Source organism: Brienomyrus brachyistius, chromosome 3 (assembly GCF_023856365.1).
Source record: "Brienomyrus brachyistius isolate T26 chromosome 3, BBRACH_0.4, whole genome shotgun sequence".
In the NCBI taxonomy this organism is placed as follows: Eukaryota; Metazoa; Chordata; class Actinopteri; order Osteoglossiformes; family Mormyridae; genus Brienomyrus; species Brienomyrus brachyistius.
This window is the reverse complement of record NC_064535.1, coordinates 12322661-12393124: the sequence shown is the minus strand read 5'-3', so window position 1 is coordinate 12393124 and position 70464 is coordinate 12322661. Positions and strand designations below refer to the sequence as shown.

General features: G+C 47.0%; 4 protein-coding genes and 1 long non-coding RNA gene across 8 annotated transcripts in view; 3 read left to right on the top strand and 2 right to left on the bottom strand.

Moving 5' to 3' along the window:
• The window catches only part of LOC125738876 (uncharacterized), a 13938-nt gene extending 6593 nt beyond the window's left edge, over nt 1–7345 (bottom strand). Inside the window, exons 1-2 of the mRNA XM_049008367.1 lie at nt 7175–7345; nt 1–5415 (exon numbers count right to left, since the gene is read on the bottom strand). The exon at nt 1–5415 is cut by the window's left edge and continues 1755 nt beyond it. Of these exons, the coding sequence (XP_048864324.1) occupies nt 1–5386 (5386 nt within the window). The 5' untranslated portion in view covers nt 5387–5415; nt 7175–7345. The remainder of the gene's footprint in view (nt 5416–7174) is intronic.
• A 4593-nt stretch (nt 7346–11938) lies between these two features.
• Nucleotides 11939–21347, top strand: vstm4a (V-set and transmembrane domain containing 4a). Its single transcript, XM_049007443.1, has 8 exons — nt 11939–12179; nt 13414–13809; nt 16939–16992; nt 17399–17506; nt 17723–17756; nt 18215–18336; nt 18437–18492; nt 19691–21347. Exons 1-8 carry the CDS (start codon nt 12128–12130, stop codon nt 19814–19816), a joined length of 948 nt encoding a protein of 315 aa, XP_048863400.1. The 5' UTR covers nt 11939–12127; the 3' UTR covers nt 19817–21347.
• A 2733-nt stretch (nt 21348–24080) lies between these two features.
• wdfy4 (WDFY family member 4) lies at nt 24081–69366 on the bottom strand. 4 transcript variants are annotated; one of them, XM_049007440.1, is made up of 62 exons: nt 69081–69366; nt 68104–68305; nt 67493–67604; nt 66820–66929; nt 66450–66590; nt 66104–66293; nt 64219–64408; nt 63313–63473; nt 62415–62876; nt 61936–62037; nt 61528–61718; nt 59633–60228; nt 59151–59235; nt 58652–58866; nt 58460–58542; nt 58047–58272; nt 57867–57943; nt 57070–57288; nt 56386–56564; nt 56056–56287; nt 55741–55883; nt 55523–55634; nt 55085–55275; nt 54786–54935; nt 54257–54330; nt 53629–53790; nt 53325–53410; nt 53040–53136; nt 52574–52779; nt 52155–52321; nt 51764–51883; nt 51434–51595; nt 51212–51355; nt 50697–50823; nt 50246–50388; nt 49819–50057; nt 49610–49731; nt 48856–49050; nt 48633–48745; nt 45153–45230; nt 44864–45055; nt 44676–44760; nt 43836–44005; nt 41294–41442; nt 40619–40739; nt 40223–40308; nt 40048–40110; nt 35536–35578; nt 34995–35114; nt 34778–34895; nt 34130–34239; nt 31967–32120; nt 31793–31884; nt 29882–30094; nt 29655–29778; nt 28825–28982; nt 28568–28726; nt 28294–28473; nt 27406–27588; nt 26938–27025; nt 25985–26096; nt 24081–24646 (listed from the first exon to the last, which is right to left on the bottom strand). In XM_049007440.1, the coding sequence occupies exons 2-62, from the start codon at nt 68293–68295 to the stop codon at nt 24580–24582; spliced, it is 9381 nt and encodes a 3126-aa protein (XP_048863397.1). In that variant the 5' UTR covers nt 68296–68305; nt 69081–69366; the 3' UTR covers nt 24081–24579. The 4 variants fall into 4 exon arrangements, 3 of the variants coding, with proteins under 3 accessions (XP_048863397.1, XP_048863398.1, XP_048863399.1); XM_049007441.1 differs by having other exon boundaries at nt 68104–68302; XM_049007442.1 differs by having other exon boundaries at nt 48856–49047; nt 69081–69365.
• LOC125738487 (uncharacterized) lies at nt 32039–32988 on the top strand. Its single transcript, XR_007396845.1, has 3 exons — nt 32039–32165; nt 32468–32512; nt 32564–32988. It is a non-coding gene; the product is annotated as an uncharacterized LOC125738487 (long non-coding RNA).
• On the top strand, nt 36657–38965 carry lrrc18a (leucine rich repeat containing 18a). Its single transcript, XM_049007444.1, has 2 exons — nt 36657–36830; nt 37953–38965. Exon 2 carries the CDS (start codon nt 37957–37959, stop codon nt 38716–38718), a length of 762 nt encoding a protein of 253 aa, XP_048863401.1. The 5' UTR covers nt 36657–36830; nt 37953–37956; the 3' UTR covers nt 38719–38965.
• Nucleotides 69367–70464: the final 1098 nt, after the last annotated feature.

The following is a 70464-nucleotide window of genomic DNA, read 5'->3' as shown; positions in this document are numbered from 1 at the left end:
CATCTTTTTTATCTTGGACATTCCTCATTGGTGTCCCTGTACTCTTGTCATCTTTTTTATCTTGGACATTCCTCATTGGTGTCTCTGAACTCATGTCATCTTTTTTATCTTGGACATTCCTCATTGGTGTCTCTGAACTCATGTCATCTTTTTTATCTTGGACATTCCTCATTGGTGTCTCTGAACTCATGTCATCTTTTTTATCTTGGACATTCCTCATTGGTGTCCCTATACTCTTGTCATCTTTTTTATCTTGGACATTCCTCATTGGTGTCCCTATACTCTTGTCATCTTTTTTATCTTGGACATTCTTTATTGGTGTCCCTGTACTCTTGTTGTCTTTTTTATCTTGGACATTTCTCATTGATGTCCCCATACTCTTGTTGTCTTGTTTATCTTGGACATTCTTCATTGGTGTCCCTGTACTCTTGTCATCTTTTTTATCTTGGACATTCCTCATTGGTGTCCCTGAACTCATGTCATCTTTTTTATCTTGGACATTCCTCATTGGTGTCTCTGAACTCATGTCATCTTTTTTATCTTGGACATTCCTCATTGGTGTCCCTGAACTCATGTCATCTTTTTTATCTTGGACATTCTTTATTGGTGTCCCCATACTCTTGTCTTCGTTTATATCTTGGACATTACTCATTGGTGTCCCTGTACTCTTGTCTTTGTTTTTAGCTTGGACATTCCTCATTGGTGTCCCTATACTCTTGTCTTCATTTTTAGCTTGGACATTACTCAATGGTGTCCCTGTACTCTTGTCTTCGTTTTTAGCTTGGACATTCCTCATTGGTGTCCCTATACTCTTGTCTTCGTTTTTAGCTTGGACATTCCTCATTGGTGTCTCTGTACTCTTGTCTTCTTTTTTAGCTTGGACATTCCTCATTGGTGCTGCTGTTCTCTTGTCTTCTTTTCCGTCTTGGACCTTTTGCATTGATGCTGCTACTACAGTGCTGCATTCTTCTTTTGTGCCTAGTTCCATTCTGTCACCTTCATTGACACTTTCCCTTTCTTTCAGTAGACCCTTATGTGGCTTTTCATTGGTACTCCCTATGTTTGGAAGTGTACATACTTTGGCAGGATTCTCCTTTTCTGATGGGAATTTGCCCTGATCAGATGGATAATATTTATCAGTTATAGTAGCTTCATTTTGAATATGCTCTTTGTTTTTATACTGAAGGCCTTCTTGATTATTATTTGTAAGTCTGTCCTTGTGAGGAATATCACTTTCTTCTGTTGTTCTTGCAGGAAATTCCAGTGTAGCTTTGGGAATTCCCCCAAGCGAGGCATTTTTATTCAGAGTGTGGCCTTTCTCGCCATATGACAGAACCTTCTTGCTAATGTTGTCCTTTTGTTTGCCTGCAGGGGTAACTTCAGCTTGGCTGTTGACTGGTACAGTTTCAGCTTTCCCACTGTCAACTGACAAAAGTTCTTGTTTGTCACCGATCCTGTTTTCATGTACTTCTTTATTAGCAGGTTCTTGTTTTTTCTCACTTATGCAAGTGTCATGTTTTTGTTTTAAATCTTGTTTTGAGTAAGTTTCCTTGATGACGTGTGATGGTTTCTGAATATGTAAGTTTCCAGTTTGCAACAGCCCTTGTTGGTCATTTATCGTGTTCTTCTTTCCATGAAGTACAACATTTCCAGCATCTTCCTTCTTAGCAAAAGGAGCTGTATATCTCGATTCCTGACTTCCCTGGTTGGCAGGTGTCTCTTGTTTCACTACTGTTTCAGGTGCCTCATTTTCTTTGATCTTTGGCAGTGTGCCAGGTTTAGAACATTCTCTTGGGGGAGTTTCAGCTTTCATGTCCCAGTTCTCACTGGCTATAGCTAAGCCTTGGTTAGCTATTCCCTGCCCATCATTCACTCGTTCTCTAAAATCTTTCCTGCCAGAAAGGATCCCTTCCCGCTTAGCGTGGCCCTTTTCTTTGATGGCAATGATTTCTTTCTGAGCATGAGCTTTGACTTTTGATGTGAGCAGTTCCTGCATTGCATGGTCTCTCTGGTTAAATGTAAATATTCTGTGTTTGATTTTATGGTTGTCTTTACTTGCTAATCCATTGTGTTTTTTACATTTTTCATCAAGCGTGCATCTTGCCGGGTCATTTCCACCACTAATGTCCTCGCTATTACCCACAGGATGACTCTCCATTCTTGAAAACACCTCCTCATTAATAGCATCTGGCTGTTTGGATTTTATATGCTTATTTTCTCTTGCTCCTTGTTCTTCCACGGTGCCATTCACTTCCTGATCTGTTGCCGCATGCGATTCCTGATAGCTTTTCTCTCTTTCTTGAACAAAACCATCGTTTTTCCTAACTGCATTCATTATAAATCTCTCTCTTTTTTCTTGTCCATCTATTTCAGTGTCATCTGAACCTTGACCTTTGCTGAGTTCATATTCTGTACCTGCTTTGATACTATTCTGTGCAAGTGTTTTCTCTCCCCTAGTTTTCCTAACACTGGGATGTGCTTTGTTTAAAATGTCCTCATTGGTCATTTGTCCACCATGTTTAGCCCAGCAGTAGTCTTCGCTAGGATGTTCATTTTTCATATGGCCTTGTTCTATAGCAGCAGTTGTATTGCTTTCAGGAAGTTTCAAGCCAGTAGCATGCTGGCCTGCTCTCGGTTTGGCTTGTGTATAGTTACTGTAATTATCTGATGTGCTTTCTGTGTTTGACGAGTATCTAACAGACTCCTGCCCTTGATCAGGGAGTTCCTCATTTCGTTGTGATGCAGTCTTCTCCGTAAGTCCTTTAGGTTTAGGGAGCACATCACCGGAAATGTGTTTGTTTTCTTTCAGTGAATGTGCGTGTTTTGTTCCTGGTTCATCATTCTGCACTGTGTATAACCCACTTGAGGAAAGTTCATTTAGGCCTTTTGCAGGGATTTTAGCAGTCTGATCATCGGCCCTATTCATGGTTCCTATACACAGATCCTGCAGATTTTGACAGTGTGCTGGTACACCATGGCTATCCGGGTCATTCGCTTGGATTTTAAGAACTCCCTGTCGTATATGGCCCTTTTCTTTGATTTCATTCATTGCTATTCTGCTGTGCTCTGATTCATTCTGGGGAAACAAATGTTGTGTAGTGTTCTGTCTTTCAGTGCTTGTATGGGATCCTGTATCTGCTTCTAATTTTCCCTTCAGTGCATGAGTACCTTGGGTAGTACCACCCCACTTTTGCACCTGAAGTATTTGGCTGCTCGGCTTATTCCATACCAGCTCATCCGGTTTCAGTGAAGATCTTGTGGATCTGACATTTACATTTTCACACAAGTTAAATGCATCTGTGTTGGGGCTGTTTCGATTTTCTTGCACCTCCTGTCCAGTGTCATGTTTTTTGAAAACTGCCAGACTTTGTGTAGTGTCCATCTTGTTGTGTAGAAGTTCATCTCTTCTGATGATGTCCTTCTCTTTCACGGAAAATGAGTTTCGTCTTTCATTAACGGAATATGTTACTGTGGTGGATCCAGTAGGCCCTCCTGTTGATAGCTGCTCTGTTGGGCTTGTCTTGTACTCTTTCCTGGCGGGTTGGTTTGATTTGTTTCTGGATAGGATTTCATTGGATGCTGCGGGGAGATGTTCTGCATGCCTGTATTGACTCTGTTGACTCGCAAAGAGCTGATCTCTCTGCTGAGTATTTTCCTGTGTGATTCTGTCAGAGTCACTGTAATGAGGAGCTTCTTTGACAGTTGGAGGTGAGATTAATGTGAAATAGTCATCCAGTCTGTTGGCTTCAGTGTATTTTGTATGATCAGCTGCTGATGCCTTTGTGGGCTGCAAGGCAGGACTATAAACTGAACATGCCTCTGCTGCTCCAGGTTGCACATTTGTACTGATTCCAGGCCAAGGAGGCCCAGAACCAGATTTTTTCATTGCAATAGCAGCATTGTCCTGCCTGGAAGGCAGATTGTCAGAGTCCGATAGCTCCAGGCCTTTGAATTTTGTGGGGCTGTATGTGCTCTTCACCCTCTTCCGATTATCTTTGAGGTTGAAGAGCAAGCTGGAGGCCATGGCTTTGTAGCTGTCCCGTAATTTGAGCTCCGGGGGAGGACAGGGCTCAGCGTCTCTTAGGGCAGCAAGGTCGTCGGCAGGCGAAAGTTCATATTGTGAAACCTCAGAGGTTTCCATTTCTTGTCTGGCGTTTAGGACAGGGGTGAGAAGCTGCGAGATGCTGAACGGGGTGCAGCTGCCGGCCGTCTGCTCGCCCACTAATGTGTGCACCTGATAGTGGACGGCGGATGGGCGGCTCCCCGAGAAGGAGGCGTCGTCACGTCGCCGGGACGTGTGGCTGCAGGGCGAGGCCGTGCACGGCCGGTACACCGGAAGCTGATTGCTCAACTGATTCCTGCTCTTTCTCCAAGGAGGGCACTTGGCCACCACTTCTGACTCACATCGCTTTTCCACAGCAGTAGGCTTGGGCTGAACCACTGATCTCTCAGGTACGGAAGGTGTCCTGTCCTTGCTTGGCATCCAGTAGGACTTTACATCCTCAGAGTGGGTGGTTTGGATTCTGTGGGATGCAGTCAGCTCCTTGTACAGAGGAGAGTCGTACCACCTATGAAAGCCACTGGGGGAAAGAGTAGAGGATGTGGCTTCCCGCTCGCAAGGAATCCTGTTGTAATCCGCCCATGTCTGGAATGGGCTGTGCTCACTGTGGAGGAAATAGTTGATGGAGCTGAGCTTCCGGAACGTGGCCTTGCTGGCTTTATTCCTCAGTGTCTTGCTCGAGGCTGAGGCAGGCCCTAGATGGAAGGCCTGAAGTGATGCAGCGGGGATGAAAGGGTCCCGGCAGTAAGCAGGGAAATCCGACAGTTCATTGTTGAGGCTGAGCAGTGCCGACCTCTCCCAGGTCCAGCCGTCCGGGTCACTCCGACAGCCATCCGGCGCCCCATCCATTGTAGACCCGCCCTCGGATGAGCTGAAGGCTTTTACGAGGGATGAGACTCTTGACCTACTGCGTCTCTTCTGCAACGTGGCCTCAATGGCACCATTGCTCAGCTGCGACTCATACTGGAGACCCTGATCCTGGCTATCTATGATAGAGTACTGGAATGTCGCAGGGAGCTCTACAGTGAAGGCATCCCTTGGGGAGGAGGTGAGCTCGGGGTCGGTGTAGGCACCCTCCTCCCCGACACAGAGGCTCCTGAAGGCACGGTCAGTGAGGCTGCTCACTTCCCGATCCGTCTCATCCATGTAGCCATCGGCGTACTTCATCTGTCCCTGCTTGGCTGTTCGGCCTCCCCGGTGTCGCCGGTCAAGGGAGTTCATCCCGAGGCTGGTCTGTGGGCTTGTTCGAGCGTGCCGGCCGCTAGACTTTGGGTCACGCTGCGTGCTGCGGCTCCTACACTCTGCGGGGCTGGGCCAGCTCACCATCCAGAAGGTGATGTAGCTTCTCTTCTTTTCTGCAGTGGAAGTGAAGCAGAAGTCGGATGTCATGAAAAATTACTTGATTACTGAGCCAAAAGACACCACGAATGGAAATCTGCTTAAGACAGACAGAAAAACATACAGACTTTATCAACCCCTGAGGGGAAATTAAGCCAACATAGTACTATTCGTTTAAAGACCCTGCAACCCTGACCTGGATAAGCAATTAGAAGATGGACAGATGGATGGATAGATGGTTGGATAAATGGACGGACAGATGGATGGATGAATGGGTGTTTTTAAAGTACATACACTAAATTAAGACGGAGAAGGATTTTCAGAAAGAACAGAAAGATATTTGTAGATGATAGCAAAAATAGGAAATAAAACTGTGACTAAAAATAATGAATAAAAATAAGAGTAAATTAAGAAAAATAAAAAGACCAAAATGAGCAAGTTCATTACTAGCAGAAAAAAGAAGGTAATGAAGGCAAGGACAGGAAGGGATGGAGCAGGATGGCTCATTAACAGCCCAACCCTAATCAAACTTATCGCAGCTGAGAATACAGCTAAAATAGGGCATGATGTGTGGAGCTATCACAGCTGAGAATGCTGGTAAAACAAGGTATGGTCTGTGGACCAATCATAGCTAAAAATACAGATGAACAGGGGCACAATATGTGAGCTTATCACAACAGAGAATACAGGTAATCAAGTGCAATGTATGCAGATCCATCACGGCTGAGAGTACATGTAACGTGTGGGCCAATCACAGCTGAGAATTCAGGTAAAACACGACAGTGTGTAGACCAATCACAGCTGAGAATTCAGGTAAAATTACATGATGTGTAAACCTATCACAGCTGAGATTACTAAGACTTTGGCTCGCACACTGATAATATTACTGCAGCCTTGGTTGGCTTAATTACATCCCAGAATAACAACTCAAGGCTGTTTTAATCCTTTACCTTGTGTTCATAACCAAAGAGGAGGACCCTAAAACCCTTTTACTCAAGGGCAGGCATGGACAACCAAAGGCCACATATCAAAACCTGCATTGATGCTAACGTCAGAAGACAATGCAGCAGCAGAACATGACAATTTACTGAGTAAAATGCTTATCAACACAACGGTTAAAAAACTCATTAAATCTCAAGTAGTAATATAAGAAACTATTTACATCACCTTAAATATATAGATATGAAATTTACTGAATTGAATGTATCTGCAGGAACTCACTGCATATTCTAGAACATGTGACTCATCTACATCTACTCTGTGGTGATCCAGAGTTTTTAAGTAGCGGCCAGTGGCAGGCTGGGAGATGACATGGTTATTTTTAACCAATGAAGAGCTGCCTGTTGCACCGAGTAACCTGATGCCAAAAGGCACAAATCCGGAGGGGCCCGGTGGCAATAATTAATTAAAAGAGAAAACTTCAAAAAATAAAGTAGAGCAATACATACAGAAAAAATGGTTCCCCTGTTTCCTGAAATTGTATCTCTTTTATATATTGAAACTGGAATTTAATTGCAGAGAGGCTTGGTTTGCGTTATCAGGACAGTTGGCATTAATGATACGGTTGTCTACATTTTTAGATACAAATGAAAGCCATCCCTAAATTGTTGCAAAAGTGCCCCAAATTGGGACAGACGCCTCTAACTCCTCCAGGTGAAAAGCAACAGTGCAGCATTCCCATGTAGACTATCCGATTCCTCGGACCCCTCACCTTATGCCTCTGTGCTCCATCAGGAGCCTGCAAGGGACGCCGTGCCTCAGCCGGACCAGACTCACCAGGAAGGTGCACTGGTGGTGTTTCAGTGGAGCAGCTATGGGAGAGACACACATCACAGCAGGGCTGGCCAGCTAGTCCTGTCCGGAGGAGGATGGCAAGGCAGCAGCGGCAAAGCAGCACAGGCCAGGCAGAGCGGTACCATGGAAAGAGTCTCCCTGACACACGTATAGCAATAGCCATGGGGTGTCGGGTGACAGGCAGATGAAATAAACAGGCCCGTCGGCTATTTTTATATTCGGAGCCCGAGACGCCCTGAAGGAGCTTTCGACACCGTAATGCTGATGAAAACCCTTGAAACCCTGGTAACTGAATCCTGACTCTGCCCTATGCACTGCATACCTGCCCACAGAACTTCCACAAACTTGTTTGTGCTTCTGCAAACGTGTGTCCCCGCATCACTCAGACCCTCGTGTCCGTTCTTCTTCAGAGACGGGACAAAAATATGGTAAAAGCCGTACCAGGCCTTTTTCAGAATGGTCCGCTTACCTCAGCAGTAATTCAGCATTCTTCAGATGAAGGATATGAGAATCAAACTGAGAATTAAATATGTGGTTATGAAGATTCTGTTAAACAGGTACTTTCCCCCTGTCATATATATGTATAAAAGAGCATAATTACATGCAGACTCTCCTCAAACACTGTCTTTAATTTGCTTGATTTTGAAGATACTTCTGATACTATTGTGAGGACCACAATACGCTTGTATTGTTTATAATGTAATGAATGTTCACTCAGCATTCAGGAATAGCGCTGATGTTCCAACTCAAATAACAGCTCATTCATGTAAAAAAAGAAAAAATATATACCTACGTCCATATTTCTTTTTCCTTATGGCTGGCAGAATTTTCTAAATGCTGTATGTACAAAGCAAACAGATGTTTCTGACAGGCAAATATTAATAATGAATAATGATCAGCAAAAACGCTTCCGTTAGTACCCACGGCTGCAGAGTTGCTGTAGGTGTTAAAAACATAACACTACAGTTACTGCGGTAATTCCCTTCCCGCCCCTGCTGCAGATTTAAAAGTAGAAAGGCATCTGAGTGCATTTTCCTTCAGTCTGCCACTTACCGTGAGGTCAGGAGGTGTGGAGAGGGTCCATGAAGCCAGCCAGAAGCTGTCAGGCTTCACGCGCTTCCCACAATTCTGCTCCAAACACCCTGCACTATAATTGGAGATGGACACACTGGACACTCTCACAGGAGTCTGGGTTGCCCCCCTGAAGACCCCCAGTGTGATGGACACCCACATATGGACCGCTCTCGCAGGCTGCTGTTCGCTCTGCTGCACCGCTCGCTCACCCACCCCTCATCCCCGACCCCTGACCTCCAACCCCTTCGAGCAGCAGATCTCATGCCTATAGAGAGAGAGAGAAGGAAGGAACTGGCAAAGCCTGGTGAGACGTTGGGAGGTAACGACCTGGCAAGAGTTTGCAAGGTGACCTCTAGTGTAACACTGTAACCATGGCTCAAACCAGCTGTTGCAGTGGGTTTCCATTAAAAGTTTTCTATAACGGTGCTAAAAATAAATTCATTATTTGCTGCTAAGCAGCCGACCAGGCAGTACGCCTACAGCTCCAAGCAGCAAGCTTAGGGGATCAGGTGCCAGTGTGTTACTGTGGTGACTGGCATAGACTAGCAGGCAGGAACTATGTAGTGATTGGTTTGTAGTCACATGGCGAGCAGGCCTGTGATTGGCTCAGGAAATTTAACTTCCACATGCCACAGGACTGTTGTCAGAAGTTTCCAAGAGTCTGTACGAGGAAAAATGTGGGGCTGCTAATAGTCACTGGAAATCATCACGTTTTAGATTGCATGTTTGTGTGTTTTTAAATTGGTCTCTTACCCAAAAATAGTTTAACATGACAATTTCCTCCAAAAGTTGCGACCTGTATTTACATGTCCCCTGCTGCCTAAACTTTCTAAATAAATAAATAAAGCCACAAAATCACATGATCATTTATGTTACCATTTGTCCAAGAATCATGGGAAAATGGCATCTATATGATGGAGGTAGTCAACGTAGATTGAACGGCACCAAATATTAATAAAAATGTATAAATACCTACACAAGTAAACCCTTGGTGTCTCAGTAAAACTACATAAACAGACAGACAGACTAAGCAAAGTAGAAGACAGCAATTCAGATTTCAGACCCTACATACATTTTAAAGAGTTCAGTAAATAATCAATACATGTGGTAAATCAAAATGGTTGTACCTATTAAAATGGATCAGTATGCATAATGTCCTGAAGTTCATGATGTGCTACATTTTACATACTGAGCTTACATCCATGTTGTATGCGCCTAATGTAAACGTTATATGAGCTGAAATATCTGTTATGCAAAAGTGTTTTTAAAAAAAATCTAATTGTTTCTGCTAAGTAATAAGGAAATAGATGTCTGAAGCAGTAGTTGGGTTTGCAGCTTGTTATTCTAAGAGTCCATCAGTTATCCCATGCTTTCTGAGCCATCTGCCACCCCCCCACCCCTACGCTGGGACCAGTCAGAATGAAGGCTTGGTGTTTTCATTACCATTCTGAAGACATGAAGCGAACATCTCTAACATCTCTAATGACACCGAACTTAAAATGTATAAGATGCTGTACAGAATAACTCCTCGCAGCACGGTGAGAGAAATGGGACAGTGCCCCCCCCCCCAGGTCAAGTCTGGTGTCCTGTGACCTCACTGAGGGTGACTGTGTGCAGTTATACCGGAGCCATTGATGAGGCCAGCAGCCGTTGAGCGGATGCCTGGCCTACAGTGGGCAGGTCTTTTGTGCATTAAGCGATATAATTACAAAGCCAACTGACTGAGAGTAATTAGCCTAACGAGCCAATGAGCGAAGTCAATAAACAAGCAGAGTGAGCGGATGATTTAACGTGCTGGCACTGTCGGCTGGTCCTCCTTGCCGTTTACTGGGCCCGGGGGAGCACACATCTACAGCACATATAAAATCGCGCTCCCTTTGATTTCCCCAGATCCAGCAGCTCACAATAAATACTCCCAAGCATTCATAGAGCTCCCCCCACCCCAGCCCCAACCTACCCCCAGAAGCCTGAAAATAAGAGTGCATGGGGCCTGGGAAGCAAGCACGGTCCCTGATCGGGGGCCACAGAGATTGGAGTAAGAGCCACGAGGCCACAGGTGTGTTTTGGGGAGGCCGGCCTTCCCGTCCTCCGCCAGGCTGCTGGAGATAATCCCTCACCCAGTTATACCTATTAATCATCTCTTGGATGAAGGAGCCATTTCGCTGCTGGAGACGACCTGCTTGTGGGAAAGGCAATTGAATGATGGAGAATCACGGCTATCTGCCCTAAGAACATGTTATGGAAGTTCAGGACGCACCAGAACTGCAAGCCGCACATAGAAAAGCAAGCAAATTAGTGTGACTGATCTGTACTCTGACCACTGCTCGTGCTCCTTTCCATGTGTGCCGTCCAGCAACTGAAATTAAACACAGTGTTCATGGTCAGTTCACCGCTGCAAGGGTTTCTCTGAGCCAGCAACCAATGGCATGCAGCAATCAGAGGTAAAACCTGCCAGTTAACGCACAATAATGTATAGTCTTCAGAAATTGTACTCACTAGTAATGAAACAAAAAAACACAAGTTCAAGTGACCCTGGGCATGACATATTCTAGCCACTAGGGGGCAGTGTCAAATTCTCCAACCAGAGGGCATAGGACACGGCAGAAGGCTCATATCAGCTGCTGCTGTCTGAAGAGCACATTTTCTGTGCAATAGCCATAAGTGTATTTTTATGCTAAAAAGAAGATGTTTTTGGCTGGTATTTCATTATAATTTTGAAACTACAGCGCAGTAAGCAGATCTTTGGGAATTAGCACCTTCTGGTGGTGAGGCTGTGGGCTCCCAAAAGCCAGTCCTCACGTCTGCTTCATTTTGTCCTAATCTTTCCCGTTGGTCCTCTATCCATATCCATATCTGTATCCGGCCCACATCTCCCCACAGAACCTAAACAGTAATTAAGTGATACCATTTCATTTGTTATGAAAAAAAATATTTTTCAACCCATGACCCTGAGCAGAATTAGCAGATGGATGGATGGATGGATGGATGGACGGTGCATAAATGGTAGCAAACTCTGTACTCTTTTGACTGCAGCTGTGCCTTTCTACTTAACGAGATGCACATTTCAGTCAAGTGTTCTTTATGAGGGTGGGAGGTTGTGCACACACACACACACACACACACACATACACATATACACACACACACATATACACACACACACAGACACACACACACACAGACACACATACAGACACACACACATATACACACACACACACATATACACACACACTGACACACACACACATACTGTACATATACACGCATACTGCTGTTCACTCTCCACTGCCTCAGAGGGATGCAGAATAACAAGCAACTTTGGCTTTGTAATTAGCAGGAACTCCCCCCCCCATCTCACACCCCTGACTGTGTACCTGACATAGTGACCCCCGTCACCCCAAACCCCAATGCAGTGTACTTGAGAAAGTGCCCCACCCCCACCCCTACACCAAAGCCTGTGCCCTACAGATGCCAGTGCCCCTGACTTCATTCTGTGCTCCCTACAGAGGGGCACACACAGGGCAGCACAAAGGCACACTGGGCGGCTTTGTGGCGGGGTACAAGTAACCCCACAACCAGTTTATCTTCGCTATGGCCGGTGGCACAAAGACCTGCTGCAGGACATTCCCTGCAGCCCCAGCTGGGGGCCTGTCCCACACGCAGTTCCAGCACAGGAAATGACATTTCCTCCGCTGAGCAGGGGAGGGGTGTACGCGGAACGCGGAGGGTGTTTCTAACTGGGAACAGAGAGGCACTGTTTCATATTACACACCAAATGGGAAAAAGAAGGGAGAATAGCCCTTGGACTTGTCTCGCCCGAGCCGCTGCACTGGGGTATGGAGCCTGCAGCTCGGCAAAATGAACATCTCCTCTGCGTTCTTAGTCCTCCTGACTAGGGCTCTGCTAGCAGGTAAGGTGGCTTTTGCCCTTTTTCGGCAGTTGACGGGAAACACTCCTTTCTGCAGAGTAAAGTGATCAGGCATTTGGCAAGACACTGTGGAGATAAAAGGGAGAATTGCAGGCATTTGGTGAGAAAGCCTGGAGAACAGAGGCTGTTTTTTTCCAGAGAAGAATGCATGTAAATGCATGGGATGCACAGAGGTCAAGCCTAAAGCTGATTCTTACCAAGTGGCAGAACTGACAGCGATGTTTTCAGGCACCGGTCACTTGCTGAGTAACTTCAGGTGTGACTGTTTGTTACACGAATTCAGTTCAGCAAAGTTATCAAGGTTTCCTCAGGGATCATGACTGTCTGGAGTTCACCCTCGAGTTTTCTGAAAGGTGCAAGCACGGACTAATCTGTACTCGCTCCTGCTCGAAATGATTTCTGTACCACAAGGAGAGTCATGCCTGGAAACATGTCCATCTAGGTCACCGACTGTCCCTGTGATGTGGCCTCGGCATGTGAGACAAAGAGCAGACTGGCGTGAGGGGGAAGCGTCGTAAATATGGAGCAAAAGTAAACGGGGACGGCGAGCTCAGCACAGATGTTTGCAATCTTCTCTGCCTTGTTGTTCAGCTTCGGTGAAGGAGCCTAAATGATTTCCACCTGCAGCTGGGCTTGTTTTCTTTGGCAGTGGTGCTGCTTTCGAGTATCAAGCTTGTCCCGCATCACACACCTCCTGTAAATTGGGTCAACAGGACGACCCGTCTGCACGAGAGTGGCTCTGCATGCTGTCGCTCCATCAACATGCACCGCATAGCTTTATTTATTACTGTGACTTCAGTTTAAATCTGTGCAGCTAAATTCTATCTACTGCTCTTCCCTGCACAGCGTTTAGCAGCAAGAATAGTATCACAGATGGAGGCAACAATGACATTTACAGAACAGCTTTACAAAGGAGAGGAAAGTCTTTTTTGCAATTTAATCAACAACTATATTACATCAGCTAGGACCTAATGAGAGGTGTCAAAAGTGTGGAAACATCAGACAAACCCAGTAAACTTGTGTGTCTCAAGAGCAGGAAATGTGGTATCATGATTTGAGGGGGGGGGCAAGAGGAGTATAATAATTAATAATAATAATTAATAATAATAATTAATAATAATAGTAAAATTGAAACAAGTCAGAGAGTATAGGGTAAACATGGCCACCCCTCCCACTCCCACTTCTACAGGATCTAAAGCAGTATGTTTCTTCCCAGAGGTCTGTGAGGCCCTCAACGTAAGCGTGATCCCGGGGCCGGTGGCTGTGGTCCCACAGGGGCACAACGCCACACTGACCTGCAAGGTGACCCAGAGGAGGAGGCCCTCCAGCCTGCTGGTGGTGCGCTGGCTCTTCTCGCTGGAGGCCGGCCAGGAGCAGCTCATCGTCAGGATGAACGTGCGCCGCGCCCAGGTCTACGGCAACTACACACGCCGCTTCCACCAGCCCAAAGTCAGCTTCTTCGAGGAGAAGGAGGGCGAGACCTACAACCTGCTCATTTTCAACATCTCCGTGGAGGACCGAGGCCGCTACACCTGCAAGGTCCAGGAGATCACGAAGCACCACAGTCGATGGAGGTCTTTCTCCAATGGCACCGCCACGACCGAACTGAGAGGTAAGAGCATAGAAGCACTCCTTATGCTGGACCTATCCGCAGGGGTGCCGCTAGAAATATAGGGCCTCCAACCAAGACCCTTAGAATTATCTTAACGTTCTCCCCCCGTTTTGGTACCCCTGCCTATCATTGCTATTATGTGACACTGGGGATTCTCATATCATAACAGTCTGCGTTTACATCCTATGGTGAAGGAGGGACGAGGTGCAGTGGTGCGGGGGGGCAGGGCCACAGGGCAGCTGCTTCCCCGAGTCCACTGCATCTGAACTGTGTCCTAAAACTGTCCACAGCTCCACCCCTTGGCTGGTTTCCCAGCCAACGCCAGCGGGAACTGCGGGGGTGACGCTTAGGAACTTAGAAAGCAAGACAGGCCTCTTTAAACTGCGGCCAACTGGCCACCACAGGGCAGTGGACATGGAGGGACAGTGGAAGTAACCATGGTGACCGGGGCAATGGCTCCAGCCCTTTGAAAGCAATCCTAACTTGGCAATGGTGATTTTATATGGTATTCGATAAATACTATTATCTGTATTTATTTTATTATTTATTTCACGTAGGGAATTTACTGTTATACAGTTTTGCTTATTTATTAGCACATATGAGCAGCAAAAACCTCAGCACTCACCATGACTACTCCCCATCTGCTTTCTGCCCTTTCTGCATCATTCACCAACCATGCTACCTTGCATGTATATTGCACAGATGTGCACATATTGCTCCTTGCATGATTCCCTGCCAGGAGAAACAGCACTCGCGGTTGACGTACGTTACGCTTGTGTGATCTGAGATGACGACAGAGGGAATCTTGGCAGAGACGCCACAGAAAATATTGACACTGGCCTCTATCGGGCCTCCCTGTTGAACGGACAGAATCACAGCTCAGCTCTGGGCTAAATTACAGTCCCGAATGTAGTGAGATGGCATGGTGTCTAATTTCTGTCTCTATGGGATCAATGATTCCTCTTCTGAAGGAGACAAAGTGAATGCTTAGCTCAGGGAGACAACATGATGCCTCATTAACAGAGGCTCCTCTCCACACCCCAAGCAACTCAACCCTGGTAGTGTACATGGTGCTAGAACAGACCTGTAATTGTATAGAATACAGGTCTATCATGGTGATCAGGCTTTGGTGGCCTATTGGCAGTAGATTATGCTGGTTACTTATAAAATCAGCCAGCTAACTTTCACAGCCAAAAGCCGGTCGAGTTAATACAGCAGTGTCACTTAACTGAATTCCTAGCATCCTGGTTATAGGCAAACACAATTCATGCTACATTTCATATTTCACAAAAATATGTTCAAACCAGCATGATGACTTCTAAGATGAAGATTAAAATAATCTCTAGTCAGGCATACTCTGATTAGATATGGTCTGTCTCTAACTGGACAAGAAAGACATTTCTAACATCATCTTGAAAGATATTATACCTAGCCTTACGTTGGTTTTATTAAAGCCCAAAATTCAAAAAAAAGAAAGAAATGGGAGATGAGAGGTAGTGAAAATGTTCAGATTTGTGGTTTACTGCCTCATTAATCTAAGCGTCAGCACCTCTCTAAAACCAAAACAACCCTCACAGGTCACATTTTAACTGGTCTTGATCACATGGCAACTTGTTGACTTGTCTGAGGTGAGGCTGTCCTCCGGTCAGAAGGGGAGAAAATTGTCGCAGACAGATTTTGGGATGAATAAATTCATTCCACAAACCTGCACTGGATAATGTGACAACCTCAAGGTGTGAGCTCCGTGAGCTTGGGTCCTTCCATCTGGAAACCATACATATTTTGACCTCAAAGTAGCCCACATATAAGCACAAGCTCCAGCACCTATATTGTATTTGGAACGTGAATCACTAAATCAATCAGAATGCTCATTACATTTACATGTTTAAGCAGATGCTTTGGTCCAAAGAGACAAGTGAGGCAAATAGCACATTGCAGAATGAGGTTCCAATGAATGAGCAGTACTGGGGCAGGAGCATTACAGCAATGACACAACAATGTCTAACAAAAAAAAAAGACACTAATTAGACAATTCAGTTTTCATTAGAAAGGAGAACCATAGTGCATGAACCCCTGCATTCACTTTTAAAGACTAACAGAGACTGACTGATGTCTACAAGCAGCAGTAAACCTAATGACAGACCTTATCTTATTATTCCATGGTGGACTGCCATCTAACCGGTGTTATGCAAGTTCACCCATAACATTAACTAAAGTTTACTTCACACAGATTAAAATGTACTAATTCACATTCATGTCTTCCGATTATTTTTATGAGCTGCTCAGAATTCAAAGTGAAATTTCTGGTCAGAAAAATATCACTATTAAAATATCACTATTAAAATATCACTATTAAAATATCACTAGCATCATCTACCATTAGAAAGTATTTGGAGTCTATTTTATCAATATAAACAAATCATTAGTGTCGCGAGCAGCACATCGGAGCACATGAACACTGATCAAGACACTATTCTCTTTATAATCCCAACATGAACAAATGATGACACACATTATTGCAAAAGGTTAGGTCATGGAAATTTGCACTTAAGCTCTCTAATAGGTCCTGCTCTTGAGTTTAACCAGGGGAAACAACTTTGTTCTAATAACTGTTTATCATCTCCTTTGTGAAAGAGATTTATTAAAACCAATTCTCAGTGGTAAATACTAAGTATGGAAACTGGGTCATTTCTGTTGCTATTGAAGGCTCTTTATTACTGTAGAAGCACAATCCTTCTCCAGACCAGAGCCAAATAATTTTAATGCGCCATGATGCCGATACAGTGAAGCATGTTCTTCATTTAGCTAAGTGCCCCCTAGTGTTGCCCTGGGGAAGTGTCTTTCATCAGACTCCCAGAGAGCCAGACTGTGGCTCCTGACCGGGGAGACCTCAATGCTGAGCGTGGCTATCGTCCTTTGCCAGCGGTTTGGGTATTTATAGGTTTTTTCTGGACAGCACTCGGGGCGTGTGCCACCGCAAGCAAGTGCTACAGGAAGCAGGATTTTTTAAAAAAGGAAAGACAGACCTCAGCTCTGTTACTCAAAACTCATGTCTCTGCAAAACAGGCACTCGTGCTGTGTCGGACTTCTGCAGCAACAAGAGAATTTTCTCTGCCTCTTGTCTTCTAGTGCACTTCCTGTCAGAGGTGGAGAAGAGCCATGGGATATGGCGGCTGCTTCAAGGTACTGTCCATTTATTTTCCCCAGAAAGTACAACTGCCTTGCGTCTTCTAAATGATTTTCCAATAGTTTTATGGTGTGTTTAGGGCCATCTTTCAGCCAAAGCTCACTCAGGACCACACAGCAAACATTAAAGGTCACAGCAGAAGCCTTTGGTGCCTCAGACTGTTTCTCTGTTTGGACTCAATCCATATAAATGAGCTTCACTCTCCAAAATGTGGCCTATTGCAGCCCACGTGCTGATCTTCCAACAGACTGGGTTCCAGCACAGCCCAGTTTGGTAAACCCCAGTGCCCTAGACAGTGTTAGGGCAGTGGTAGGTACCAGTGGTTTACCTGCTTACACAGGCTCCTGCAAAACTTCAGATCAGGCTGGATGGGATGGTTTGAGGAGCCTTTCTGTGTTTCAGACGTGTACCTGTGTGCTGTGCTCATCTGCTCTGCTGGGCTGATATGCATGTTCCTGTTCACGGTCATCCTCTCCTGCCAGTACCTGCGCAGAAAGCAGAGACTGAGAGGTAGGCATGCGTGTTACAGACACAGGAAGCCGGGTGTCTCTCTGGTTTTGCATGCAGGACTCTTCCCGAATCCCAGTCTACCACGGAAGAGTAGCATCGTATTAAACTGGAAAATAAATGAGTGTTCTTCACTCACTATCTATCATTTAACATTCATTTAAGCACTTGTAAATGAATAAATGTGTGACCATTTCTTTCTGCCTCATTCCTTTGCAGGCAATTACTATTTGGTCAAGTGTCCTCAGAACAGGTAGGCCCCTCCCCCCCAGCAGTGACAAAAACAATGACTCTTTAAAAAAAAAAAAAAGACTGTGAAACAACCATAGAAATGATTTGTTACTGCCACGGGGAACGTTTAATTAGTTTCGGGGAGGAACGTGCACCGTGATTCGTCAAGCTGTACATTCAGTGTGATGGTTCCCATGGCAGCTGTCTGCAGCACCCGCCCGGCCTCCCCCCATGACGTGGTACCACAGGCTCGCAGTCTATAAAATGCCATGACAGCAATCTGTGAGGCTAACAGCTCACATGTGTCGAACAGGACCAGGACGTCGATAAAACGTTCCTTCATCTGCACACTCTCACACTCTCTCTCTCTCTTTGAGATTGGCTCGCTCGCCCAGCATGCAGAGCCCGTACCCTGAAATGCAGTCACAGTGCCCTTTGTCCACTGCGTCTCACACACGGCTGTAACCTGTCACTTCCCAGCTCGGGGGAGACAGTGACCAGCGTGCTGAGCCGCTCTCCCGGCATGGGGGAGAAGGGGAGGAGGCCGTCCGGCGAGAGGCCCAGGGGCCGCGCTGAAGCGGCGCCAGAAGTACCAGCCAAAGGTAACAGCAGCTCGGCACGGCCGAAAATGCCTCGCACTCCCGGGCGTAACTCGAGCCTCATCTCCTCCTTTTGACCCTCTCTTCTGTTCTCGTTTATCAGCTCCCACTGCAGACAAACTGAAGAAACCCAAGCTATTAAGGCCTCAGCCCAAGAAGGTAGTACTGCACCATTTCCATGCCACCTATCTGTTTCTCCCCAAGACCATGTACTCGTCTTCTAAATTAAAAGGACATTGACCACTAAATCATCAAATCAAATTAATAAAAATTTATGGTAGCACTTTACTGAAGGCCATGTTTTTAGTAATTTATAAACACATTCATAACACATTATAATGCATTCATAAAGCTTTATAAATACAGCTATATTTGTAAAAAGGCATAACACATTACAACCATGTTTATTATGCATTAAGAATGCTCTATGAAGCTCTCATTTATAATGCCCTATAGATACCTTATAATGCATTCTAACGATCGGTATAAGCATTAAGGATGTTTTGTACTGCATTATTTACAATTTGACTGATATTAAATCATTTGTTTTATTTTTCCTGTTTCTTCATATTTCCGTTATATTATTACTGGCTGAGGGTTTCCCCGCACGATCACTGCGTAATACTTAACGCTGCACTTTCTGCAGCCGCTACATTTTATTTTGTTTTTATTGCTTCCTCATCACTGCATTTAATTTGGTACAAACGTGTAATTAAAAAACGCCTGGCACGCTTGAGGAGCACTGTGCCACCGATCGCAATGAGCACCACAGAATCACACGACCCCGAGCTGGTCACATGACTGGGCAAGGCCAGGCCAAGGGCCATCTGTGGCTAATAAAATGAAGCATGTGAGCCACGTAACTCGAAGAAAGCTTCTGATTGAACCCAGTGGAGAACTGAGGCCTTGTTGGGGGGAAAAGCCTGAAAGACGGACTTAGTAAATAAAATAATGGGATTCCTAAAAATGGTTGCGCTATTTGACATGTGATCAGAAGCACATTAACCTGGTCAGAGGCCCCTGGGCTGTTTGAGGTTTCAGAGGTTTTCAACAGGACGGGTGGCAACTCCAGGTTAAACAAGATTAGTTGAGGCCCCCTTGCACCCGTAGCCTCCGGGATAGGCAATGAACCCTCCACCCCCGTGGCCTTGAATAGGACAAGATGTTACAGAAAATGATAGATGGATGGATAGTTGTGGCCCCTTTTTAGTGGAGGCCCCTGGGTTTCAGCCCAGGTAAACCCATACATTATGTGGCCCCTGCATGTGTCCCTGCCTCACAGCCACTTAGGGACAACATTACAGGGCATACATGTCTTCAAGGGCTGACTCTTCTCCTTTCACCTTTGGCCCCCCAGCCTCAGATTTTGGAGGACTCCCTGACCTACGCTGAGCTGGAGCTGGCCAAGCCGCAGCCAGAGACGAAGTCGACCTGCACAGGCACCGTCTACGCCCAGATCCTCTTTGAGGAGCAGCATCTTTAGACAGCCCCATGCGTGGGTAGTCCCTTTGTGGTGCAGCCTTCAGTGGTGCACTCAGGCCGGCTATGAAAACGCGTAATGTACCGAAGTCACGCAAATAACATCTGTGCATGTTGGTTCCCTCCTTTTAACACGCGGTCCTCGCACAAACGCAATTAAGATGCGCTTTATTTCCGGAATTTTATTACTAGCGGACATTACAGAATTTCCTGTGCAGAGATTTGAATATCTCTAGGTTACACACAGTCTGTGAGCCACAGGGAAAAGCCACAGATAGGCGGATTAAAAGCGTCACATATGAGGGAATGGGAAGCCCAGTAACCTCACCCTAATGATGGAGCGTGACAGTGTCAGGCGGCCGCCCCTCGCTGGCTCTGTGAAGGTCATGCTGCAGTTAAACAGACATGAGAGCAGAGATGGCAGCAGCCCAGTCATTAGTGTCAAAGCCATAGTGGAGAGTCTCTGGGTCAATCCCACGGACCGCAGCTTAGGGATGACATCGAGCAACCCCCAGCCCTGCCCAGCTGCTGAGGACTGCGATGAACCCGCTAATGGTTACATTTATTAAAAATTACCCTAATTGTAATCATGCTTAATAATTAGTTTTACAGTGCATTATAATTGGGTTAGACTACAAGATGGTTCTGCCTAGGTGCTATAATTTATTTGATTTAATTATTTGAAGGAGCCAAACAGTCTGACATTTAATATCATAAAATCACTGGTGTATTAAAATTGAGATGGCCATTGTCTTTTAGAAGGTCATTTGCTTCTTCGTGGGACAGATATATGGTGATTATTTTCCGGTCTATTAAGCTCCTCCACTTAGCACAATTAGCGCAATGTGCAGAGGTTAAAGAGAGAGCCAGTCTCCAGGCTGTGGTCACAGCAAATATTCACGGCCAGCTGCACCTGCCCTTCCCCTCTCTGAAAGGTATACAGTGTGGGGGAGGGGTCTCTCTTGGACTGCCCCCTCCCCACCCGAAGGACAGGTCCTCCAGGAATAAACAGCAAAAGCAGCTCCAAATCTCTCTTCTGCTCTCCCTGGAGTCCAGGCTCTTAGCATGATTTACACCACAGGCTTGGATTTGACATCATTCTTGCAGAATTTATAGTTTAGTTCATCCTAAAACATCAGTCTTGTCTGTTAGTTAGAAAGCTAGAAAGAGAGGTACATACTCTCAGTGGGGGAACAGGCGAGATCACCTTCCTTCTTTCCAAGCACCTATCTGTACTGTGAGCGTGAACTCAAGAGCCAGCTCCCAATCAGACAGCTAAAGCCATGCCTCTATTTTACCATAATTATCTTCAAATTTACTTATTCAACCCAAAGCCTATGAGAGGAATCAGTAACAGTCAATAATACAATGCACTTCTTGTGGCAACTTGGCCTAGTTTGTGAATTTTGTTTCCCATCTGAATCCAATAACGATGTGTGATGATTTTATTCCTAGTCATTACTGAAGGTGCCCACAAGGTCATAGGATGTTGTGTGTGTTCAGTGAATAGGAGTAATAAATAGTCTATGACATACTGTCTGTTTGCATAGCTGAACTTCCGTTGATGCCACGGACCTGGTCAGTTGCGTATGTCAAAAACACAGACGATTTCCACGCCACTAGCCTAAACGTTAACCATGCTGCTAGCAGCACTGTTAGCTGTCCAATTAGCCGTACTGCTAGCTGTGCTGTTAGCTGTGCCGATAGCCGTACTGCTAGCGGTGATGTTAGCTGTGCTGTTAGCCGTACCACTAGCTGTGCCGATAGCTGTGCCACTAGCAGTGCTGTTAGCTGTGCCGATAGCCGTACTGCTAGCTGTGCTGTTAGCTGTACCACTAGCTGTGCCGATAGCTGTGCCACTAGCAGTGCTGTTAGCTGTGCCGTTAGCCGTACCACTAGCTGTGCCGATAGCCGTACTGCTAGCTGTGCTGTTAGCTGTGCTGTTAGCTGTACCACTAGCTGTGCCGATAGCTGTGCCACTAGCAGTGCTGTTAGCTGTGCCGTTAGCCGTACCACTAGCTGTGCCGATAGCCGTACTGCTAGCTGTGCTGCTAGCTGTGCTGTTAGCTGTGCCGTTAGCCGTACTGCTAGCTGTGCTGTTAGCTGTGCCGTTAGCCGTACCACTAGCTGTGCCGATAGTCGTGCTGCTAGCAGTGTTGTTAGCTGTGTCCATCCTGCACTCAGTTTCACGTCGTCGTCTCCATCTCTCCACCTGCCTTCCTCTTCTCACATGATTCTTATGCTTGATGGCAGCAATTAGCGAATGCAGCTCCGAAGGGTGAAAGTAGTGCCACGATTAGTGGGGCATTCATGCTGGGGGGAGGGGGACGGGTCACATCACTGATTCTCCCCCCCCCAGTTTGAGAAATAACCCTTTCAAGTATGTACAGATCCTCCTAGGAGAAACAGGCTGTGGTTACGCTGGGAGAGCCAGCAAACGCCCTTGGGCACAAATCCACAGCTTTATTTATGCAGACAGAAATCAGCTGTTTTCTTTGGTTCATTCCCGTCATGCTCACGTTCGTTTCAACGTCCCACAGTCTTCTCATTCAAAGTTAACCTCCCATTAGCAGTGGAAAAATAATGAACACTTCTTAATGACAGAAACCCATATAGAATTTCAGGTAAAAACCACCTGATCTCTTTCATAACTTTAGATTGTATGACTGCATCTAGAAAGATTGGGTACACAAAGAATATTGAGATAAAAACTAAGTAATATTTGACAATTAATGGCCAAATCACCACCATGATTTAAGTTTAATGAAGGACAGAACTTACACCTAACGAGTGACATCTGTGCATAATCAAGCTTCATCTTGGTCGGTAAATATAAAAAGGTTTAAAAGCCATCTACATTTGAAACCGTTTATATGCTATTTAATTACTTCTGACACGAGGAAATGAATACTCAGAGCAAAATGAACATTCTGTGTAGAGCTTTTCTTGTGGTACAATAAATGCATACTACTAATTATGACACAGATCTGGTAGTTTCTAAGAAGGATCAAAGGGATTTATCCTTTAAACTAGTGAATATAAACACTGCATTTAAATAACCCATCAAAGCAGATAACAGCACAAGGCCACACCAAAATCATGTGAGTCAGCTGAACTCCTTCAGCTGCTCCAGCCAGATTGCACTACTGGGATCTTGGCATGTTTACTTACTGTTTAGAGGTGATGACGGCACCACACAAAGCAGAGCCTGGCTTACAGCTCCTCCCAACGCACCCCAGAACCTCAGCAGAACATTCCATTTCATCATCCACCTCGCACTTTTGTTCCTGTAATGACGGAAATCTTACTCTGCGCTTATTCCTGTCCACCTCCAGTTTTTTTGTTTCCAGAAGATATAATGCTGTGATTTTAATTATGCACTACAGTGTGGTTTGATAACAAAGAGGAAACTGCCTGGTGCACCTTCAGGTTCTCTGCCCATTAGGACTGTAGTGGAAAAAAGTTGTGGAGGCAGCCGGAGAGATATGGCCTGATAGAGGAAGTCTGAAAGGCTCTGAGAGAAACAGTCTGATAGAGGCAGCCTGTAAGAGATGGTCTGATAGAGGCAGCTTGAGAGAAGCAGCCTGATAGAGGCAGCCTGAGAGATATGGCCTGATAGAGGCAGCCTGTAAGAGATGGTCTGATAGAGGCAGCTTGGGAGATATGGCCTGATAGAGGAAGTCTGAAAGGCTCTGAGAGAAACAGTCTGATAGAGGCAGCCTGTAAGAGATGGTCTGATAGAGGCAGCTTGAGAGATATGGCCTGATAGAGGCAGCCTGAGAGATATGGCCTGATAGAGGCAGCCTGTAAGAGATGGTCTGATAGAGGCAGCTTGGGAGATATGGCCTGATAGAGGAAGTCTGAAAGGCTCTGAGAGAAACAGTCTGATAGAGGCAGCCTGTAAGAGATGGTCTGATAGAGGCAGCTTGAGAGAAGCAGCCTGATAGAGGCAGCCGGAGAGATATAGCCTGATAGAGGTAGTTTTAGAGGCTCTGAGAGAAACAGTCTGATAGAGGCAGCCGGAGAGATATGGCCTGATAGAGGCAGCCGGAGAGAAGCAGCCTGATAGAGGCAGTTTGAGAGGCAGCCTAGAAGACACCAAACGTGAAGCAGCCAGAGATACACAGAATAATGGAAAGTTATAAAGGTGACATGAACCCAGATTTTCCAATTATAAATCTCTCTCCAACTTTCCCAGTTCTGAGTCCATGTTTACAAAAGTTATTTTGGATATGAAGTCTCAATATGAAGTACAAGAAAGAGCTACATTTCTGTTTCATAAAGGAACAACATTAACTTTATTATTCACATACATGAGCCAACACTGGTGAATGTCTGGTAAAACACTGTACTTCAAGATTCATCAGGCAAAAAGTCCGATGCACACTAAAGCTGCCCAGACAACAGTCGAGACTTCGCTTTCTTATTGGTGCCATCTTGAAACGCTTGTTCCTGTTAACCAGCTGAAACCCAAGCAGTAAACATCAGCCATGCGTTATCTCCTAGTGACGAATAGATAGTCAGCTCGGTTGCAATGACGATCAGTTTCTGGGTTAATAAAGGGCACGTCCATCAAACCAAACAGCACAGTACAGCAGGCCAGTGGTGCAGTTTTGAGCATCTCTGCTGTTGACCTGGTTCATGAGCTGGGAGAAATGAGCTGGGAGAAAGACTGCACATAATTCCCAGAACATGGCACCCCTAGTGGACTCCTCAGGAAGTGCACAGTCTGTCCGGTGAGCGTGGTGGGAACAGGGCTGCCCTTGTTTAAGCCTCATAAGACCAGCTGAACACCCGGCCCCAGACGTCCCCCACCAGCAAAGAGTTGTAGGTCCTGAAAAAAAAGTGAACAAATCAAAATTGAGGGCCACATCTATCACAGCTCTGAAAGTTTAACATAGTGTTTCTGTACAAAAAAGACAAATATACAAGGGTCATCTTGACAAGCTTGAGAATATTTTCAAAAAATAAAAAAGTTACAATTAAGTACAGTGCTTCAATTTTTTGTGGAGAGCGATTGACACCTTAACTTTGTAGGTATATAAAAATTATGTCATTTGTTGCTCTGATGTAATGAGTTTTTACCATTTCCCCAAAATAGGTTTTCAGATGAAATAATGCAAAACTTGATAAAAATGTTTTCAAATCTTTAAACTTTATTGCATGCACAATAAAGAATCATTTTGTATGATAATATGTATTGCTCAATTTTTTGATAGTTTTATCATTTTTTTTCCCATCTCAATAACTCTTGCCCTGGATTTGATGAAATACTTTTATTTATTACAAAAATAAATGGTAATATAATAAAACAGATTAACTACCCCACAGGCAAAATCGACAGTTTAGACAATGAAGTTGTATAATTTGAGTCGGTCTTCAAACAAATTTAAAAATGAGAGAAAATTAATATGTTAATATGTTATGTGAGTTTGTGAGAATGACCCACGAGCAGAAGACAGCTTCATGACAGTAGTTACTGTGCACTGGACATCTTATATGTAAGGTGCAGAAATCTGATGAAGTCTGTGCAAACTGCAGACAATTTTTACATTGTACATAATCTTGTAAATACAGATGACAGCAGGAAAATCCTGAGGTCAAAAGGCTGTATAAACAGGAAGAAACTAATGCCATCTCAAAGGAACACAGCAGAAAAATAATATATATATATACAGAAGAGACTGTTTTTCTGCTTTATATAAATCCATCCATCCATCCATTTTCCAAACCGCTTATCCTACTGGGTCGCGGGGGGTCCGGAGCCCATCCCGGAAGCAATGGGCACGAGGCAGGGAACAACCCAGGATGGGGGGCCAGCCCATCGCAGGGCACACTCACACACCATACACTCACACATGCACACCTACGGACAATTTAGCAACTCCAATTAGCCTCAGCATGTTTTTGGACTGTGGGGGGAAACCGGAGTACCCAGAGGAAACCCCACGATGACATGGGGAGAACATGCAAACTCCACACACATGTGACCCAGGCGGAGACTCGAACCCGGGTCCCAGAGGTGTGAGGCAACAGTGCTAACCACTGCACCACCATGCCGCCCCCGCTGTGAGTGGCCTGTTCTGAGATCAGTGAGTAGACTGAATACTGTACTGAGAGAGGGCCAGGTAAAAGAGTGGCTTGTTCTGAGATCAGTGAATAAATACTGTACCGTGAGACTGCCAGGGCCGTAACTGCCGGGTTGTTTCTGTAACGCTGGCGTGAGACTGTCTGACTCCGATTTAGCTCCTGAAAAAGGACCAGGTGTCTCTCCCAGGCTTTACCTGGAGAACAGCAAAAATTAGAAGCTGTTTTTATTTATGGTCAGCATGTTGATAAATTGAGAAAAATATATCTAATATAAGCCTTCACCGTTATAAGAGGGGTTGTCCCAATTTAATTTCTACATTGTGATAGTTATATGCGCTGACGCTGGGCTGTAACCAATGTGTGCTAAATTGGATTTGGGTATTATTGCTTTCTAAATTGCATGCCTAGTTCAGCAGAATTGCTCATCAGTGTTTACTGGCTGTATGTTTAATAACTTTCCCCATAATTCCTTGCTGCAAACCCTAATGCCCTGTGCAACTGACACGTACATTATGAACTTCTGTCCTGGCCTCGTGCAGTGAGACTTCTTTGACTTCACAGGCTGCTAAACTTCGGTGTAGGTGTAACTTGATTTATAAGGAGTATTGCTGAAGACGGCATTTTCTGTGGTGTTTCTCATATTACATGCATAACTTAAAAATATTTAGCAGCTTATATCAAATCACAAACCTAAAAACCACGATGAGCAAAGAAAACCTTTGTAAAGCATCTCTTCACAGAGCCAATTAAAGAGGTTCTCTCACTACTGCCTAAATGAGCCTGTAAGGCAAGAGGACATACTTTTACAGCTGCATGTTATTTATTTAGCAGATGCTTTCATCCAAAGTGACGTACATTTGAGAAGGCAGAGTCAGATATTCCCTGGGGCAATTGGGGATTAGGGGCCTTGATCAAGGGGGCAATGGTGTAACCACTCCGCTGACCCTAGGATTTGAATCCGCAACCTTCTGATCACAGGTGCAGCATTCTGTAGGTCAGGATGGAGTAACAAAGTCTGAAGGATGACGGTGTTACCAGCTTCCTGCGCAGCTCTAGGCTCGGGGGGTGACCCCGCCCCCTGGTTTTCTGGTACCCACATCCTGGAATATTCAGTCTTCCACACCTGAGATATGGAAGAGGGGAGGAAAAGCGAACACAGATATAATAATTGACACTTTATTGATCCCCATGGGGATTGTTCTTTGTGAAGGGCAGCTACCTATTGGCAGGCCCAGGGAGCTGGGAGTTAAGAGCCTTGCTGAAGGACCCGCAGACGTTCTGAGGCTGGGTCACACATTTAGGAACAGACACAGCCAGCCAGACGTGCCTCATTTTGAAGCTGATGTGGTTTAATAAGTTCACCTGTGTCGGCTAAACCTAACATCTGCTGTTATTTATGCACTAGTGAAGCTGAACAGTGATGAAAAGAGCAGCTACTTGAAGGGGAGACAAAGGCCTGCCACGTGTAACACATTCAGAGAATGCGAATCCTCCTCCTCTCACCCGAACGATGCCGTCGCTGCAGCCTGTCACCAGCACGTTGCGAGGGTCCCACTCGTGCTTCTGCGTGAAGCAGCAGCACAGGATAGTCCTGTCTGAGCCACAGCCCATGTCGATCCAGGATAGCCGCTGCCCTTTCATGGTCCACAGGTAGAGGTGGGACCCGGTGCAGGACGCAATCTCCCCCTGGCAAAAGCACCAAGTCTGTTGTGAAATGACCATCCACAACAGCGACACCCAACCCATCAAGCACCCCCAAGGAGCGACTCAAATACAAACCTTTTAATAGAAAACATATAGTGGTTGTGATTTAAAACACGCATTTAAAAAAAACTTTCAAAAATCTTCAATACACTCTAAATGTATAAACGTATTCATTCAGGGCCGGTCCAGCCCATAGGCAACAAATGCGATCGCCTAGGGTGCCAATTAATTAGGAGGCGCAAAAGAGTGACTGAAAATAATCAGAAGAAATACCTCTGATTGCATTCTGTAACATTACAGTTATTTACACTAGTTTTAATATTTAAGTGCTTCTGCGACAGACGGAAACTAGCTAGTTAGCAGCCAGACATCCTGTGCTACTGAAATGTTTTTAACATAAATGAATTGACAGAATTTGTTTTCTGCTGTGGGGGGTGGGGGGGGTAGTCAGCAGAATCTCACCCCAGGCACCAGAACATTCAGGGCTGGCCCTGTATTAATTACAAAAACACGTGCAGCTGAAACTGATCATTACGTTTTTGCTCCCTGCTGTCAAACATAAAACGCTGGGTAATGGCGGACTGGGGTATGTCTTTGACCTTCTTCTCCCTGCTGGCCAGATTAACGCCGCAGGGAATGTGGTGTGCATTCAGCACCGTCCCGACATGCGCCGGCACTGCGGCTCACTGTGAGGTCATTGATGGCTAGAGCGGTCAGGCTCCCTCTGTGCCCCGGCAGCTGAGTGATGTAGCTCAGCTCCTCCAAGTCCCACAGGATACAGCTGCGGTCCCGCGAGCCGCTGACGATGACGTTGTAAGCCTCGGAGGCAGCCAGGCAGGTGACAGCATCCGTGTGTCCGTACAGCACCTGAAAGGAGACCCCTCAGACACTTCACATCCCGCTTTGCTCTTCCCGACAGCCTGACTCCTCTGCCTATGCTTGCCGCTCAGGTGGCCCCCACCTGCTTGAGGCCCATGTGCTGGAGCTTGTCCTTGCTGAAGGAGACATCCCATACACACAGCACGGTGCTGGTCCCCGCCGTGATCAGGGTGCCTGGGCTTGGACAGACTGCACACAGGCACTCGCCCCACTCGGTCAGGCTCTCACAGATAGTGATGTGCTGTGGCCAGAAATAAGGGGGGGGGGGGGGTCTTAACATCCTCAAGCATCTCGACTGAGCTGCCCCACTGATCTCTGAGAAACAAGCTGCCGCAGTACCTTCTCTGACCCATAGGTCCCGAAAGCACAGGAGTTGTCTGGGAAACCCCAGGCAAAGAAGATGCTCCACAGTGGAGGTATAAGAAGCCGGTTCTTCTCCACGGCGAGTAACTCCTTCTCGCCACAGATGATGCAGCCCACAGGTCCCCGGGTCAGTTCTGGGTTCATGCACAAGAAGCACAGTCATATACACAGCAGCAGAGAGGTTGTTCTGTGTTCAAAAGACTACCGTGACCCTTATATATGTACTTCCAGGGACTGAATCCAACACTGCTGATTTATACTGTGAGAACAATAGAGCGTCACGGGAATCATAACTGAGCTTATGTGCTGAACTACAGAGAAGCTCACTGTAGCAATCCTGCAGACACCATGTGGGGGAATTCTTCTGCGCTGACCCTAATACTCACCTAACAATTTATCTCTATTTATTTATTGATCAAATGACAAACTGGGTCACAATATGCAGGAGCCCGCATGGCTGAGAGAAAGTCATCTAATTTGGCGGAGAGGGCCGTTTGGGACTTTCCGGTGATTAAATAAGGCTCACTCGCGGAATCATCACGCCTGGCCCCACTAATGGAGAAGACTGCTTCCTCCCCGCCCGTGAAAGCCGCCTCGCAAAAACACTACCCAGCATCTTCTCCTTCCGGCCTAGTGCTCCCCACAGAGCCGGGCGGCCTCACGCACAGCAGCTGAACACCAGGATAAAATAATAAGGTGACAAAGGATGATTAAACACCGGCCCCTGTGGGCCAGCCCACACACCACTGAAAGGAGCTTCCAGAGAGTTCCGGAGAGTGGCTGCGAGCGGGCTCTCAGCAGGGTACCTTTCAAAGGCTGGATGGACGGCTTCAGTTTGTTCAGCCGGTAGAAAAATGGCACGGTAATGGTGATCTCCTTGGCCACTGAGCTCTTGTGTCCGCTCCTGGGAGGATGGGGCTTGGAGAAGAGCTGAGACCAGAGCTCACACTTACTATGGTATTCAGAACGTGGCCTAGCAATGCACTTCATACAAATGTACGATTTTCAGAATGTGTTGTTAACTGCATCATACCTGCTTCGGAATCTGCCCAAAATTACTAACAAAGCCCAGGACGGTGCTCTTCTTCAACGGATCTTTCATGTTGCCCAAGTCCAGCTTGTCGGCATAAAAGTATGGGTGGAAGGTATTGACGGCGTCCACCGCGGCCGAGCCCTGCTGCTTGTAGCCGAAGATCAGGTCTATCCACAGGTGGAGGTGGGCGCTCACGTAGTCACACTCTAGAGCCTGTAGGGGGCATCAGTGAGTCAGTACCGAATGTGAGTCTGCAGAAGTATCACCGCACCAAGTAACCCAGCTATTGCTGATTGAATTTAAAGGCTGAAGACCACCAGACCCCAACACCCACACGACCCACAGCACTGGCAGACAACTTGGCCAGCTGCTCTCCTGGTTTGGACTGCTATTTGTGTGAGGACAAATTATGAGCCAGGAAAGCTGACATCCTGGGAACCATTGCGTGCACAGCACAGGGGTAATATAATAATTTGTTAAATATATTCATATTTTACTGCTGAACTGTGCTGCTTTTACTTTTTAATTTCGCATTTTAACTTTTCCTTCCACCATCTTTGTAAAAGAAAGGACAGGACAATGCACACAGCTAAACCAATGAGATGTTTCATGAGTTTAGTGTTGCTAGATTGGGATGATTGCCACTCAGTCTGGCTCAATTTGAGCGGATTGTGCAGGTTAGATACTGGAGGCTACAGGGACAAGGCAGATGAGACGCCAACCATTTGCAGGCCACACTTACACATGCAGACCTATGTAACTCCAATTTTTGTAACTCCAAGTAGCCTCAGGATGTTTCTGCATTGTTGGGGGAAAACATGCACCATCTTACCAACAGTTTGTGTATTAATCTTCTTATTTATGAATGCGGCGTTGTTCTGCATCAAGTGTGACTTACAGTTGGTCATTTTCTTTTGCTATGCTAGTTAAAGGCAAGCTTTAAGGTTTTCAAAAAAAGTTACCTTGTGATGCCTCAAAAAATAAAAATGAACAGTTTACTATAATAATTTTTGCATTAGCTCATTATTTTAATATTCATTCAAACGACTAACTACTACAATGACCAGATTGAACAAAAATGGGAATAATTATGTAGTCCAAGAATTGGCTTCAATATAGACTTTAGTAAATTTTTTAGAATAGTATTGTATACTATTAGTTAGTATTGCCCTGCACCTCTGTACTGTAAGTCTCTGCACGCCAGTTGTGGGGATACCCTCCATGATATCAGAATCTCATTTTAGTAAATGTTTGTTAGGTTTTTGGTATTTTATATTATGGGATCATTAAACACACAAAAATCAGAGCTATGGAAAAGTGCTGGAAAAGGTATGGAAAAGGTAACCGGATAACAGTCACTTCAGCATCCCAGCTGCTGAAAGGAAACTTAATCTGGAGTTGGTGTTTTTTGTATTGAGCTAAAAAGTGCGGGGGGGGGGGGGGGGGGGGGGCACACAATTCAGTGTGAAAGTTCTCCACAGTCTCTTCATTTCATCTGCATATAAATAAAAAAGAGAAAAACAAAAGAGGTCACTTCCCACAAATGGGAGGCGATTACAGACAGTGCTGCGAGCTGATGAAGCAGAGGCTGCAGAGAGCTGCAGGCATACAGTAGGGAGAAAGAACACATTCATCCCCATAAAGAGGCAGCGAGCTCTAATGCAGTTACGCCAGGCTCCGGGATTGTACTCCTGCTGAATCGGCCAGTTATCGCGTAATGACAATGGTGCTAAGCAGAGTAATCAGCTATTCGTGATGAACAAAACCACTACATAATGTCAGCGACACAAAGAGCAAATTTATTTAACTCTCAAAAACCTTGCCGGAACGATCCGTCAGTCTTTGACTGCCCTGGTTGACGTCTTGCGGGGCCACGTGCTGGTGGCTGAAGATGGAAAAGGCCGCACTCACCTCTCTGTGCATTCGGATGAACTCCTGGGGGTCGCCCTTAGCCCATGGAGGAAGCACCACATCACCCACGGTGGTCCCATCCTGTGTACAGCCTTCACAACACAGCAAAGTTAAAACCCATGTTAGGATCACCATGATGACGACTATGACAACATGCTGTCCACTGTTACCCACCCAGCTCAAAATTGTTGGAATTGACCAGAAAGTCTGGCAGGTAGTAAAACTCTGGGATGAGCTCTCTGACGTCACTCATGTTGTCTCTAGAGGCTGATTCCCAGTCCTTCTTTACACAGTGGAACATGCGGTCTGCCACATCAAAGGAACCTCCCTGTGGGAGAGTAGAGGTCAGTGCCTGAGAGGAGCAGAGGTGGAGGTGCATACTCAGTTCTGGGGGTGTCAGTGCCTCAGAGGAGCAGAGGTGGAGATGCATACTCAGTTCTGGGGGTGTCAGTGCCTCAAAGAAGCAGAGGTGGAGGTGCATACTCAGTGTGGGGTATCAGTGCCTCAGAGGAGCAGACATGGAGGTGCATACTCAGTTCTGGGGGTGTCAGTGCCTCAAAGAAGCAGAGGTGGAGGTGCATACTCAGTGTGGGGGTATCAGTGCCTCAGAGGAGCAGAGGTGGAGGGGCATACTCAGTGTGCGGGTATCAGTGACTCAGATGAGCAGAGGTGGAGGTGCATACTCAGTGCTGAGGGTGTCAGTGCTTCAGAGGAGCAGAGGTGGAGGGGCATACTCAGTGCTGAGGGTGTCAGTGCCTCAGAGGAGGAGAGGTGGAGGTGCATACTCAGTGCTGAGGGTGTCAGTGCCTCAGAGGAGGAGAGGTGGAGCTGCATACTCAGTGCTGAGGGTGTCAGTGCCTCAGAGGAGGAGAGGTGGAGGGGCATACTCAGTGTCGGGGTATCAGTGCCTCAGAGGAGGAGAGGTGGAGGTGCATACTCAGTGTGGGGGTATCAGTGCCTCAGAGGAGGAGAGGTGGAGGTGCATACTCAGTGCTGAGGGTGTCAGTGCCTCAGAGGAGGAGAGGTGGAGGTGCATACTCAGTGCTGAGGGTGTCAGTGCCTCAGAGGAGGAGAGGTGGAGGGGCATACTCAGTGTCGGGGTATCAGTGCCTCAGAGGAGGAGAGGTGGAGGTGCATACTCAATGTGGGGGTATCAGTGCCTCAGAGGAGGAGAGGTGGAGGGGGATACTCAGTGTGGGGGTATCAGTGCCTCAGAAGAGCAGAGGTGGAGGTGCATACTCAGTGTTGAGGGTGTCAGTGCATTAGAGGAGGAGAGGTGGAGGTGCATACTCAGTGCTGAGGGTGTCAGTGCCTCAGAGGAGGAAAGGTGGAGGTGCATACTCAGTGCTGAGGGTGTCAGTGCCTCAGATAAGCAGAGGTGGAGGTGCATACTCTGTGCTGGGGGTGTCAGTGCCTCATAGAAGTGATGGTGGAGGTGCATACTTAGTGCTGGGGGTGTCAAGTTTTGCTTAGGAGAGATTCCATTCACACTGTCCTGAGAGGAATTGAGCAGGTGAGACACTAACTGGATCAGATTCACTAAATTAAAGGCAAAATCAAAATATACAAACATTTTAAGGGCAGAAGGAAAAGAAAAAATAAAATTCAGTTTTTGCCTGCTGAACGGATACACACATGATGTGTCCCTGGAAGTGGCATCATCGATAAATTAGGGCCAGATATATAATTCCTAAGCGTATTAAACCTGTTAAATTACAAATGGCTTGATTTGTCTGATGGCGACTGAAGCGTTTCACTTTTTTGCAGTTTTTAATAGTCCTGATAGAAACCTCCCGAGAAAGCCCATAATTTGCAATAAAAAGATTACCAATATTGAATGAAAATAATGTATACACAGTAAATGCTGTTAGTACAACAAATTGAGTTATAGATATTACAGCACAGAAAAATGTGATTTCACTGCAGCACAACACATTGCAGTGCAACTAATATCTTTATTGTTTTATATCTCTGTATTAAATATGCATGGCATTTTATTTTAATCAATTGGATCGCAATGTATAAATCTGATGTTTTTAAAAGACAAAACCAAATTTTTGCATTTTTTTGCTGCTAAGATATTTATTTGCATACATATTGAAATAATGCTTTTCTGAAAAGTAAAAGTTTGCGAAGAAGGCAATGGACTGTAAGCAGTCAGGCAGTTCTTGTGCACCAGGGCATATCGACACTCCTCTGAGGCGTCCTCAAGCCTCAGGCTGACACACAGATGGCGAATTTCCCATATTTGTGGGAAGCAGACATGCACAGCTGAGGTGACACCTCTGTGGCTCAAAGTGAGCACTCCGACGCTAGGGGGCACTGGTGAGGCTTTACCTGCAGGCTCAGGAAGGTCTGAGAGAAGGGCTCCATCCGCACCAGGAAGGAAGCGACAATGATGGCGGATGAATAGTGTGTGCAGTAGTGGCACTGCGCTGAGAGGTCACCTGTGAGGCATGGTAGGCATTAGAGGTCAGCAAGTGGCCGCTTGGTATGCTCCTGCCAGCAAAAGGGTGGGGTCTCTATGGCAGCTTGGTATGCTCCCGCCAGCAAATGGGCGGAGTCTATAAATGGCTGCTTGGTATGCTCCCGCCAGCAAATGGGCGTGGTCTATAAATGGCAGCTTGGTATGTTCCCGCCAGCAAATGGGCGGGGTCTCTATGGCAGCTTGGTATGCTCCCGCCAGCAAATGGGCGGAGTCTATAAATGGCAGCTTGGTATGCTCCCGCCAGCAAATGGGCGGAGTCTATAAATGGCAGCTCGGTATGCTCCCGCCAGCAAATGGGCGGAGTCTATAAATGGCAGCTCGGTATGCTCCCGCCAGCAAATGGGCGTGGTCTAAATGGCAGCTTGCAACATGCCTGCCAGTAAATGAGTGGGATATAAATAGGGGTAGGCATGCTCCTGCCAGCAAATGGACAGAATCTAGGTAGGAGTGGCCTGTGGTCTGGCCCATGGCCTGAAGAGGGAGACCAGTACGCTCACCGTCATTGTTCTCCACCTCGTTGTACCTCTGGATGAACCTCTCTCTCCTTTTGTCAGTCTGGGCCCCCATTGGTTTGGACAGGTCTCGGAAGGTACTGGGCGAGGACAGATCCAGTGTCTGCAAAAACAGGATAGGGGTGGGGGGAGGCAGTTTTAAAGGCAATTTTTAGCTAGAGAGCTCAACAGATAGAGGACGCAAATCCACATGACGCCTCGCCTCCGAGTCGTAGTCTGCCAGGATCCAAGGAAACACGGGGTACTGCATGAGGTCATTATAGGTGCGTCCCGCCAGGGTGTTCAGGTGCATGAGGTACTCGAAGTTAGTCATCTCTCCTTTCTGTAAGGGGTACATGTGTACTCAGCAGAATCATCCAGCTCAGCCTCTTATAGGACAATGGAATGTAAAAAAATGCACCAAATAACAGTCAGCTGATGAAGGACGAACTCCGCACAGGAGTTGAAGACAACACATATGAGATATCTACTTCTCCGAGCTGACAATTCAATGGCTGTACTTTTAACACTACACTATTAACTAAAGTGTGCACCAGTTAACAAGTTCAGCGGACAGTCCAGATAACCAGGAAGCTTGCTGTTTGAGCTGAACAGAAGCTGTTTTTAACTGAATGCAGATAATCACAGTGTGACATTATATGTTTTATAATCAATGGCAACCACTGTTTGTTTTTTCAACATCACCTTTAGTTTTACTGAACAATTGCTCAGAGGTTTAACCCTACTGTGACTCGGTACTGTACCTGCCATCTATGAAGTGCATTCTTATCTCCACCAGAAGCCTTCCTAAAAACAATACATGCAGGATATCTTAGTGGCATTCTGCACTACACATCCAAGACAATATGCATTCACAATGATCTCACTAGACTCACAAGGATTTAACAGTGTGCTGAAAAAGTATCACCTACTACATTTTCAAATATTCACTTCTGAACCATAAAAAACGTATTTTATTTAAATTATGTTATATCTCAGCTGCTCCCATCTGCAACTCAGAGTTAGCTACAGTCACATATCTTTGTGGTTCACCGTTTCAGAGCTGTACTTTGAATCCGTAATTGTGACTGACACAATAAGAGCTTTCAGTGCCTCCATGATGGCAGAGGACTGCAGTGTTACAGCGTAAAAGAGGATTTTAAAGCCGGAAGACCCTAAGCAGCAGTATGCAGAAAAACCTCAGCTTCACTTATTACTCACCACTAAAGAAAATAAGCGCGTGATAATACAGTGTATAGCGCCCTCTGCAGACCATCTCTGAAAGACCATCTCACAGTGTTACAGAATCTACAGGACGCATCTAAATACTGCAGAAAGCATGTCGTATACAACAGCTTATATCTGTGGAAAATTCACTATCCCTTCGTCTCACGATGACAAAGATACTAATAAAGTCAGTCGCCCTATTGAAATCTGAGGATTCATCACATACAGGTAATTTGCACATTTTAATCAGCATGTTTTTAACTGACAACAATGAAACATGAATCAGTATCACTGGGGTTGTGTTTGCTCTAATCCATTTAGGGTCTAGGGCCCCCATGAGAATAAGCGGCAAGCAAGCATGGATGGATGGATGTAAAAAGGCATTTTGCCACAGTCAGTCAGCGCCCAGCACTGGCTATATGTCAGCTTATTTTTTGGACTGTATAGGGGTCTGAAGAGTATGCAAAACTCTGCGCTACTTTACAATTCAGGCTAAATGATCAGTCTTGGTGGGTCTGCCTGGGGGTTCAGTGAGTGGCTATGAGGGACTCAGCACAGAACAAAAGGCCATCCTCCTTGTGTGGGTCATTGGCATAGTAACAGACAACAGGCACCAGATTTCTGTTGCCTAGTAACAAAGTCAAACAACAAAGTCCACTTTGCATGCTCCCACATGTGGGAGAGCAGCAACGTGAATTTTCAGCCTCCATTTTTAACAAACAGCTACTTTTCCCTTTTTTTAATCTGAAGACCCAATTGAATTCAAGGAGTCGGAAGGGCTCTGAAAACATCTCCTCCTCAGAGGCACATCGGGGAAGGAAAATCACAGCGGGTGAGTATTAGCACACCGTCACTAATAATACAGAATGCAGAATGTGTGCATCCCACGCCGCTCCATCCCCTGCCTTGGAGAGAAGTCAAAGTAGTCTGTGCTATCAGGCTGTGTTTTCAGTGATAATTAACAAGCAAGTGGCTGTACTCAGACTGGCTTCTCTTGCACTGAAGGGCTGCTTTGTTTTGACAGGAACAAAGCTCTGTGGGCTCTGGACAATCAACACAATAACACGTCTTTAAAAAATGAACTAAACTTTTTTTTTTTTAAAATCACCTTTACTCAATAATTTCAGTTTTTTTTTTAATTAATCAGTCATGTCAATATAGCCAAACCCTCACAGTTTTTGTTCCAAACAGCACATCAAATGTTTAAATGACATGGTGTATTTCATCTAGAAAATCACTGACTTCCCACAGGATGAGCAGTTTTTTTATGCGTTTGTTTAGCTAGCAGCTTAATGCTCCTCCGCGGTAATGTTACCGCTGCTGCACTACTCGCGCATAATATTTCAGGTGAACGGCGGAAAACCCAATTTGTAGACAGGGCCCCGGTTCTGAAATTGTTTTTTAAGAAGCATAAATGAAGCGGCGCATGGGGCGTGCGTGTATGTGTGGGGGGGGTGGGGGGTGCGGCCAAGCAAACGCTCTCGCCGCTCGTCTCCCGCTCCTGAATATGATTAATGAGCGCCAAAAGGGCCGCGAGGCCTCATAACAATGACTCCCGCTTTAAGTGAGGAGGAGCACAGTGCAGGAAGCTGCTTCACTCCCCGAACCGTCATCTATCACGGCCGCGGACTAACGGATCGATAGGCGGCCGCGCGTGTCGTCCGCGCCCATCCGTCAGAGCCGCTTGTTCCCCCAAATTACACTCATCTCCTTCTTCCCACAGTTCCTGCGTATTAACCTTAATTAGGGAGAGCATTATCTAAAGACATCCCTCCGGGCTGAGTGGGGGTGAGCGAGCAGGAATGCAGACAGTACGCTTCTCCCTCCTTCTCCTTCTAGGTGTACGCGACGTTGATCTTTCTCGCTCGCATCATTCCTGCTTTCCGCGCCCCCACCCTCCTCCTCAAGGTGGGAATGGGTGTCAGTGACTGAACGGCCGTCTCTCTCTCCCCAGCTCCATGGCCAAAGGGAAGAAGAAGGCGGCGTCGAAGGGGAAGAAGATCACGCTCAAGATGGCCAAGAACCAGCTGAGGCTGACGGCGGACGGCAAACGCAGGCTAGACCTCAGCAACATGAAGATTGACGCCTTCCCCAAGTGCCTGCTGAAGATGGCCGACGTCGACGAGCTGGACCTGAGCAGGAATGTACTGAGGACCATCCCTGACTACATCGACCGCTTCCTCAACCTGCGATATTTGGACCTGCACAGCAACCGCATCGAGCAGCTGCCTGAGGCCCTGGGCCGGCTGCAGACCCTGCGGCACCTCAACCTGTGCAACAACCGGCTGACCGCCACTGGCATTCCCTCCCAGCTGGGCCGCCTGTCCTCCCTGCGCAGCCTCAACCTGGGCATGAACCGGCTGGAAACCCTGCCGGCCTGCATCGGGGCACTGCGAGACCTCCAGGAGCTCGGCCTCTTTGACAACCTGCTCACGTCGGTGCCGAGTGCCATCCGCGGTCTCCCCAGCCTCCGCAAACTCAACACCCTGCGCAACCCCTTAGCCGCGAGCACCGAGGCCCGGCGGGAGGGGCCCACTGACAGCGTGGAGCACCTCTACCTGGTGAGGGAGGATAGCCTGTGCAAACTCTGCCTGGGTAAGTGTAGGGAGGACAGGCAGAAGATCAGCAAGCAGGCCCAGGTCCCTTGCAGGAGGACCGCCTTCTCTGGGCTCGTCGTGCCAAACTCCACAGCCCAGGAAAGCCAGGTCCTGTGGAGGTGAGCGTGGCTGCTTTGGGAGAGCAGCTCTGGCTAAGGGCCATCTGGACACGGTTGAGTGTTACATCTGTGTAATGGGACGTATTTAATATGGCTTCGGCATCCTGATTTCTGTTTTTGTGTCGGAGGTTTGACATGGTCTTTGGTCATTAGAAAAGGACAGGCTAAAGAGTACAGAAAAAGTAGCAGAGTTTCCCTAAACTGAGCATAATGCAATGCTGTCATAAAACACTAATTAAAACGTCAACACATGTTTGTTTCTGTGTCATATTTAAAAGCACACACTCACAAAGCAAACTGGCATCTTCCTGAAGTAGCTACACCAATAAAATGTGTGCAAAAAAGCACGAACAGACATGGAGCAGTAAAGCACCATGCTACTGGCCTGGGGCCGCTCGCAGATCCCATTACGGTGCATTTTCGTGCAAACTGACAGCGCGCCGCTCAATAAGGCCGTGTGACGGATGGCCCCAGTGACCGGACAGTGGCATGTATTTTACAGTACAGAGGCAGTTACTGTGTGCGTCTCTGCAATGGACTGTGGAAGTCAGCCACAGCGCCTCCTGCCTGACATCACCACCGTACGTCTCATAAATGACACGGGGCAGGAATGAGGTTATGAGGACGATGCAGGGTCAAGGAACAGCACAGGGTTACAAAGGCCGGACGAATCAACTGAACGGCGGCTCTCATTGCAGGGCTGTGATGGTTAGTTCACCGTAAGTGACAGAAACAGGAGTGACAGAGAAATAATAATGATAATTGATATTTTATCAATCCTCATGGGGAAATTCTCTTTATGCCTCCCCCAACTTGTTCTCTGTAGGTGAGAGTGAGCTGGCTATGAAGCACACCCACCCAAGGGAGCTGGGGGGGGTACGGGAGTAAGGGACTCGCAAGGACCCACAGAGGTGCTGAGACCTTCCGATCACAGACACTGAGCCCACTGAGCCACATGCTGCCCATCAGGAGTGACACAACAGAGTGACAAAGCCAGGAGTGAGAGTGAAAGGAGTGACAAAGCCAGGAGTGACAGAGAAAAGAGTGACAAAGCCAGGAGTGAGAGTGAAAAGAGTGACAAAGCCAGGAGTGACAGAGAAAAGTGACAAAGCCAGGAGTGATAGAGAAAAGAGTGAGAAAGCCAGGAGTGACAGAGAAAAGTGTGACACAACAGAGTGACAAAGCCAGGAGTGACAGAGAAAAGTGACAAAGCCAGGAGTGAGAGTGAAAGGAGTGACTCGTTGGACCGTCCCTTTTCACATGTCTGTTGGCCACATGTCACATGCCATTTCCCATGGCTGCCAGTAACACAGACCTATGTGCCAGGTCTCACCTGATGTTGGTGATGGCTTCCGCAATCCCTCTCCCCTTCAGCAAGGGCACGGCAGAGCAGAACCTGGGGAGAGGGTGAGTGTCACATCACCGGGAGGGGTCGGCTCGGGGACACCACGAGGGGATGTGTGTACAGGGACACCACAGAAGATGCAGGTGTACGTTTCCCCACTTACTTCTTAAAGGCCAGGCCGTGGTCCTTGTTCTGGAACACTAGGAAAGCAGACTGACCATTGCGCATGAAGATTTCCAGGGCGTTATCCTACGAAAAGGTGCAAGATTGAGCAACACACCAGACAGCACCAGTGCCCATGGCTCACAGTGAGCAGGCTGTTTTTCAGCTCTGCAGATGAAATGGCTCCACGAACAAAGGGAGAAACAACAATTCACAACAATTAAATCACACATTACATTTGGGCACCACGGTCGTTGTCTTGTTATGAAGACAGAAACTTGGTAAATGCGCAAATGGAGGAAATATTAACGTGTGTTCAGTCATTTTGAACCAAGCACTCGTGCCTCAAGGCAGGATCCCAATCGCTCCGGTCGACTCCCCCTTTATTAAGTCCTACCTGCAACAGGAAGCGCATGAAATGCGCCTCCTTAATGTCCTCATAAGGGTGGCGCCTGCACGTGGGGCTGCTGTCGGATTTGTCCTTGTTAAGCATGCCGCAAATGAAGGAATCCCTGAAGCTGGAAGTGAAGGCAGGAGAAAAGCAGGATTTATCACCACGCACTCCGCTGGCGAGTTTTTATGTGTGCGCAGGGTGAGAAGCTGGAAATAATTAGCTACAATAAAAAATATCTACTTTAATTGCACTGTGGCATCATCAGATTATGTACAGATATGGAGACCGAGTTCTTTTATGGAACTCAACCAAATAATATAGAAAGGAGAAAGTAAGAACAAGGACAATCACTGGAACAATCAGAAATGTATGTGTGGCAGATTTTGTCCAAAGTACAAAACGGAGAGCAGAGTCAGGCAGCATCGATGGTGCAGCTGCAGTGTAGAGCCTTACACTGTTGGCCATGGGATGTGAACCTTCTGAACAAGGGACCTAACCCGCTGAACTTCACACTGCCCTGATGATGAATTATTTACGGTGTTTCATAAACTGCAGCCTTGCCTACTGTAGTTCTCTTGGTGATATAATGAGAGGTAATTTCTCTCCGCCTGCTAAGGATGGTGTTGATAAGAGAGATGGCAGGTTGCCCTGTCTGGTGAGGTGATGGTAGTTCTCTACCTGCTGGGATGGTGGCACGTGCAGCAGACTTCTCCAGTGGAGGACAGTGTGAAGCCGTCGCAGATATAGAAGTGGGCAAGGCCAAACATCAGCACCCCCTCTGTGAGAATGTGGCCATTGACAATCACCACGCCCAGCTTGCTCCTCACCTGACAGACCAGACGAACATCTCATCAACAGACAGACATCTAGCAGAATTCATCAACAGGTGAGTGGAATACAGCCAAGCTCTGCAGAGCAGCCATAGGGCTGCGAAGGGCTGCCAGGGCTGTCATTGTATTCAATAAAACATTAATAGATACAAAAATTAAATGAAAGCCAGAAATGGCCAGTCTTCAGCTTCCTCGATCTGGAGGAACGGCTCGTCTGTGTCATGATATGCGGCAGTCATCACAGAGTGCTCCTTTTGAGGGGAGATTTCTCCTTTTTCAGAGTGGAGGTATCAGGAGACCTCTAGGTACGCCATGATTGATTATTCTGAGTGGTCCATTACTGCTAACACATGGTGCACACGCACACGCACACACACACACGCACACACAAACATACACACACACACAGTCCATGTCTTCTTGTCTTTATGGGGATTCTCCATTAATTTCTACAGGAAAAACCCTAATCCAACAATGATGGCCTTAATCCCTACCCAACCCTAACCATAACCATAAGTAACCACACGAAATACAAGACGTTTGGCTATTTTAGTTTTTTGTTTGCATTAACAGATTTTTGTAAAATTGAGGTAATTCCTGTGGGGACTAAAAAACGTCCCCATAAGGTGAAAAGTTACAGGTCACTACAATGTAATAATTACAAGCTCACACATGCACACACACACACAGACACACAGACACACACACACACACACACGGACAGAGCAGTACAAAACGCAGTGCCGGAATAAGAATGGGCGTTGGTGACACTTTCATTTGCATGACTAATTTTATTGTTCCAGTTCATTTCACAGAGCCTGACTGCACCTGGCCCCCTCCCTGCTATAGCCTTGGCCCGACCCCCCTGGGATCCCTCTTCCAAACCATATGGGGCACCAGTTAAACGCCATTAATACTGATCAATTCGGGCCCCCCGTCGCTGGTCCCAGTGACGGGATCCGGGTGGTTATTGCATGTATTAATCAATGACACGCCAGAGAAACACTGCGAGCTGAATGCGTGTCTCCCAGACCAGAGCCCACCTGGTGCTCCAGCCCTCCAGTGCCCGAACGCCGGGCACGCGCCAGCAGGCGTGCTGTTAAACCCGCACTTTTAATGCTTTTACACTCTTCACTCTCTTTTTAATTATCTTACTGGGGACAATATCTCTGGCACCCCGGTGCAGGAGGCGGTGGCGTAACCCAGCTCAGAGCGAGGTGATGGAGCATATTCACACTGGCACAGCATCAGCACTCAGTAAGACTCTCATCTGCAAATATTATGGGAAGCATTTAAAAAAAAAAAAAAAAAAACCTTTTCTGCTCATTTGTACGAAGCAGTGCTTCTGGTTGCCAAAGCGGGGCGTTTCTGGGATTTAACCCTTAGAGGGGGGTTCAGCACCCAAGAAATATGGGAAGAAATCACTAAATAGTTTTGAAATATTAATGTAGCAAGACAAAAAAAAATAGGATGGTTGAAGCCCCCCCCCCCCCCCCCCCCTCAAAGCAGGGTCTAGAAATGTCTATGGGCCATTTCAACATGGAGGTCACTGGGCACGCTAAGAAAAACAAAATCGCCCTGGTCAGCCAGCACCTGGCAAAACCCTTCCATGTCCTGGACTATAAAAGGTGAACAAAGGGCCACAAGCTGAACAGCCACTGTACCCTGGAGACCTGCCTCTGTAAATAGCCGGCCACATTAGATGTGCAGAGCGGTCTTAATAAGTAAGGCGCCAACGTCATGCCATGAGGATCGCGGTGGCCTCTTCCGCCAACATCCAGCCCCCCCCCCCCCCCCGCCCCCCAGCACTCATTCATTAGCGGCATGAAAAGGACACTTGAGTGAGTTGTCATTCTGCGGCCCTCTAATTATTTGCCGGCGTGGGGCGAAGCACGCAAGGCAGCGTGAACTGTGCCTGTAGATTAATGAGCATGAAAGGAACGATTCATCTGACAGGCGTCGCAGCAGGACTAAAAACCTCTAAATGAATACAAGACAGTTGATGTCACCCCCTGCCGTTTTTATTAATACTTCTGTCAGGCGCACGCAGCCCGACGCTGAGGTGGAGAAGGCCCCTCCGTCCCGGGAAGAGGCGGGGGCCTCCCGTTAGCGTGAAACTGGACAGCTGCTGGCTGTGCGGGCCAATATAAAGGGGGCATTCTGCCCCCTAGTGAGCTGAGAACAATTTGAAAACAGGGGTTTCCCAAGGCGATTTCCCACTGCGGTGCATCTCGCATCCACATCTGTCCTGCTGTTTTGGGACCCTCGCGGGGATAAATGTCCTTTCTGGACTGTTTCTTAAGGTCGGCCATCTCTGGAGCCCTCCTATAGCCTAGTTGAGACCCTTTGTGTACTGGGTGACAGGTTCTGCATCACTTCCAGAGTCTGACCTGCTCAGCCTCAGCCAGCTCCTGCAGCACCAGCTGTGTGGATGCGCAGGGTTCCCAGGGTTCCTCAATGGGCGACAACGGCTCCTTCAGGGTGGGGAAGAAGGTGAGCCGCTCGCAGTCCCCGGTGGTCTCTTCCTCCTCCTGGGTGGCCTCACATACGGCAAAGGGTTCTGTGTCTCACATACACATACACACGCACACACACACACACACACACACACACACACACACAGGGCAGCCTTAGTTTACCTACAGCACCACATGGGACTCCTAGACTGAATAAATGTAAATATGATTTTCCTCAATAAACAAAACAGCAGGGGTCCACAAACTGTTGCATCCCAAGTGGACTTACTTGCATGTAAAAGCAATTCCTGGGTGTATGAAGCTTTGTAAATGCAAAACAATCACTCTGCAAGAGAGCAAACTGTGTGTGCATGTGTGTGTGTGGTTGTGTGTGTGTTTAATTCTGACCCCACTATGATGGCAAAACCTGAAAAAGCAGGCCTTGTGGAGATGCCCTGACAGGGAAACTCTTGCTGTTACATCATCTGCCTGTTAAAGGAGGCTATTACTGTGTGTTTTCCTGTTTCATCTGGCAGTGAAAGGGACACCCCACGTGTATGGCCATACATCAGGTGTGTACGTCACTGCAGGAACTGTTCCTAACAATGCCGGAATACATTTTTTTTAACCAGAGCTTGAATTGTTGCAGGTTTTTGTGGTTACGAATAAAATCATAATGTGATCAAACTGTGAGTTCATGCATGTGTATGTGTGTGTGTCTGTGTCAGTGTCTGTCTCTGAGTCTGTGTGTCTGTCTGTCTGTGCCCGCCACACCTGGCTCTGCCTCTGTGCTCTCGGGTGCTTTGCCTTCCTCCACAGGGTCCCATTTCGCTTGCAGACTCAGGCGAGATGCTGGAAACTGGAGAACGACACGGCAGCTCCCTGTTCACACATGCAGAGGCTTGCGAAGGGTCGCCATCGCCAGCCATCCAGCTGCCCACTTCGCCACGGAGACACAATACCTTCTTAGAGCGGCGCAGGGCCTTCCTGCGAATCCTAGGCCTGGTGCGGCTGGGTCCCTCGGAGCCGTCCTGCACCCAGCCACGTGACACCATCACCCCAGGCCCGGGTCCGAACAGGCCCCTCTCCCGGAGCAGATCTTCCTCCCAACTGGCCCAGCGCCGACTGACACGGGCCTCCTCACACCGTATTGCCTGCAGGACAGGAGATGCAAAGCACCCGTGTGAGTGCCAACCCATTAAGCTTGGCTCCGACGTGGCCAGCAGGGGGCAGTGGTGAGGGGGTAGGCACCTGGGCATGGTTCTTCCGTAGGTTCTCAAACATCTCCTGAGCAGAGCTCTGTTGACTCTCTATATAGAGCAGGTACTCCTAGGAAGACCAAAGAGAGAGAGAAGGTGACGTGCATGTGGGAGCGGGACCCTTCATGTGACCCTGGCTGCTCACAACACTGCCTTGACTTTAGCTGCAAAGCAGCTCTGCACCCAATAACTGTATGAATTTCCTTAGGTCTGTTTGTGCCGTTGGTTTTATCGATGCTAAATTACGGCGCATAGCAAAATAACCTACTGGCTACAGAGCGCACAATAAAACCTGCCTCCAAATCCAATTGTTTTCACTGTGATATAATTAAGTTAAGCTATAATATGAGCACAGCATGATGTGGCTTCTGGCTGCCCCCCTGTGTCGATGTCCTGCTGATATATTGCACTGACTGGCATTAGCCTGCAGGGGGCCCAGGCGCGCACTAACAGCACACTCACATGGTGCTCTCCTGCAAGGTCATTAAGCCACTAATCACAGCGGCAGGCCTGGCCAGCCAGTGAGCCGCTCCGCGGGACGCCGCCATAAAGAGCAGCCTGGAAAGCCCATTCCCTCAATCTCAGAGGGCCCCGTTTAACAGAACGCTGCCCCCCGCAGAGTGTCTGGCTAAATTAAACACTGAGGAGGGTGTGGTATTGTAACAGGCCCGAGTGAGTGTGCCTATGACTCCGGCTACAGTTGGGTCTGCCTGGATCTGTGTGTCATGTACGCTACCTTATCAAGCATCGACTGTTCTGAAACATACAGGGAGTCCCTGCAGAATCTATAGACTCACTCAGCCAGCCTCAATAAAAGCAATGCATTAACCGAAAGTCGTGAGAACATACACATTTCGCATATTAAAGGTTATGAAAATTGTCTCAGAGGCACAACCAAGGGAAGGGGATTCTGGGAAAGGTCATTTTAATGATGGGGATTCTGGGAAAGGTCATTCTGTCCTCTACATGAAAAATGACAGGTCAAGACATTGCGTTGTTAGGGAAGTGCTTAATTTTAACAGCCTGCTCATAATCCAAATTGTTTATTAAAAAAACATAAGTAATATATAGCATTAATTACAATTCTTATTTAATAAGACCTCCTTTGGTTCCATAGCCACTCTACATTAAATATATAACTCTTAACAGCCCCTCTGCAATTAACATCATGCTAATTTACATTTTAATTACTTCCCAAGAAAACACTATCTTTGTTGATAGCACAACATAATGTCAACTTCACTGTGCATAGTTGGTGTACGTGTAATGAACTTAACTCGATCATTAGTGATGTTAATCATCTTTCTAATATGCTGATAAAGATGATTATGTAAATGGAAGGCTGTTTTCTGAAATAAAACCCTTTAACGTTTGGGCTAAAATGCTTCGGAGGACATCTGCGATCGACTTGTACCATACAAAAGCAACATGTAACAGATGAGACTGATTTCCCAATTTCCTTTCAAATGGAAAACCGATGAACTGTCAAAGGCACCGCTGAACTTCCGACAACTGGGAACAGACCAACATGCGCTCAAAAACACATACTGCTCTAACACAGCCCTCTGGTTTTAGGACCAGAGGTAGAAAGTTCAGGTCCAAAAGGTACAAATCCGGACCAAGATTTTGTTTCAACCAAACAGTTGACTACTCTTTGACTCTTAAACTCCGTTGGTTGGTTGAAACTAAATCTCGGTCCAGATTTGTACTTTCTTGACCTAAATTTTCCACCTCTGTTTAGGTAACCACATCTCGTCCAGGCTTTTATACTCACCAGGAACATGAGGGGTAACCTTCAGCAGAAATGCTACCGTTCAGATATAGCATGATTAGACCACCCTTCAAATCATAAATACCCTGCAGTTTGGCAGAGATACACTTGAGCTTCCCAGATCTAGCAAATAGCACAAACTGTCAATACACAACAGCGAAAAATGTAGCATTTTCCTTGAGTAACTCAGGTCCTGCTCAAGTACAAATCATGAAGAAGTATTGTAACTGTATGGAATACATGAACCATTAATGCATATGGGATCAGTATGTTAATTAATACATTAAATAACAGTGTGGTACTAAACTATTTATGCTATTTCAACTGAAATGTTACCACAAAAAGTGTGTAAGGTGTGCAATGTCATTACGTAAAGTGCTCAAATGTAATGTTCTGTTGTCCCTTCATAATCACGGCTGACACCATAGGCCATGAAACCCGGGGAGGGGGGAATACCTACAAACAATTTAATGCAAACTGATGAGACTTCATTAATAAAAGCCTCAATTGTTCTGTAGTCATACATCACTACTATATACCTGTTTCAGTGAATTATCACCCCACTTGAAATGATGCCCCCCCCCCCGCACAGATGTGTTCTCAGGTGCTTGGTTGACACGACTCAGAGTTCTGGGAATTTCGACAGAGGAACTGCGCTGCCCTTTAACCATAAGCCACAGGGCTTTCATAAGTGTCGGCGGACAATCGCAGTGCGTGATGGCGACTTCCACAAAACCCAGTGAAAAATAAGCAATAATAATCATCGCTCCCTTTTCTCTCAACTCCGAGTGGGACAATTTATCAAAACAACTGATAGGCTGTCAGGGGGTGATATGATAAAGAATAACACAAAATGAATAATGCTTTCATCCGATTGGGAGTTCCTATAATTACAGTGCCGTTTGTCAGCAAGCGGAGACAGCAGTTGTGGAAACACCAATTTCATGCCCTGACGGCTGAATGAGACCAACGCGCCTCCTTTTCCAGATGGCCACATCTTCACTGGAGGAGCTAATGATGCGCTCGTGTTTCCAGGGGAAAAAACAACAAGGCGGCCGTCTTTAACCTTCAGCGGCTAACTGTATGTTCTACAGAATGTTCCCAGGGAAAAATTAACAAATATCAATTACACTGCTCAGTGAGGTGTAATCGGCTGTAATAATCTAAATGAATTTAAGGGAATAATTAAACAGACCCCAGGGCACATGCCCCCCCCCCTCCCCCCCCTTCGGGACGACACAAGGGGCCATGTGCTCACCTGTGGGGGGCAAAACGTCACACTACCGACCAACCGCTACAGCGCGATTGCTGCCAAAGACACACACACACACACACACACACACACACACGGCACATACACAGCCAAGTGCATGCGTGTGTGTTAGTGCGCGCTCCTGATTCTGTGTTCGCACGGCTCCTCCAGTCAAACACTGACAGCCTTTTCCCTGCTTGACTGAAATTACCTTATTAATGATGTATGAGCATATATCCTAGTGCCAGAAAATAGTCTTCAAATTGAGTGCCGTATCTGGGTGCATGTCTCACTGCATGGTATTACACTGACACAATCTCCTCTCAGCCAAAACAGAACATGACCCTGTCTGAATGACTGGGGCATTGTATGAATTAAATATGAGTGCTCTTTTAAGTGCCGAAAAGGGCCAGCCTGCCCAAACCTCGGCACTCAACAGCACCCCCTACCTTGGGCATGCAGAATGATTCCCTGGTCAGCCTCTTCTGAGCCGAACGCACCGCTGCCTTCAGGGGGCTGTGCTTGCCTTGCTGGGTCCGGTTCAGCTTCTTTTTCTGGGAGTCTGCGGGAGTACAATTCAGGAAATAGGGGGGCACAGAGCAGCAGTACGTCAAGATCACACAGCTGCACGTATGTCAGCGTGCTGCGCGGTGACCTGTGTGCCCGCCGTACCGATGAAGACCTGCCACGCCTTGACCCCCGTTTCCTCCCACAAGGGGCTGATATCTGCCATGCTCAGCGCACTGTCCTTCCCGCCAGGCTTCGCAGAGATATCGATCTTGTAGGCTTCCTCCAGCATGGCTCGCCGCTCCGCCATCAGCCGCCCCCACATCGTTTCTGCCAGCGCCTGCAGCTGGGACTCTACTGCTGGGGAAACAACGGACAGTGAGGCAACTATGGGTACAAAGTGACGCAGATCACGGAAAGACAGAAAGGGAACTGAAACGGAGAGCTTGGACCTGGCACTAGCAGAGGTGGGAACTCGAGTCACTGACTCATAACTCAATTTAGACTCAAGTCACAAATTTCATGACTTGTGACTCAGCTTGACAAAATTGATGAAAAGACTTGAATTTGACTTGGACTTGAGGGCACACGATTTGAGATTTCACTCTGATTTGCAATGTTTTGACTAGAGACTAGACTTACACTCTCCAAAAAATGACTTGCTCCCATCTCTGGGTATTAGTGTTACGCTGTCCGTCCCCTTCTGTGTCCCAGTGGTGTCAAGGTCACTTTGTGTCCTGGTGTGACCCCGGTGACCCAGTGAGCATGTCTTGACCCCGGTGACCATGTCCTAGTGCCACACCACTAAACGTGCATCCTGGTACCATCCCACGAGCTGCAAGCCCTGTTGAGGCTCTGTTGGCCCATACAGGAAGCCCCGCCCCTTACGCTTATCACAGCCTTTCCCTGCATCTCTCACCCTCGGCGGAATCCGCGGTCTCGCACACCACGCTCGAGGAACTGTTCTTATGCGGGAAAAGATGGCGCCAGATTTTCTTCATGTGCTTCTTGTGCGTCCCGCAGCCAAAGCCATCCGTGTAACTGGAAGTGAGGGACAGAAGCTGCGTCAGCATCCCCCGAGAGGCGCGGTACCGCCGAAAAGGGAGCCCAGGCAGCAGGCAGCCTCACCTGCCCGATTTGATGAGGAAGAGACAGTGCTGGAGGCAGGTGAGAAAAGCGAGGCTTCCATTGTAAGTGGCCAGGACTACATCCCACTGCTGCTGCAGCACCTCCATGGTCTGCAGGACTAGCCGCTGCTCGTCCGGCGTCTGTCTTGGTCGTGACAGGAAGTACAGCAGGGCTCTGTTGATGCTGTTGTACAGGGCACTCACTGCTTCTTCCCTCTGACCTCGGGCCTTCTCAATGGCCTGACAACGGCAGGAGGGTTAACTAACTATAGGTTAGGCCTTCTTAGCTAGGTGAGGATTCACAGGAACCATGCAGGCCATTTATGAGCAACACTAAACACAAGTACGGATCAAGCCACTGAAACAGGTCTCGAATGGCCCGTCGCAGTCATTATGGTCGGTGTGTCCCCAACCTTCCACACACTTACCACCGCAATTTGTTCAGAAATAAACACCAGGAGCTTCTCTGGCTCCACCACGAACATCCCGGCATATAGTTTTTCCACAAGTTTCTTGCTGAAGAAGGAGACGTTTTCAATCAGCGTAGTGACCTGCCCGTCTGCTCCAATGTCTGTGGAAAAATCGTCGTCAGGTCAATGTCTGTCCTGGCAACAGCGAGCGGTGAGGCAGCAAAGTGCTGACCATACAAAGTGTTTATCGACTCAATTTCAAATGACTACTTAGACTGCATAAACCGAATGTGGATATTAGACACATAAAAATCACGTGAGCTCATCATCATCGTGGGATCATGGGATTATCCTGGAAACATCATAAACAAGTATGGGATGGTAGCATCTCTGAACATATGTCCCTTAATGGCTGGAAAGTACCATTATCAGGCAAGTGTGCTGAGCATGTGTTATAAAAGGACCGTACCATTTCTGGCAACATGGGTGCACTGGCCCTCCTCCTGGCAGGTCATGTGAACGATGTCCATGAGGAACTCCAGCATCTCCGTCTGGAAGCTCTGCTTCTGCTCGTGTGAGGTCACCTCGGGGGAGGACTGTGAACCGTGTCCAAGGTGACGCACAGCTGTTAGCAGTGCATGGCTGACGCAGAGTGCCATTCCTTAAAACTGGGCAAACAGTGGCCCCTCATGGAGAAAATAAATGGCAATGCTACACACTGAATGGAGTCGCAGTTATTCTGCTTTGACCTATATAGCATCCCCAGCAGTTCTCACAATACTGTCATTATCATGCACACTCTAACGCAAATGAATCCAATTACATCATTTGAGGGTAAAAGAGCCTCTCCCTCTGGGATGTGAGCCTCTTCTGACTGAACTACCATACACCCCTCACTCAGATACCAGGTCCATTGTTGTGTGATAGACACAAGCCGTAAACCCCCCCCCCCCCGGCATTCACACCCCCCTCAGTGCCTCTCACCTCCAGGAGCAACAAGAAGGGGTGCGGCTGGTCTTTGGCAGGGACGTTGATCAGGCTGTCCATCAACAGTATACGGATGAAGTCGCACACCTGCTTGCGAGCTGGGTGGGCTGTCTGCAGCATGTTTTCCGAAGTCAGTGTGTCCTGTGGACCAGGAAAGACTCCGCCGTGATCACTTCCTGCAGCCACACCTGAACTTCCAGTGGAAACACTCAGACTGACCTCAGAAGGCTCGGGTGGGAACACGGTCCCTGCCAGTGAGTGCAGGTAGGCAGGAGATGTCCAGAGGGGATCCTTGGGGTACATGCTGTGGACCAGACAGAAGAACTGCATGACACTACCAGGGTACAGCGTCTTCCAGGAGGCCTCTTCTTCTATCAAGGGCTTCATGAAGTGCGAAAGACGAAACATCAAAACAGAAAGATTACATTCTGAGAGACCCTGAGCTTGAGGCGTGTGATGCTGCCAGGTGGGGCAGCACTTATCTCACAGTATATTAACAGCACTTAATGAATTAAAAGGTTTCTTCTCTAATTTTCCATGGATCCTAACCTCACTAATGATGACCCTGACCAGCTCCAGGAGAACAATAGCCACGTCAGCACACAACAGCATTCCAGTGGTCCCATTAACGCAGTCAATTGCCCCTTGTAGGACCTCGTCAATGTCCAGCTAGAGGTCAAGAAGAAGGACAGCGGTGTCTCAGGTGTCATAAATGCTTTCTTTTTTGAAAATTTGTACATTTTACATTCGATGACATAGACCACCAGCATAGATCAGGGGTCCCCAGTCATATTTTATCAGAATTTGTTCTACAGAGATTACCTGAGATTACCAAACAGCAATGGAAATCCCCAAGATTAATGAATTCTGAGATGTCTATCTCTATGTACCATCCCTCCACATCTGTAAGCGACCATTTGTGGGCTATGAGGCCCATTACCTTGCCGGTGAGGCTCTCGAAGTCTGTCTTTCTCAGTAAGAGTACCGCCAATATGCCATAGACCTGAGGAATGCTGACATGATGCAGCAGAAGCTTCCGCAGGACCTGAAAGCCGCCACATGTGCTGCTCAGAACCTCAGAAGGCCAGGCCTGAACTTTCGGGTTATCTGCAAGATGATTAGCAAAGAAAACAAGGAAAACCTTCATGCAAATGGGATTCTTCAAGCTATTAGTCATGATCCCCCCCACCTCATTCCTCAAAAAAACATCATGTGTAGGTACAGCACACCGACAACGGTCATTCAATATACTTATGATATACAAATGCTACATGTGTACCCACATATAACAAACAGCACTGCTTTGAGTACAAAAAGTGACCCAAAGGAACCAATGAAAGACAAACGGTTCTGTGGTACCCAAGACGATGGATGACTCCCCCTGCAACCTCTGCAAGAGGGATCCGGAGGTTACACCCTCCCGGAATTTATTCAGAAGAACTGGTGTGGACAGAAAGCAAGCGAGCAGCGTGAGTCCATGTAGGACCGTGCTAGAATGTAGGTGTTCCTGCAAGAAGAAGAGGAACCAATCCGGCCCAAGGGCAAAAAACATGTCCTCCTGGTTCCTGTCAGAACACAAAGCACCCAGAGATGTCACAACAGGTGAGCAACATCATCACACCCAAAAACACAGAAGAACAACATCTGACATGACAACTTCAGTCTGAGTCTCCCAGGGCCACTAAATCTTTAGGCTTGGGGGTGAAAGCCAGCTAGATTAGGAATTTGTGTCTTTAATGAACCTGGCTATATAAATGGTTAAAGATACAAACCTTGTTTTGAGCAAGAGAACAAATTCTGATAAAGAGAATAATATTTCACTCACTTCACAGGGAGTGCTCTGTCGGAGTTGGTTAAGGACAACAGTATTTCAAGCAATTGGTTCCGTATCCAGACTGATCTTGCAGGTGTTTGGCTCAAGGCTACAAAAATCAAGTTGAGGAAGTGAGTTTATATGACAGCAAGGAGGCTGGTGGCTTTCATCCTCGATGAATTTACTCATCACGCAAAGTCCAATTACACGCAGAATCGACAGTGTTTTTTTTTAAAAATGCTTCCATTTCTGAAGTATACCCACATTCAAAACGAGTCCCACAGTGGGCAGTAGTACCTGGTGATGACATGTCGGCATCAGAAAATATGACGTTTTCATTCAAGGACGGGGGCAGCAGCGTGTGAATCATAAACAGGCCGAGTCTGGCAAGATGAAGGAAAATGTTTGGAGTGACCTTTCCCACCAGCCTTTGAAAATGGTGACATGAAGTCAACTCCCCCACCAGAGAAACACACATCAGTGACTGGGATGCTCAGCTCATTCCAGAGGACAAGAGGACAAAGAGCTTCTTACTAAGGCTCCTCCCCCGCCTCCCTCATGCTAATGAACGACAGGGCGGGGGCAGGAACGAGTCCCCCACCTGCACAAGTCCGTGGTGTTAAAATGGCCGATGAGCAGGAGCTTGACAATAGTGGTGATGATAGAGACCTGCTGGCACGTCACACCAGGCTCACTGAGAAGGAACAGCATCCTGTTCATCACGCCAAGGGAGTGCATGACCTGGGCATTTTGCTGGCTGCAGCTAGGGGGCGACACAACAGCAGAGTAATGGTAAGGCCTGTCTGTCTGGCTGATTCAGCGCTGATGTTGACCCTACTGCGTTCTGCCAGGGGTAAGAGTGGGGAAAATCCACACAGCGTGTAATGGGGGTGTGTGGCTCAGCAGGTTAAGCCTTGAAGTGCTTGAAGTGGGCTGATACTCATCAGTATACAGATTCAGGACCTATTTGTTTTTCACCCAGTACTAAATAACAAGGGGAGTACCAGTACCTGGTTTCCCCACTTCAAGCACTGGGGGAGGGATGTCTGTAACACTGACCTGGTGATTGTCTCCTGATCAGGACATGTGAACTGGTACCATTTCATGCTCAGGGTATTACAGGAAGCATGGAAATTTTGCTCAAGTTCATTTGTATGATTTTATGTAAAACTATGTGACTGTGAGAGAGCAACAGATCAGGAGCTCAGAAACTGCTTCATAAGAATTACCTGGGAGACTTCAGAATATCGGCAAGGTGATTTAACACCAAAAAGTCAAGGCTTTCCGGAGCATTCCTCCACACCTGAGGAGAAAAGAAAGGAAAGTAATGGTAATTACTTCAGCAGAAATTTAATTTCCAATTGTGTAATTCTGTTATATGATGCCATGGTCTCTGACTGCATTGAAACATCTGTTAATGTCACTCCCACTTTTTAACTGAAATCTCTAGCACTGTTACATGTAAGTAGATGGCCTGCCATTACAATTACCCATTTATTACACTTATTAAGCAGACACTTTTGTCCAAAATGATGCACAACAGTGAAAGCAGGGTTAGCCAGACCTAATGGTGACATCACTCTATTGACTGGATTTGAACCAATAAGCTTCCGATCATGGGCACCAGTGGACCCACAAAGCCACATACTGGCCCAGGTACTGGTTTGCTTAAATTGGCTATCCAGCAGAGTAAGGTCTGCCAGCAAGTACCATAAGGAAGACAGCATCCTGTGAGCAGGCTTCCTGATTAGGTGGTACCTCAAAGTCACAGAGCAGGTCCTGGAAGGCGCTGAGGTTCAGCACACAAGTCGAGCAGCCCAGTTCCATGGAGCCTGTGATGGACAGAAGCAACTGGAAGGTCCGGTTGCTGATCAGGTGACTCTTCTTCCTTAGCAGGAAGGCCAGCATCTGGAAACAGAATATAGACTAAGGCATACGGGGGCTCACTGACCTAAAAGGACACAAAGCCACACAGGTGACCTCCGCTGAGGTGTGAACGAGCCACTCAGACCGTGGCAGGTGCTGGTGACCCTCCTCAGCGGCCAGTGCTCTGATACCTTGTATCCCTGGATCCTGTTCATTTCCCTCTCCATGCCAGGACTGGTACTCAGCACCGACAGCAGAACCTTAACAGCTGCATACAAGGAACTGTCATCTGACGCCATGGCGACAAAGCTAAGGACCACAGCTGGGCCGCCAATGTACTGGAAGCTGTCGGCTGCACTGTGAGACTGAAATGTCCGGACTCCTGAAAGAAGTTCCACAACAAAAGCACAATCAGACATGATGATGGCTTCCCAAGTTCACCATCTGTTTTAATCATCTTTGGCAGCATGAAACTTTTAGGTACCTGGTCCAAATGACCTTACATGCTACAGAAACACTACAAATCATGATGCAAACATTAATTAGAACACCTTCTGTATTACACAAGTGCAAACTAATTATAAAACAAACAGACTCACAATGGCACCTCTATGATGATAAACATCTACCTGAATGTCCGATCAGGGTGGCTCCTATGGTGCGAGATGTTCCACTGAGGTGCTGAGAGATGTTCTTCAGCAGGTAGACAGGAGTGCAGCTATCACGTGATGTGATGCCCATCTGAAAAGTGCGAAAACATTAAGGTCTTAACATTCAGGGTCAAAAACCCTATGTGGAAAGGGACAGTGTTTCTGCTGAGCACCATTTTCATGAGTCTTTCACTGACCTCTTTGGCAATAAGACGGCAGTCGACCTCATTGTAAACTTCTCGAACCTCAGCAACTGTGGTTACTGTGGAAACTGCTGGGTTTATGCCAAACGAAATCCTTTCTTCAGCTACGATCTTGATTATGGATGTGTCATCATTTACTGGAAACAGAAAAGTGAACTCCTTAGACTCTTAGAATGCCGAGTAGAACAATGGGATCTGATCCAAAGGCCGAGGAGAGCTAAACTAATGGAAAGCTAAGGCCTGCTTTTTTATTGGACGTTCATACAGAGTTCTTGGGTATGGCTGCGTCTTAAGAGCTTCGGCACACACCTAATGGGCACAGTGCCTGGTAGTTTCCAATGTACTTTGTGCCCTGGCTGTACATGACTTCTACAGCTTCATGTGTCAAGACCTCCTCAAACAAGTAGGTGGGACCAACACGCCAGATCAAGGAGGATGGCTGTTTCCATAGTAATGGCGTGCCGATGATTCCACACACATCGATGACTGCAGTGGGATCCATTGAGATGCACAACCCAGGAAACGGCTGAATATACTTCATCTACCAGAAAAGTCAGACAAAAGAACGTACAATGGCACACTGTGCGACACATCAGACTGTAGGTGTTCATACAAAGCTCTCCAATACAAGATGATCACCTTGGATGTTCCTATCTTGGTTCCATTTAGATAGACTGTTACCCAACAGTTTTTCTTAATGTCCTTGGCAATGGTCAGGACCAGGTGATGCCACTGAGCTGGAACCAGTTGCTTGGAGGTGTTCAAGCGAAGCACAGCTGGTAGGGAGCTGTGTGCCTGTGAGTCTGGTTCCATCATATCTGCAAAGGACACAGACCACAGGCCATCATCACACCCACATCTTACCTATAGGGGTTATTGTGACGTGGAAGACCAGCTAACAACTACACCACACAAATACAGGCAACGCAATTCATATGCTGTCTTTGTAGGGACTCTTCATTCATTTCTATGGTTATGGATCCAAACTATCACACCCTTAACCCCCACCCAGCCCTAACTTTAACCATAAGTAACCAAACAAAGACTTTTGGTTATTTGAGTTTTTTGATTGCATTTACAGATTTTTATGAAATTGAGTCTTGTATTGTGGACACCAGAAAAATGTTCCCACAATCAAGTGTAACCCCCTCTCCCCCCTACACACATGCACGCACACACACACACACACACACACACACACACACACACACACAAATGTCTACCAACACAATGAGGGACTCCAATAACAAAAACTTAAAAACAGAAAATTTATGCAGGGAATAAATGCACTGTAGTCTTGCACTTTTACTTCCTGTTCCTTACCGAGAAACTGAAAGGATTCTTCCTCTGTGGAGACCACCAGGCAGCGATCAGGGCAAGAGACGCTCACTGTGAGGCAGGAGTACTGCAGCTCGGCTCGGGACATGTGGCGCATCACGGTGAGCAACCGCACAGGGTGGGCATCACGGGCCGAGCTGAACTGGCTGATGAAGAACCAGGTAGAGAAAGAGAGCCCGGCGGCCGGCGGGAAGCCACGGCAGTCTGCACGGAGAAAACGAGCATCATGCAAACGCGCCTGCATTCGTCTGCATGCATCTCCATTTGTGTTTGCATTTGCATCAGTTTGCATCTGTGATCATCTGACTTTATGTCTGCGCACATCTGCACACGTCTGTATCTGCGTCCGCACGTACGTCTACATTCATCTGCATTCATTTGTACACATCTATGTGCACAGATATCTGCGTCCGCATGCACTGACTTGCATCTGCACGCGTCTGCATCAGTCAGTGTGGAGAGCACCAGTCTTCAACCCTCACCCTCAGGCTTCCTATCTATGCAAGTATTCAGTTTGAGGTACTCAATATACTCAAGTATTACCCTAATTAAAACAATTTAGCATGCTCTCTGTTCTGTGGTTATTAGTAAATAGGAACAGAGCCGGAAAACCGTTATAACTCCAAGATTATAGAAACATTACTACAGATGCAAGAGTTCAAAGTCATCCTGAAAAAAGCTAAAATGCATAGGATGTGTGGTCTAACAACAAGAAAGAGTCACCTATTAATCCAAATAGCATGAATGCCAGAGAAATAGCACTTCAGTCTGCCGACCCTTACCACTCCCGATGCCACCTGTCTCTATGGAGTCAGCACTGACTCCTTTCACAGTAGCTACAGATGGAAGAAAGAGGCACCTGTGCGGAGAAGATGCTGCCATTGGTCACTGTTCACAAAATCAGAAGACAGACTTGCATGCACATTCGCCATAACGATAAGACTGCCAGCCTGGAATCTCACCCATATCCACTGAATCTCATGTCAAACTCCACAAACGACGGCATCGTGGTCAACCGGTGAGGCTGCAGGGTCCTCGGTGACGTCATGGAGATGAGGCTGACAACGCGATGGTGAGGGACGGTGCAGTTGGGGGACATGGTCAGTAAGCTGTAGCTGTGTTTCAGCTTCTTCTTGGGGGCTTTGGTTTCTTGGCTCTGTCCGAGCTCTGCTACATCTGAGTTACACCCTTATTAGAGAAAACCACACAGGCAAACTATATTAATAATCACGGAGATCTGTAAGGTTTTATCCACTTAAATTCTAGTGTTTTTTTTCACACAACCAAAAAATAAGAAATTCGCGCAGACGAAGTAAAAGATTTCATTTTTAGACGGTGATGATGAACGTGGGTGTATGAGAAGGTCGTGTTTCACCATTCTGGGCAGCAGGGTTTCTCAGTTCACCAGGTGGATCCTTGACAGCACACATCAACGGCTGGCCCAGGCACAGGAACTGCCTGCGAGACACCGTGTGACACGCAGGCATTAACAGCAGCATCAAAATGGGCGTTAGTCTGTGCCTCATGCGCATCTACGGCAAGGTACAGGGCAAAGGCGCCCTCATACCTGAGACTGTAGGGGTCGATGGCCTGGGACGCCATCTTCTCAAAGATGCGCACCACTGGCAAGTGTAAAGGGTCATCGGTGCGGTCCAGGATGTCCTGGCAGTGGGTCAGCAGTGTCTCTAGAAGGCCTGATTCGCACATGATCTGTCGATTCCTCTCTAATTTTACCAGCGACTGGATGTGATGAGCCAACGACAACTGCACCTCGACTGAGAGCTGGGAGGGAGCGGGAGTCACCACAGAATATGTCAGCAAGTATGAAGTTACTGAATATATCAATAGCAGCAGTAAGGCAGCATGCTTCAGACTTTAACAAACAGATTCATTAAGGATTGAGGCAGGAGAAGAAGAAGCTATTTTTGGAAAACAGCCTAAAACACATCAATGGTGCCTGTTTTAAAAACACACCTGGATGTAGTGGATGCTCATGATAAGCACACCGGGGGTCTTTTTAAAGATATACGGAGGATTGAAATAATTCAAAGAAATGACGGAAATACCTCTGGGTCTCCAGGACAGAATATTTTCGGAAGGAGAATCATGATAACGTGGATAGCACCAGGATGAAGTATGGTCTCATCAAAGCTAAGAAATCATGAAGATTTCACTGAGGAACATTCACTTGAGTAGCATAAACATCATAAAAAAACAAAAGTTTCAAAGCTGGTTTACCATGAGTGACCAACCACCACCAGCCCTCAAAACTGGCCCATACTAGTTGCCAAAGCACCGTGGGCCTGTTAGCACTAAATGCCTATTGGGTCCTAGCAACTAGAGGAGGTGGAACCAACCAATCACATGTCTTGATTCTGCCTCCTCGTGTTGCTTGGATCCACCTCTTCTATAATCTGATGGGTTATCTCTTTGAACCAATCATTTTTCGTTCTGCCCTCTAAAATTTCCATGAGCCCGCTAACCAGGTAAGGCAAGAACCCCAGGCTATTGCCTATTCATGCACCATGTCCAGCTTATTGTAACATACCTGCTGTTGTAGGTGCTGGCTGCTGAGGACATGCTGCTTGCTGCCTTGCGGCCCTGCAGGGTGCCAGTCTCCTCCCCCGCAGCCTGGGCTGCATGTAGGGCTGCGTCCCGGAGACCCACCCTGCCGTCGGGGTCTCCCTCAGCATCCATCCCCAAGGCAAATCGCTCCAAGAAGCCCAGCAGCCTCAGGCAGTCTTGCAGAGGTGCTGGCAAGGTGGCCCTGGGGCTTGCTGCTGCTTCTCTGAGCTGCCAGAAGGTCCTCCAGGAGCTGGGGCCACACACCCCTGGGCTGTGCCCCCGCGGCCTTCCTGGGAAGCAGCCCAGGTCTAGCAGGGCCTCAGCCAGCCTCTCGTAGTGGCCGGCAGCCCGGAAGCAGTGCTCGTTTAGCTGGTGCAGCTGCACGGCTGTGGCCAGGGTGTGCAGCGTGAGGGAGAGCAGCTCCCGGACACGGGCGGGCTCCAGCGAGGCCCAGCCCCCCCCCACGGATTCCCCCAAGGCCCCTGCCATGTCGACCACAATTGAGAGCAACCCGGTGAACCCCCCCGCCGTGCGGAAGGCGCGCCAGCTATGCGGTTCCTCCAGTACCTTCAGAATGGACTGGGAAGGACAGAACAGAGAGCAGGAAGACATATGAGAGAGCGGCTGAAAAAGAGCTCATCTGCACACCAAACCCAGGTGACAAATCTGGAAATATAATCATAGCGTTTCACTTATTACAATTTTATATTGCGGGAATGAATTCAATTACTATCACAGTACGAATTCCAGTGAATTACAGTGAAAATTAAGAACGATTCAGAATGAATATATTAAAATGGGCATTAAAAATTTCCCCAGACAAAAATGTTCTTAATCATGTGGGGCTTCGACATCCATTTAAAATTATATGTGCACGATAAAAGCCAAATATGAAGTAGCATGAAATATTTACCATCAGATATAACCCTGCAGAGCATGTGTGCGTATGCGTATGTGTATGTGTGTGTGTGTGTGTGTGCGCTTGCCTGCGGGTGTGTGTGTGCATGCCTGCAGTTCTGTGTGAGAGACAGGCACAGACACAACAAACGGGAGGGGCAGAGAGACGCCTCCCGTGTCTCTAATTCACTTAACGAGGAGGGATGGGTTTTTCCCAAGTGCTTCAAAAGGGAGCAGAAATAAAGGCCGGACAGATATATAAATAACTAACGTGTTACTTCACAGAGCGGTTCGTGGGGACTGAACAGAATCGGATTAGCCTTATTCGATTTAGCGCGATAATATATCAAATGGGTAATGTGTCATAAAGAAAGGAAATGTGATTAACACCAATAGAAGTAATCAGAATGGCTCTGACACATCGCAGCAGGGGTCACGCTGAAGGCCCCTAACCTCGTTATGCCCTCATCGCCTCTGAGTTAGCATCCCCCCTCCTTGGATCTATAAAAACCGGATGTATACAGTAACTCGATAAGTTGGTTAGACGTAATCGGATTTATTTTGCGTGGCGTGATGTGATATAGCTCATAATTTGGGTGTGTGACACGGCGGGCCGAGTGCCCTAATGGGCCAGCAGCTCCGTTAGCGGCTACGCCTGTATTAGCGAATCAATCTGAATTTGTGCCTAATGCAATCAGCCTCCTGGCGGCAGGCATAATAAATTCACTGGCTTATTATGTTTTAAATGTGTTACAATTTGTTAAAATTAGACATAAAAACTGAGTTTACGCATCAATCAGAGTATGCATGCTGAACGGAGTTGGGGGGACGATGGTGTGGCTAGATATCGGGGGCTGCCTGAGACCTGAATGGCCAACAATCTAAGCACTGAATTCATTTGAAATACATTTACAGACACGTACTTACAGACAAATGGCTCGCCTGTTTTCTGTAGCAGATCACGCACATATGTACATGTACCTTAAGCAGGTCTTGCCTGAGGTCCAGCTCCGCCTCCGTAGAGGAGCACAGGGCCCCGATAGCGGAGCTCATGTATTCCTCAGGATTAATTTGAGATGCCTGCTCCAGGATGGTGAGGGCAAGTCCTCGCAGCTGTCCGTCATTCACAAATATCTTCACGTAGGGGATCATCCCATAGTCTCTGATAAACACTATCAACAGGTATTCAGAGGTAGAGATATATTCTCAATAAATATTCTCTCAATATTCTCGTAAGTAAAAAAAAATCATTAAAATTGTTAAAAGCACAAAGCTCATGTAGCAAGTGAGTGACCCCAGCCTGTCATGGAGATATTACTGCCAAATGCTAAAGCGAGAGCGAGATGAGGTAGGGTTTTACAGGAGCAGCTGTTAGCCGTGAAGCCCTACCGGTATTCCTGACCGACTTCACAGCTAGCGCTGCCACCACCTTCAGCATTTGGCAGGTCAGAACCTTCTCAGGAAAATCATCACATAACCCAGCATTTTGCCCTAAAGATGGTGGAAAATTCAGCAGTGAGTTTTTGATCCTCACTGTGCTGAAGGCCAGACCCACACAGTTTGTCTGGTAAAAAGCGTTCAGCACTATGGGAGAGCGATCAGAGAGCAGTGGCCCACAACGGGCCTCTCTCGGTACAATCAAGAAAAACGTATCATTGGCCATTAACTAATAAGACAAACGTATGAACTGTATATATGCGTAAATCTGTGTAAAGACACCAGTAGTGCAACATGGAACATAAATAGCCAACAGAATAATAAACAGTTTAAGAAATGTGTTGATAGTCATGTAATCAAACATTTAAGAGATCGGAGCAGATGTTCCTCTCACAGCATATGGCGAAGCAGAATGGGCCTGCAGGACGTACCACTCACGCCAGCCTTCCTCAGCACCTTGGCCTGCTTCTTCAGCATCTCCAGCAACTGCTGCAGGAGCCCGGCATCCCTGAGCACGTCACAGAACAGTTCCGTGTGCAGGACCAGGCCGTGGAGGCAGCCCAGCGCGGCGTTGTTGAAGGGCACCGATTCGGCCCGCTCCAGAGCCCGCACGACTTCCAGCAGTGCCTCGTGTGGTATGTAGGAGAGCTGCAAGACCACCATCTCCAGCAGCTCCAAGAAGACTGTGTGCACCGCGGGTGGCTTCCTGCTAATACAGCCTGCCAGCTGGGCCAAAGACTGCAACGTCCACTCCAACAGGAAGAAGTTGGCCTTGTCCCATGTCCAGATCTTCCGGACCGTGTGCAGGATCTGGGAGCAGGTGTGGATGTTGTCGGAGCGAAGAAAAGAGCCCTGAATGATCCGGAATGCTTTGAGGTTCTTCACTGAGCATCCTGGGGAGACGTAAGCAAGGGAAGGCGTGGGTAACCTCCTAACTGCCAGAAGACTTTAGAGACATTTTACCAACATGTTTATTTACACGACAGTCATTCACAGTTAGGCACTGAGGGAGAAAAGCGCTCAACTGAACTGGGGTTTGCAGGTTGGAATTGACCACATTCTGGTAAATAAATGTATCAGTGGAGGCTAATACAATCCAATTTCATCCCTAATTAAAATCACATCAGAGCAAAATGAAATCAGCAGAGAAAGGCAATGCTTTATCCCCTGTGTGGCGAGGCACCCTGTTTGTGATAGATGGCTACTTTGCGTGCCGAAGCAGAGAATGAATGTGGCGCCTGCTAATCGGGTTACGGAAACGCTGCGCACTTCATCATCCCCGGCGTAATTGCCCCTGCCGGCCTGCCACGGGTGTTCCTGTGCACCCACCTTTGGTGAGCACCGGGTCGAACTTGAAGCCTGGAGGCTGGGGGTTGCTGATGCACAGCGCCACCTTCAGCTCCGCCCTTCCGTATAGGGTGAAAGCTGCCAGGAGATCCAGGAAGTCCTGCACAGCTTGACGGTCCTCAGCCGTCACGTCCCCCTCACAGCTGCAACACAGAGATGGGGGCTTTTTTCTCCTTGCAGGTGGCACAATCCCGCAGCAAGGGCCTGGCCGCCCTTAGGCCAGAATTCCACCGAGAGCGGTTGCGCCGCGTTCCGGCTGCGATGCGGTCACTGCAGGCGATCACCTCCACTCTTATCCAATGCTCATGATTCCACCAGAAGTGTCAGAGTGCGGCTCAGAAGAATCCTGGAAGAGGCTCTCTGCATCACTTCCCTAAACATATGCATGGGTCTATTTTGCTGGATGTAACTTCTGACAGCAGCTCAACCTGCCAATCAGGTAGTGTTTTACTCATGAAAAATCACGAGTTCCCCCAGCCACCCTGCTTCTGAAATGATTCTGGTGGGAGGTTGAGGACGTGCGTAGGATGAACCAAGACTGTGTCGCAGCCAGAACGCGGCGCGACTGCTGTAGTGGAATTCTGACTTTACCGTAACCCTACCACACTCAGCTCACTAACGTAACACGGGGACGTCCGGAAAGTAGACTCAGGTATCTAAAGACGGGACTCCTACACATCAGCATGGACAACTGGCCCATATTCTGCTTCTGCAGACACATATTCACATTCTACTATCTGACCTGTCATAGTCATGTGCTGGAACCTGAAATACAACATGGTGGTGTGAGGGATGTGTGTGAAAAGGGCTTCCTGAGTGTAAAATGACCCTTTATCTCAGAGGAAGCTTGACCCGGGCCTGCTGTGTTACCATGCCACGTTGACTCACCGAGACATTATGGTCTGTAAAGCCGTGTATCCTTCGTTGTTTTCAAACTCCTCGAAGAGCGACGCGTCGTGAGGGTAGGAGTCCTTGACGAAGCTGAAGACGCCGACGGCCACCTCAGCCAGCAGTGGCCCAGGAACCTGATCTGGGATCGTCAGCAGGTTCTGGATACAGATCTTCATACAGTTCTTGGCTGCAGAATAAAAAAGTATAAAATGACTAAAAAACTCTCCATGTCAGCGAACAACTAGGCGCTAAGAATGCTGAAATATGGCATAAGTAAGACTGGTAACACTTTATTTGACGGGGCACAAAGCATAAACAAATCATGAACAAATATGGTGGCCATTTGAGATAAAAGATGCTTCACGATTCATTAATGATGAACAAGCATGAGATCAGTATTTCACTTGTGTTATTCATTACTTGTTCCTTCAGTAGTGCCTTAGTAGCTCCTTCAGTAGTTCACAAACTCTTACAGAATTAACTGATATAGTAACAAATATAGTAACTGCTTGAGATAGAAAATGTGTCACGATTCATTTGTGATGAATTAATATGAGATCAGTATGTACCTAAGACTTAGTTTGTGGTTAATTAATTAATAAGTAATAGCATAATACTATATTATTTGTGGCCCATCAAGTAAAGTGATAATCTAGTGCTACCATAACATTCATTCTTAATATAATCCATGACAAAATCGGACAAGAAATGGCGGAGGTTCTGCGCACACCCATTTAATTGTCCAGAGTGTGTAGGCCATGAAGAACTGAACTGAGCCCAGGTAAGCAGGTCATAATAGAAGCTCTGAAGCAGCAGAGCAAGACAGAAATGCACCAGGCACGCTCATTGTCCTGTAATTGGGATCCAGTGGCTATTCACTCAAGACAATAGTATTTAGCATACAATGTCATTCAGAAAATACATGCTCAAAATCCAGCTCCGGGTTTGCAAGCAATCATGTTATTAACAGCTGGTCAGAGGCCTGTGTAATGGTCACAGAAAGGTCAGTATGTCACCGTTACAGGCCTGTGTAAAGGTCACGGGGAGGTCAGTGTATTACCGTCACAGGCCTGTGTAAAGGTCACAGGGAGGTCAGTGTGTCACCGTTACAGGCCTGTGTAAAGGTCACGAGGAGGTCAGTGTGTCACCGTTACAGGCCTATGCAAAGGTCACAAAATGGTCAGTGTGTTACTGTTAGAGGCCTGTGTAAAGGTCACAAGGAGGTCAGTATGTCACCGTTACAGGCTTGTGTAAAGGTCACGGGGAGGTCAGTGTGTCACCGTTACAGGCCTGTGTAAAGGTCACGAGGAGGTCAGTGTGTCACCGTTACAGGCCTATGCAAAGGTCACAAAATGGTCAGTGTGTTACTGTTAGAGGCCTGTGTAAAGGTCACAGGGAGGTCAGTATGTCACCGTTACAGGCCTGTGCAAAGGTCATAGAATGGTCAGTGTGTTACTGTTAGAGGCCTGTGTAAAGGTCGCAGGGAGGTCAGTGTGTCATTGTTAGAGGCCTGTGTAAAGGTCACAGGGACATCAGTGTGTCACCGTTACAGGCCTGTGCAAAGGTCACAGAATGGTCAGTGTGTTACTGCTACAGGCCTGTGTGAAGGTCGCAGGGAGGTCAGTGTGTCATTGTTAGAGGCCTGTGTAAAGGTCACAGGGAGGTCAGTGTGTTACTGCTACAGGCCTGTGTAAAGGTCACAGGGAGGTCAGTGTGTTACTGCTACAGGCCTGTGTAAAGGTCACAGGGAGGTCAGTGTGTCATTGTTAGAGGCCTGTGTAAAGGTCACAGGGAGGTCAGTGTTTCACCATTACAGGCCTGTATAAAGGTCACATCGAGGTAATTTTGTCAGCATACGTATTGCAGTATAAGCTACACTCACCACGTAGAACTGGAACAACATTCCTGGTCTGGGCTGCGGAGACGGCCCTCAGCACATGCGAAGCCCGCCGCCTCCACGCTGAGCTGCTGTGTTCCCACAGTGAGGTGAGAGCAATGATGAGACACTGCAGCTCTTGTGTCTCTACCAGGGTCTCAATACACTGCACCTGTCCACACAGCCGCAGAATCACCTGTGAAAGAGCCAATCAAGGCACACCATCAGCTTTAAGCTAACACTGTACCCTCCTCAACACCCAGCCTGAAGCAGATAACACTGCAAGCAGCACACAATCCCAGGGTCCGTCACTGACTAGAATTAAAAGCTGCTAAGAAGAAAAAGCTGCAACCTGAGTGAATGTGTCCTGGAAGGAGCACAGGGCTCTGTCCTCTTCAGCCCTGTCCTTCCTGGGAGGTATGACCACGAACAGATACAGGCACTTGACCAAAGCAGATAGCAGCTCAGTCCCAATAATAGTCTTCACCACTTCCTGAAAGCACCAACAGAGGGGGTCGAAGCCAGCTGACGGAGGGGCAGAATATGACATTCCTGCTAAAAGTTCATTCACTCTAATAAAATGTATGTCCTGGCAAAGTATCACGCAACAAACTATGACAAGGAGGACTAAGGGGGTTAATTTGCAGTATCATTTATTGAGAACCTGCCTTACCGCCATTCTGTCAACACAGACGGCAATAGGAAGCCTTTCATTTACTCACAGGACTCTGAGCAGACAGCAGCGACAGTGCGTGTAACAGCAGCCAGCCCCTGCTGTCTCGCACTTCTGCTTTCTTCTGAAAGAACTGCTCCACTTCAAACCGGCCTTCCTCTGTTAGCGGAAAATAGCACCAGCCAATGAACTGCAACTACTACACAGTCCCAGCATGCACCGCATTAGATAACACATACAAATGCTTCTTGAAGTCAGTATTTTGTGAAATTAAAGGCTGACATGTATTATTTTGTCCATATCACTGTAATGTAATGTATATAAGCGACATTGTGGACTGTTTTAGGACACCATGTGTCTCGCGTCTGTGGTGCAATCCAAGGTGGCGACTGAAAAATCCCAACGTAACGAGGGAGTGAAAGCGCTGCTGACATATTCAGTGTGTCGAGCACAAACACACAGCGGAAAACAAAACTAGCTCACTTCCCCAAAAGAAGTACCTGGGTCTCACATGCACGGTGTCTCTCTAAGCTGATGCGAAGCAGATCAGAGTGATGGAGACTCATCGTGATGCACATCAGTCACATACCGCAGATGTATCATACTCATAAATACTGCAGTAAAGTGGCACCTACCTGCAGCATAAGATGGAACCTTCTGGAGGTCAAACACACACAAAAGTCTAGAGCAAAGTACTATAGAGAAGTGTGAGGTCTCCATACCTGCAGGCTGTCCTGGCAGTTTCTGCTGGACGTGGGAAACCACGATCTGAGCGCAGCGGTATGCAAGGCCCTGCACATCCAGGCGGTCTGTGACCCCGCAGCTCTGAGAAACCTGGTGTTTGGGGGAGGGGGAAACCCTTTACCAAAGATCCCATGCTGGTTTCACTTCTCTATTAGGGGACCATCAACATATCAAACGAAGCACATCGATACGCCATCCTACAGCACAAGATGGAAAATGATAACAAGTCTGACACGCCGGGGTCTAATGGTAAAACAGGACTGCAGGCACACTCAAAACTGGGTCACATGTGGGAAGATATGAGGCCTGTCCAGAACAATGAGCTGCTCTCAGACCTAAAATTGCCTTCATTCGGCCTCAGTGTGTCTGGTCAACGACAGCCGGCTTTTAATAACAGAGATTAAATCTCCCCCGTGTCTTATTGTTCCTTCTTTGAGAAAAGTTTCAAGCTCTCATAGGCTACTTGGGAAATCTGAACCTGACTTAAATACTTCAAACAACACACACCCCTAACCCTAAATCTATTGCAACAAACTAGCACATTCATAAAGACCCTGGTGTGTCTCAGATCCAGCCACACCCTTTGTACCTGTATGAAGAGCGGCAGGACTCTGATGATCTCGTCCTCCGGCACTGAGCGCCAGCCCTGATCTCCGCCGCCCAACTGGGCCAGCTGGTCTCTGAGGGCTGACTCTGGGTTGCTGGCATGTTGGCTGGCTCCGTCCACACTGCCGCCTGGGACAGGTTCTGCCAGCTTCCACGGCTTATCTACTGCCTCCATATTTTCTCTGCTAAGCCCCAACAAAATACAAACATGTGACTGCTCCTCCCTCATTATTCATTTACTGTTAAAAATAATTACTTATTACTTACAGGATGTATAAACCGAGCACAAAATCGCACAGCAAAAGGAGTCAGCCTCAAACTGTCAAAAGACCCACTGCACTTGCACAGCTCTGACTGAAACTAGCATGCTTTCAGAGGACACTGGCAGCTGGATCTTCTGCTGCCTTCAGCTTAAGGAAAGTTTCTGGTTCCTGAGTCGTTCTAAGCTATTTAGCGTCAGCTGCCTACATTAGTCCCTGACTTGATCTTGTGATGCACAGCGGCTGCTTAATTTTGCTAGAAGAAAGAGACTGAAATTCCAGAAGAATCTCTCTCTGCATATTCTGCTGGGATCCCTGTTTTTCTCCTTTTAATTCGCTGCATTACTGAATCTGAGCTTATGTACAATTTACTATGGAACTTTTTCACAGCCACCTTCTGAAATTGTGAAAGACTCTTTGTTTCTATCTCTACAAATGAATAACCCCTGACTATAAAACGTACATAATAGGAAGAATTCCTTCTTCCTAGGACGTATTCTTTTGTAATAGTGATCTTGTGACACTAGTTAGTTCACTTCTTTACTTACACTTAAAATGGACAGTAACAGAACTCTACGTGTGAACTGAAATAGAACTCTATTTGTAAGCAGTAATCCAGAGAATTGAGCAGCTTTCCTCCAAAATTGCATTCCTCTGTGAGAGTTCTCCATTTACAGTATGATAATGCAGTCAGACTTACCTGTGGGTTCATCTGCACATGCCTTGGCTTGTAGAGGAACAGGACTGTTTGTCAGGAAGTACTCTGCTAATCCAGAATCACAGCATTCCAGAGACACAGCTGGAGCAGAAAAGCCTGAACGTCGACCAAGTAGTTGCTCTTTCATTAGCTCACTGGTCATGTGTCTCCACTCACTGGAAAAGCAGAAGTAGAGAGCTTACATTTCCTCCACTGCTCTCCCCTCATTTTAATAAGCCATAACGATAGTTACTCATTCACTTAGCGCTCATCTGCTACTTCCTGTTTATGAACACTTGTACGAACAGCCAGTGAGCTCACACAGCCACAGGGACTCATGACTGACTGAGCCCATGGTCAATGCAGAAAGCTGTTATGACTGTAACATTTAGTTCCCTGTCTCATTACAAAGGTGTGCAACCACATTAAATAAAACAAAGGACCCGTTAGACAGAGATGTCTTTCAAGATAATATAATCATAATACAAATATGGCTTGCGCTGCTATACTACAATTTATATTTCAGGTTATCAATTGGACAAATATAAAATGCATTAAAATTTTTTTTTTTTTTTTAAATCGACAATTCTCTAGCGACCCCTATCGGTAATGTAAGTTAACGTACATATTTTTAATTTCCTTTTTCTGCTTAGGCCTGGGCAATCATTTGCTGTGGAGGGCAAATCCGAGCTTCACTATGTTAGATTGGGTCATTTTCAGAATCCCAATCACAATTCTTTACTGTCATTACAAATTGTACACAAAAAAGAAAAACTATTCTGATTCAACCATCAGTGAACAATTTTTATTATTATTTTATGTCCTACGAAAGCTACAATACAAAACTTATTCTGAGAGAGGTCGGTAAAGAAGTAGCAGTTTCAAACTCCGTATGGTTTTCACCGTTAAACTCACCAAGCACGTACAGGAGCATGTGTGTTTAGCAAATGTATTATGGGGGTGGAACAGTCTGGTCCATATTGATACCTGTTTTGTCTCGGTTCTGGGTCAGATACTTGAGTTAATTAAACGAGTTCTGTCAGGCTAAAGTAATAAAGTGAAAATTGCACAAACTGGATATCATGTAAAAAACGTGCAAACAAAATTATAACGCCTTGTTTTATGGTTATTATTATTATTATTATTATTATTATTATTATTATTATTAACAGCAAATTATCACATTGTCCACGTATCAAGGAAATAGCTTTTTTTTCTACTAACCCCAATGTACAGCCCCTGTAATGCGAACAAACCAGAATAAATCGCAAATATATGTCGCTTCCACCAGGGGGCACTGCAGAGTGCACCAGGTCTCAATCGACCAACCAGCAGTAGTAACAAGCTACATACATCCATCCATTTTTCAAACCACTCTTATTCTAAT

Coding starts and splice junctions, on each gene's coding strand:
- vstm4a (XM_049007443.1), top strand. CDS start 12,128: ATGAACATCTCCTCTGCGTTCTTAGTCCTCCTGACTAGGGCTCTGCTA. Junction 12,180..13,413: donor GACTAGGGCTCTGCTAGCAG/GTAAGGTGGCTT, acceptor GTTTCTTCCCAG/AGGTCTGTGAGGCCCTCAAC. Junction 18,337..18,436: donor GCCAGAAGTACCAGCCAAAG/GTAACAGCAGCT, acceptor CTCGTTTATCAG/CTCCCACTGCAGACAAACTG.
- lrrc18a (XM_049007444.1), top strand. CDS start 37,957: ATGGCCAAAGGGAAGAAGAAGGCGGCGTCGAAGGGGAAGAAGATCACG.
- wdfy4 (XM_049007440.1), bottom strand. CDS start 68,295: ATGGAGGCAGTAGATAAGCCGTGGAAGCTGGCAGAACCTGTCCCAGGC. Junction 57,944..58,046: donor ATGAGATTCAGTGGATATGG/GTGAGATTCCAG, acceptor TTCTCCGCACAG/GTGCCTCTTTCTTCCATCTG. Junction 34,896..34,994: donor TGGCAGACTACGACTCGGAG/GCGAGGCGTCAT, acceptor CTGTTTTTGCAG/ACACTGGATCTGTCCTCGCC.